Consider the following 72,089-nt stretch of genomic DNA (forward strand, 5'->3'; position numbering starts at 1 on the left):
CTTTCGGTAGAGTCACGTAGAATGAGAATAAAATAATAAATAAATTAACAAAACAAAATAACGCAATAAAATTCTCACGTTTCGTGAAGAAGGCCACTTGTGTTGTGGCCGAAACGTCGTGAGAATTTTATAGTGTTATTTTATTTTATTAATTTAATATTTTATTCTCATTCTACATGGTGACTTTACCGAAAGAACCAAAGAAGAAGTTCAACGTAGGTACAGGCCTCGCGGTACAAAGAGCGCCCAAGGCATCCTTAGCCGAACAAATGAGCCACTTCGTCGGGGCTGTCGTTTGCGACATGGCCGCTTCTGATAACACATTCTCCTGCGGAGGGAGGGAGCTGGTAGTAGGAACGTTGGGTTGCTCGGTCAATGGCAGCGTGGTGCATTCAGCACAATATGCCCGACTGTGAGGGCGGGCACGAGCCGGCGTGAGTAGGTTAAACGTTGAGTTTTATAAGGGCACCACGGGGTGACCAGCCCCTCCACACCCAGCCCCACCCCTCCCACCCCCCACCCAGCCCCACCCCCCACCCAGCCCCTCCCCACCCAGCCCCACCCCTCCCACCCCCCACCCAGCCCCACCCAAGCCCCTCCCCACCCAGCCCCACCCCTCCCATGATTGGATGCACGACTGACAGACACAACAACAATCCCCTGTGTGCTGCTGGTGGTGTAACAACCAGGAGGTTCCTACACAGTATAAAGCGCTCCGTAGCTCAGTGGCCATGAGCTGGTGAAACTATCCTCATGGCGGCACCCCCGGGGTAGTGAATGATACCAACTGGCTCACGCGAAGTAGATTCCTCTAAGATGAAGGTACTTTGCACGCTCGCTGGCCATCAACAAAATATTCATTATGAGACCTCCTTTGCCAGTAACAAGATATAGTAATAGGTTTTACCCTTTTGACTGGCACAAAAACTGACACCTTTATTCAAGGCATCATGTTTGCAATAACCACAACACAAGCAGTCAAAATGCAAACAAAAGAGACAACTCTGATAATGGTCCAACACCAGTGGAGACTAGGCTCTAAGAAAAGCCGTCTCGGGTGTGGACCAATCAAATTCAAGGACAGTGCATATTATTATCAGAGTTGTCTCTTTTGTTTGCATTTTGACTGCTTGTGTTGTGGTTATTGCAAACATGATGCCTTGAATAAAGGTGTCAGTTTTTGTGCCAGTCAAAAGGGTCAAACCTATTACTATAACAAAAGATTCGTTCGTGAAGCCATCCATATACATATAGAAACGGACACAATTTCAACCGAGGAGATGGGTGCAAAGTGAAGGATGTTATCAACCAGTTTAAGTCATGACTGGCTGTGATGTTCCCATCCTACCACCTTAGCTAGTTGCAATTTACGCCCATTTCAAACTTGCGCGTTCACAGTATTGACACCGACACAGCCATTTCGCGCGCCCACTACCCCTCTTATAGACGACCGCTTGCGTTGCGATCAAAACGTCGAAGTTTTTGGTTTTCCGTTATTTTTCTGTGAACCGATCTACGTGACTTTACCGGAAAACACCCCCACAAAGAATATGGCCGAGGCGATCGGGAATCTTTTATTTCTGGGACGCTATTTTTTTTACCGGGGTGTTACTCAACTCCGCGACCGGGGTACCGGTCGATCCGAAATCAGTGCCACGCTCGGCGATCTCGAAACGCTAAACATCAGCGTGAAAAAAAAACCGTCACCGTTAACATTGAACTTTGAGCGGCGAATCGCAAGCGGCTCGTCGAGATGAGTCGACTGCCGCATCGCCGGCCATCAGCAGACTAAAAATTACTGCATCACGCACATTACGCGAGAGCCGGGGTATTATGATACCCCGGGGAACCACCATGAGGTTCAAATAAATAAACAATCGTCTAAGTGAGCGGAGAGAGAGAGAGAGGCGGAGAGGGAAGGAGCCAGGGCAGCGTTCCGTCTCACCACAGGAACTCGGCGGGCGGCCACGAAAACACCGCGCACTCCATGTACACCGCCTCTCCCTCCCTCACCACGTACAGCCTGTCTTGCTTCGACAGCATCTGTGGGGGCACGGCTGTGGGAGGAGTGGGGGGGCACAGACAGCCAGCCGGAAGGGGTCGTCCGTCAGAGTCGGTCCAAAGTGCCCTGCCTAGAGGGGGGCGACCTACAGCCGTCTGTCCAGTCAAGGACCTCCTCCTCCTCATTCTCCTCCTCCTCCCCATACTCCTCCTCCCCATACTCCTCCCACCTCCTCCCCATACTCCTCCTCCTCCCCATACTCCTCCCACCTCCTCCCCATACTCCTCCTCTTCCTCATACTCCTCCTCCTCCCCATACTCCTCCTCCCCATACTCCTCCTCATCCTCCCCATACTCCTCCACCTCCTCCCCATACTCCTCATACTCCTCCTCCCCATACTCCTCTTCCTCCCACCTCCTCCCCATACTCCTCCACCTCCTCCCCATACTCCTCCACCTCCTCCCCATACTCCTCCTCCTCCCCCCCATACTCCTCCTCCTCCCCATACTCCTTCTCCTCCCCATACTCCTCCTCCTCCCCATACTCCTCCTCCCCATACTCCTCCTCCCTCTTCCAACCTCCCTCCTCGTCCTCCCTCCTCCTCCTCCCACCTCCTCCCGGTCACCCCCCCACCCCCCGCCCCCCGCTCACCCGGCACTTTGACGTAGGCGTTGGCCAGGATGGTGCCATGCCGGTTGGAGGCCTCACACTGGTACACGCCGGTGGCTCCCCCGTCCAGCCGCCTCAGGGTCAGGGAGTCGCCGTCCACGCTCCGCCCGGGCACCGCGGGGGCCTCTGCTCCACCGCACAGCGACACGACACCCGGCACGGTTTGGTGCGTGTGGGGGCCTTGACACGATTCAGAGCATGTTTTTTGTTTCCATTTTGACCACCAGCATATGTGGTGGTTAATGCAGACATGATTCCTTGTAAAAGGTTTCAGTTTGGTGTTTTACCATTTTAACACAGCTGTTTTGAAAGAAAATTCATTGTTTTTTTAAACTGATTGGTCCACACCAGAGACAGCTGCCTCTGGTGTGGACCAATCAGTTTCTGTGAGTTTGACAGCTGCCTCTGGTGTGGACCAATCAGTTTCTGTGAGTTTGACAGCTGCCTCTGGTGTGGACCAATCAGTTTCAAAGACAATGCATATACTTTTCGATTTAAAGCTTTCGTGACTGCAATGATTCATCTTCTTTGGTTCTTTCGGTAAAGTCACGTAGAATGAGAATAAAATAATAAATTGATAAAATAAAATAACACAATAATATTTTCATGACGTTTCGGCCACAACACAAGCGGCCTTCATCAGGTGAAGGGACGAGACTGTCTGGTAGGACAGCGCTGGAGTGAAAAAGCCACGTTCAGATCACGACCTTTAAGCTGTGTGAGAAGAAACAAAGCGCCTTGACAAAGGAATTAGCATATAATTTAGCATTGAAATGGCTGAGTGATTAGCTTGTGACTGGTCACAGAAATGGCTATGTTAAAAGTTAAAGCATACACATCCGCAGAGGCACCCCTTGACAATGGAATTAGCATAGAATTTAGCATTGAAATAGCTAAGTTAAAGCATACACATCCGCAGAGGCACCCCTTGACAAAGGAATTAGCATAGAATTTAGCATTGAAATAGCTGAGTGATTAGCTTGTAACTGGTCACAGAAATAGCTATGTTAAAGTCAGAGCATACACATTCACCGAGGCACTTAGTACAAATCAAACAGGATAATTTAGCATTGAAATAACTAGGCGAATTTAGCATTGAAATAACTGAGTGATTAGCTAGTGACTGGTCACAGAAATGGCTATGTTGAAGTCAAGGCCTACACATCTGAGCTAATCACAGTACTATATAGTGAACCAATAAAAAATAAAACCAAAATATAAATTACCTTAATGTTATCAATAAACTCTATATTCTCCAATCAGCTAAGCTACCAACAATAAGTCGTTATATATCACAATGCTATATGGCGAAAAAATGGGTGGATTCTTACCCTCAACTTTAGCAACACGGATAGCTACGGGCCCCGTTCAGACGAACGAGTTCATCCATGGTCGGAACAGAGGAGGGGGAGAGAGACAGCTGCAAGGCGCTATTATACTCCATGTTGTAAACCATACCATTAACCGTGGTGTGAGAGGTATTAAGAGTCAATGCTGGCGAAAGAGCTGCGGTCTGAAGTTCATCGTAAAATACAATTAATTCAGAACAGAAAATGTTTAAAACATCTTTCCAATGGTTACTAAGCCAGAATCCATCTTCTCGGTTGAAATTGTCTCTGTGCTTGTATATGTGAATGGCCTCATGAACGAATCTCTCATAGTAGCCGGTTGGTTTGCAAAGAACCTCCGTCTTGGAGAAGTCAATGTCATGTGAGCCCACTGAATTATAACAGTGATCTGCCACGGCAGAGGAGTTCGTTCTACCGTGTTTCAAGTCTGCTTTATGTTCGCGGATGCGGTCCGAGATATGTCGTTTGGTTTCTCCAATGTAGCTACTACCACAGAGGCACTTTAGTTTGTAAACGCCCGGGTACTGTATGTCTGGAACAGCATCTTTTACAGATGGAACTAAATCACGGATTTTATGTACTGTGTTGAATCGGACCTGGATCTTGTGTTTATTCAGGATTTTGGAGATCTTTTTAGTGACCCCTGCAATGTAGGGTAAGGTGATGGTTTTGAGTGGCTCCACAAGAGGATCCTTCTTCATGACTGGAGTGATGGTTTGCGGATTGTGTAGTCGAAGTAACCATTAGCCCTGAGAGCCTGGTGTACGTGCTTGAGTTCACTGGTAATGTGTTCCTGGTCAGAAATGCATTGGGCTCTATGGTATAGAGTCTTGATGAGGGAGTTCTTCTGGGATGGATGGTGGTGGGAATCCGGTTTCAAGTAAGCATCTGTATGGGTAGCTTTCCTGTAGACAGAGTGGCTCATTGAACCATCATGTCTCCTTTTAATTAAGACATCCAAAAAGGGTAGTTTGCCATCTTTTTCGACCTCCATGGTAAATCTGATGGCTGGGTGTATGGAATTGATGTGGTCGCGGAATTGGTCTAGAGCAGGCTGGCCATGTGGCCAGATGACAAAGGTGTCATCAACGTACCTCTTCCATAAGGTCGGGCGTAGAGTGGCAGTCTGGATGGCGTCAGTTTCAAATTTTTCCATGAATACGTTGGCTACAACCGGAGATAGGGGGGAGCCCATTGGGGTGCCCTCAGTTTGTTTGTAGAAAATTCCATTCCAGGTGAAGTATGTGTTGGTTAAGCAATGTCTCACCAGGGGGGGTACATCAGTATGCAGTCCTTGATGAACCAGGTCTTCAATGATAGCGATGGTGTCAGGTACCGGGACTTTGGTGAACAAGGACACCACATCAAAACTGACAAGCAGGTCGTCTGGGGACAGGGAAATGCCTTTGATTGTCGATACCAGGTGAGTAGAATTTAGTACCGCAGAGGTGGTTTTTCCAGTGAAAGGTCGCAGTATATCAGCAAGAAAACGTGCCAGTTTGTAGGTGGGGGAGTTGATAGTAGAGACGATGGGACGAAGGGGTGTATCTTGTTTATGTATCTTTGGAAGGCCATATAATATTGGTGGTCTGACAGCAGAGGGTTTCAACGAGAACTGTTTGATCTCATCAATTAATGCTGTTGAATCAGAGTATGTTTTTTGGTTGCATTCTGACCACCAGTATATGTGGTGGTTAATGCAGACATTATTACTCGTAAAAGGTTTCAGTTTGGTGTGTTAACATCTTAACACAGCTGTTTTATTGTCAGAAAAAAGTGGAAAACCTATTCTCAGGCTATGAGTGTGTGAGCGTGTAATAGACTGTGAGTGAGTGAGCGTGTAATAGACTATGAGTGAGTGTGTAATAGGCTGTGAGTGAGTGAGCGTGTGATAAGCTGTGAGTGAGTGAGTGTGTAATAGACTATGAGTGAGTGAGCGTGTAATAGACTATAAGTGTGTGAGTGTGTAATAGACTGTGAGTGTGCGAGCGTGTGATAGGCTGTCAGCGAGTGAGCGAGCGTGTGATAGGCTGTCAGCGAGTGAGCGAGCGTGTGATAGGCTGTCAGCGAGTGAGCGAGCGTACGAGAGTGGACGAGCGTGTGGACGAGCAAAGTCAGTGGGTAGTGAGCGAGCGCATAGGTTGGACGAGCGGGCGAGGAGGCGTCTCACCGTCGATGGGGACGCCGTTGAAGAACCAGCGGACGAGCGGTTTGGGGATTCCGTCGGCGAGGCAGGCGAGCTCCACGGTGTCCCACGGAGCGTAGACGCGGCTCTCTGGCTCGGGAGCGATCCAGTAAGGCTTGGCTGCAGCGGTCGGGAAAACACGAGGAGGAGGAGGGGGGAGCAGGTGGTGGAGGGGGGGAGGAGGGGGGAAGGAGAGTGGAAGGAGGGGGGAAGGAGGGGGGAAGGAGAGGGGAAGGAGGGGGGAAGGAGGGGGGAAGGAGGGGGGAAGGAGGGGGGGTATTAATTTGAGGTCGAGTCGACCTAGGAGAGGCCCGGGACCGGTCAAAACAATCGTTGCCGCGACTTGGGACCCGCAGGGTTCGCTAACCGCCGTGCCGCCGCTCCCTCCGTCGCCCCCCGAGGCACCTTCCATGGTGACGGTGAAGGTGTGCAGGGCTCTGCCCTCGCCGTTGTCGGCGTGACACCGGTAGACACCGGCGTGGGCCGCCAGCGCGTGACGGATTGCCAGCGTCTGGTTGAAGGCACCGAAGGTGATGCGGCCGCTTGGGAGCTCCCCGTCCACCTTGGCCCAGCGAAGCTGCGGTGTGGGGCTGAGCGCACGCAAGCGGGGGAATGCGCGCACGTGTACTCACACGCACGTGTACTCACACGCATGTGTACTCACACGCACACACACGTGTACTCACACGCACGCGCACACACGCACGTGGGTGTGCGCGCATGTGTACTCACACGCACGTGCACACACGCACGTGGATGCGCGTGCACGTGTACTCACACGCACGCGCACACACGTTCGTGGGTGTGCGTGCGAAACTAGCGTGGGATATTACGTAGTGTAGTGTGAAGTGTAGTGCATAGCAGTGTAGTGTACAGTAGTGAAGTGAATAGTCGTGTCGCGTGTGTGTGTACGTGCGTGTGTGTGTGTACGTGCGTGTGTGTACGTGCGTGTGTGTACGTGCGTGTACGTGCGTGTGTGTGTACGTGCGTGTGTGTGTGTACGTGCGTGTGTACGTGTGTACGTGCGTGTGTGTACGTGCGTGTACGTGTGTGTACGTGTGTGTGTGTACGTGCGCATGTGTACGTGCGTGTGTGTACGTGCGTGTGTGTACGTGCGTGTGCGTACGTGTGCCGAACGGCAATGCTGTGGTCAGCAGTGCCATGGGAGTAGGGCCAACTTAGATTCGCCATTCCCCCCATGGCGTTTGTAGCCACCATAGCAGCAAAAGGGGGCTTTGGACGGTTGCGAGGGGCTGGTAACCCCTCCAGCTTCAATTAATTACCACTAAACCATGAAATAAAACTCTTATTAAGCTTGTGTCGCAGGCCCCGGGGGGACAGGCGTTTATGACGTCTCCTGGCCAAACCCCAATTGGCGGAGTCAGGAGACTGAATCCTTACCCTCAGGGCTCCTCCAGAAACAACAAAAAACCACTACGTGTGGCCACGTGGAATGTTTGAACGCTCACTGCGGAAGAGAGGCTGCCACTCCTCTGTCGGGAGCTGGAATGGTACCGCCTGGATCTCTGTGGCTCCTGCCACCATGAGGGGTGGACAGTCCTCTACTCGGGGCAGGAGACTGTCAAACGACAGGGAGCGGCTGCTCTTCTGAAAAATGAATGAGGGGGGCGTGGGAGCGTGGCGATGAGGTGTGGGAAGCTGTAAGTCCCAGGCTACTTTGGGCTCGCCTTCCCATCAACCAGAGGCGAGGAGTGGTGGTCATGGTTACATATGCCCCACCGAAGATGAACATCCGTGGAGGGATGCAGGCAAGGTCGATGAGTCAGATGCCTTCTATAACCTCCTGTCACAAGTGCTAGCTAAAGTGGCCCCTCGGAATAGAGTCATCTTGTTGGGCGACTTCAATGCCCGAGTTGGTCATGATGCTGGCACCTGGTCTGGAGTGATTGGAGGGCATGGGCCAGATTAGCTCAATGACAACGGTAGGAGGCTGCTAGATTTTTGTGCAACCCAACACGCCGTTCCGGCATCGGCGCATCCACACATCATGGATGCATGCCGGGTCCAAGCAAGAACAACTGCTGGACTACATAGTGACAGAACGGCGGATGAGGGCCCATGTCCTTGACACCAGGACCTACCATGGAGCTGATCTGCCCATTGACCATCGACTTGTCATCTGTAAGATGCGCCTGCCATTCTTCCACTCCGGTGGTGGATGTACACCCAGGACCCCATTCAAACCCATAGTGGCCTGGTCTCAGCTAGCTGATTAAAGTTGCAAGCGAGAATTTCATCATCGCTTGCGGCTGGGATTGGCATCGTCCCCGACTCCTCCTGATGTCGAGGGTAAATGGGCGAGGTTTAGGACTGTGACTCATGCAGCTGCAATGGCTGCTTTGGGTACACGGTCCAGACCTCCCCAGAGACCCAGGCTGACAGATGTTCAGGCTGACTGAGAAAAAGCGACAGGCCCACTCTCATCGTCTACAGCATCCCACGTCAGAGAATGAGGAGGCTTACCGCAGCCTTCGCTCGAAGGTTCGAAGAGCCGTGAGGCACTGCAAGGATGGGTGGTGGTTGCGGGTTGCTAAGGAGATGGAGTCTGCCTTAATGGCCCGCATTCACAAATTGCTCTTTCACTCCATCAAAAAATGTACCTGCAGCACCACACCTATTACCATCATCAGGGGAAAGAACAGCGATCCAATCTCCGACCCCCAGGAACAGTTTTGCAGATTTGCTGAGCATTTCTGAGGTCCTGGGGGAGGAGAAATCCCTCAGCCTGGAAAACATTGTGGGACAAAGGGGGGATGACCCTACTGAGACCTGCGGTGCCTCAGATATTGGAAGAAGTCACCCCCTGTGAGTGGCTGGCTGAGGTGCCATCTGTTGAGGAAGTACTGAAGGCGATCCAGAGTCTGAGACCAGGAAAGGCACTGGGCAGAGATTATCTCCCAAGTGAAATGCTGAGGGAGAGTGGCGTTTGTGCACAGACTGCCCTCCACGACATCATAACAGTCTGGACTACTGGACGGCTTCTGCAGGATTGGAAGGATGCCCTGGTGGTCCCCCTCCTTAAGAAGGGGGACCGCACAGACTGTTACAACTACAGGAGCATCTCAATCCTCAGTGTGCCGGGAAAGGTCCTGGCAAGGATTATTCAACATCGCCTTACCAGGCACGCTGAGGAGAGGCTTGCGGAGCCCCAATGCGGTTTCAAGAAAGGGCGGTCCTGCACAGATGTCATATTTTCTGTCCGTCTGCTACAGCAGAGGTGTAGGCAATTCCAACAAGATCTACATCTCTGCTTTATTGACCTGGTCAAGGACTATGATACCATCAGTAGGCCTGGGCTCTGGGTTGTTCTTCGTACATTTGGAGTCCCTGACCCTCTGCTCACAATTATTAAGGACCTTCATGATGGTGAGCAGGCACCGGGTAAAACTACGTGGCCGGGAGTCGGAGTCAATCCCTGTTTACCTTGTTGTGCGACAGGGATGTCCTCTGGCTCCCACATTATTAAACATCAATTTCGACCACGTAATTCGTAAAGCCTTGGATGGCTGTACGGGAGGAATTTCCATCTGGTATAGATACAATGGGAGGCTGATCGATGCCCAGGTGCGGTCAAGGGATTGCTCCCTATTGGTCAACAGCGTTATGTATGCCGATGATCTGGTAATTGCTGCTCACTCAGGAGGAGTTGGAGGTGCTGCTGCTGAACCTGGAGCTTGCCACTGAGAGGTGGGGCCTTACCATCAGCCCCACTAAAACTAAGCACCTGCCTGGGTATGTTGTCCCATCGGACACTCCACCCCCACAACTCCCAATTGGTGATGGGGCAGTTGTGGAAAGAGTGAAGAGTTTCCCATACCTGGGCAGTGTGCTCATGACCGGCTCCGGTTTGGCAGCAGAGGTCTCACTTTGAATCAGTCGAGCGGCATTATCTTTTCATTGGTTGTGTAACGCTGTGTGGAAGCTACCTGGTCTGTCGCTCCGCACGAAGCTTCAGGTCTTCTCGGCCACAGTCATTCCCTCCCTTCTCTACGCTTGCGAAACGTGGACCCCCCTAATGGAACATCTTTGCCGGTTAGAAACATTTAGGCTGGCCTGCCTACGATCCATCCTTGGTTTAACCGGGCTGGATTGTGTGAGCTCACAAATCCTTGAAAGATCTGGACAAAGTCCCATCGGTGAGCTCCTCTGGCAGGCACGGCTGCGTTGGCCAGGTCATGTAGCCCGCATGCCCAGATACCGCATGCCTAAACAGCTTTCATGACTGCAGGAATTCATACTCTTGGGTCTGTCGGTAAAGTCACGTAGATAGAAAAATAATAATAAAAATCACGACGTTTCGATCGCAACACAAGCAATCATCTTGAGGTGAAAAAATACAGCAGGCAAACTGCTGAGGCAGGAGAAATATATATTTGCTTGTGTTGCGAATGAAACGTCGTGATTTTGATTTTTATTTTTCTATCTACGTGACTTTACCGAAAGACCCAAGAACATGCCTAAACAGATTTTGTTCGGCCGGATCGAGGGGGCTAAATGGGCGCGGCACGGGCTAGAGAAAAGATGGAGTGATGTGGTACAGGAGGACGTGGAGCTGACTGAATTGCCGATGACCGGTACCAGCGGTGTCAAGATTGGCCTCTGTGGAAGAGGCTCGTGAAGGACGCTGCTGCTACTGGGCAGTTGGAGGCAGTCGCCCTCAACAACGGAGGGCGGAGGATCGACGCTCACAACAACGAGCGTAGGGGCTGTGTGGCTAAAGCACAACAGGTTGGCACAGTAGGCGGCACAGGTGGTGCATCGGCCAGTCATCTCAGTCATCTCAGTCAGTCGACCCGTGGCACCTGGGTCTGCCCCGTGACCTCCTGCCAGCGGGCGTTCGACACTTCACGTGGCCTCAACGTGCACATAGCCTGGCACAAGCATCGTGGTGATGTCACCGCTACTTAGTGGTGAATGGCGGTTGTTGTTGTGTGTGTACGTACAGCCCTTGAACGATGCACCCCAGCAGTAGCGTGTCTCCCTGAAGCACCAGCTTGCTGCTTGTCTTACCGCGAGGCTCCACAAACACCGGACGTCTCTTTGACGGATGAGCTGTGTGTGTGTGTGTGCGTAGGGGAGTGGGTGGGTGGATAGGTAGTGTAGTGGTTAGCACTATGCTGCGCTCCGACCCCGCTGACCCGAGTTTGATTCTCGCTCACAGCCAACATTTTGATTATCTGAATCGATCCTGGGCCTACCCTAGGTCGAATCAGCCTCAAACGAGTGCCCGGTGCGTTTTGTAGTAAACATTGCCACCGGGGAGACAAAGACGGCCGGGCGTGGTGTTGGCCACCCCCTTGTGTGCCGTGTTGGCCTTCACAGGTGCTCGCTAACAACAGTCTGTTAAGGCCATACGGGGGGATCTTTGTCAAGTCGAGCGAAACAACCCCCTACCTCCTCGTTGGTGCCGGACGGTAACGCTGCGGTGAGCAGTGCCATGGGGGGAGGACCAATTTCAATCGAACATTTCCCTCGTGGCGTTTGTAACCACCACAGCGGCCAAATGGGGGCTCTGATCGGGTGCAAGGGGCTGGTCACCCCTCCACCTTCAATTATTAGCACAAAACCATAAAAAATATTCTAGCGGGGGGACAGGCGTCCATGACGTCTCCTGGCCAAACCCCATTTGGCAGAGCCAGGAGACTGAATCCTTACCCTTGGGGATCCTCCAGAAATAACAAAAAGCTACTGCGGGTGGTCACGTGGAATGTTCCGACGCTGACTGTGGATGAGAGGCTGCCACTACTCTGCCGAGAGCTGGACAAATACCGCCTGGATCTCTGCGGTACTCAGGAGGTCCGGTGGACCGGCTCTGGCTCCTGCCACCATGAGGGGTAAACAGCCCTCTACTAGGGGTAGGAGACTGCCAAACAACAGGGAGTGGCTCTTCTTCTGAGCAAAAGAATGAAGGGGGCGTGGTAGCGTGGCGGTGAGGCGTGGGAAGCCGTAAGCCCCAGGCTACTTTGGGCTCGCCTTCCCATCAACCAGAGGCGAGGAGTGGTGGTCGAGGTTACTTGTGGCGACAGGCCCACTCTCATCGCCTAGAGCAGCGGTCCGCAACCTTTTTGGCACTAGGGACCGGTTTGGTGGAAGACGATTTACTCACGGACCGGGGGGCGGGGGTTCATCATTGGGTCTTTCCCCCTTTTCAAAGAAGCTCTCCGGCGACGTTTGTTTCTTAACTCCTTGTGGCTACCTAGGGGGTTAGAGCTTGTGGGCTTACTCATTGTGGCTACTAGGGGTTAGAGCTTGTGGGCTTACTCATTGTGGCTACTAGGGGTTAGAGCTTGTGGGCTTACTCATTGTGGCTACTAGGGGGTTAGAGCTTGTGGGCTTACTCATTGTGGCTACTAGGGGTTAGAGCTTGTGGGCTTACTGTGGCTACTAGGGGGTTAGAGCTTGTGGGCTTACTCATTGTGGCTACTAGGGGGTTAGAGCTTGTGGGCTTACTCAATGTGGCTACTAGGGGGTTAGAGCTTGTGGGCTTACTCCTTGTGGCTACTAGGGGTTAGAGCTTGTGGGCTTACTCATTGTGGCTACTAGGGGTTAGAGCTTGTGGGCTTACTCATTGTGGCTACTAGGGAGTTAGAGCGTGTGGGCTTACTCATTGTGGCTACTAGGGGTTAGAGCTTGTGGGGCTTACTCATTGTGGCTACTAGGGGTTAGAGCTTTTGGGCTTACTCATTGTGGCTAATAGGGGGTTAGAGCTTGTGGGCTTACTCATTGTGGCTACTAGGGGGTTAGAGCGTGCGGGCTTACTCCTTGCGGACTCACCGCTCACCTCCTGCTGCTGTGCGGCCCGGTTTCTAACAGGCCACGGACCGGTACCGGTACCGGTCCGGGGGTTGGAGACCCCTGGTCTAGAGCATCCCACGTCAGAGAATGAGGAGGCTTACCGCAGCCTTCCCTCGGTTATTGAGGCGATGGAATCGGCCTCAGTGGCCCGCGATCACAAATCACTCTTTAACTCCATCACAAAAGTAACTTGCAGCACCACACCCATCACCATCATTAGGGGAAAGAAAAGTGATCCGATGTTCGACCCCCAGGAACAGGTTTGCAGAATTACTGAGCATTTCTGTGAGGTCTTGGGGGAGGGGAAATCCTTCAGCCTGGAAAACATCATGAGGCAAAGTGGGGATGACCAGGGAGAGATGATCTCCCAAGTGAAATGCTGAGGGAGGGTGGCTATTGTGCTAAGACTGCCCTACATGACATCATAATCAGTCTAGACCACTGGACGGGTTCCACAGGATTGGAAGGATGCCCCCGTATAGCCTGTAACAGACTGTTGGGGCAAGTGCTGTTAGCAAGTAGCACCTATGAAGGCCGGCATGGCACACGAGGGGGTTGGTGGCCAGCACCACGCCCAACCGCCTTTGTCTCTCCAAATGGTGATATTTATAAAGTCGCACCAGGTACACACACACGTGCACACACACGCACACACGTACACAGACGCACGCACGTACACACAGACGCACGCACGTACACACACATGCCCTGCCAGCGATCGCCGCCACCGCCGCCGCTCACCGGGTTTGACGATCAGCCGAATCGGCCCCTTCTGCTGGATGGTTCCAGTGCGCGGATAGCGGGTGCAGCACACGTAGTAGTCCACGTCCCCGGGGAGCACGTTGGCAAAGTACAGGTCGCCATCCAGGCCCTGGGACACTCGAGCATCCAGCCGCACTCTCTGCATGGCTGCAGCACCAGCAGCACGCCGGGGGTAAGGGGGGGGGGATGAAAGGGTTCGGAACGAGAATCTTTAGACTGCAGGAGGAGGAATCCGACGAGCCATGAAACTGAATTGTCACAGAAGTCCACCACTAAACCAGCATCAGCATCATCAGCAGCAGCATCATCAGAATCAACATCATCAGCATCATCATCAGCAGCAACATCAGCATCATCATCAGCAGCATCAGCATCATCAGCATCATCATCATCAGCAGCAGTATCATCAGCATCATCAGCAGCAGCATCATCAGCATCATCATCATCAGCATCATCATCAGCATCATCATCAGCAGCATCATCATCAGCAGCATCATCATCAGCATCATCATCATCAGCAGCATCATCCGCCGCGCAAGTCATGGCAGCAGAAGAGCCCCTGTACAACGTATAGCGACGCACTGCCTCCCCCGATTCACAAATCTGGAAGGATACATCACGGCAATGATGCACTCCACTTCTCGCTTGCCTGGCTCGACAACCTGAATGTGAAATTGTAGTCGTTGTCTCTGCATCTACATCAGCATCCGTGGGAAAGAGGAAGAAGCCCTGCATACCAGGCAAGGTAGTCAACATCTCCTAGCCACCGCGATGGCGACGAGAGACACCTCAAACTCCCAAATACGCAGCAGCAGGCGTCGTCAGGGTCGGGATCAAACCCACGACCTCCCGTGTACCAGGAGAGGTAGTCAACATCTTCCTATCCACCGTGGTACTCACAGCCGTCCAACCAGAAGATGTCGGGAGGGGGAAAGCCGTGGGGAGGGTTGCAGCGCAGCACGGCCGGGGAGCCCTCCTCGGCGAATACGGGGCTCAGGTCCTCAAGGGGCCACGCCGGGGCACCTGCAGCACAAAAACAAAGACGCCGCCCCCGCCCCCGCCCGTGTAGCCTTAACAGATTGTCGGGGCAAGCGCTGTCAGCGAGCGGCACCTTTGCAAGGCCGGCACCGCGGCGCACGCCGGGCCGGCTGGTTTACCGCGCGCCGCGCCGGGGTGCTTGTCCCCCTACTCACGAGCCAGCCGCACGGCGATGTTGGCGGTGAGGGCCGTTCCATGCCGGTTCTCCGCCGAGCAGCGGTAGACCCCCTTGTAGGCCTCCATAGCGCCGTGTCGGCCGCCGGATGCGGCCAACACCGCCGCCGTGTCCACGGTGAAAGTGCCGGAGCCATTCCCGTGTTGCTTCACGTTGGGGTCCCAGCCTGGGTCAAAACGCCGGCCGTCTTTGCTCCACCGGAACCTGAAGCGCAAATGGGAGGGGAGGGAGGAGAGGGGAGGAGAGGGAGGGAGGGAGGGAGGGAGGGAGGGGAGGGAGGGAGGGAGGGGAGGGAGGAGAGGGAGGGAGGGAGGGAGGGAGGGAGGGAGGGAGAGGAGGGAGGGAGGGAGGGAGGGAGGGAGGGAGGGAGGAGAGGGAGGGAGGGAGGGAGAGGGAGGGAGAAGATGGAGGGGAGGGAGGGAGGGATGGGGAGGGAGGAGAGGGAGGAAGGGAGGGAGGAGAGGGAGGGAGGGAGGGAGGAAGGGAGGGGAGGGAGGGAGGGAGGGAGGGAGGGAGGGAGGGAGGGAGGGAGGGAGGGAGGGAGGGAGGGAGGGAGGGAGGGAGGGAGGGAGGGAGGGAGGGAGGGAGGGAGGGAGGGAGGGAGGGGATGGAGAGAGACGTGTTTCACCCGAAGCTCCTGGCCTTACCTCTAAAACTTTTATTTTTCTCACCCTTTTTTCGGGATGTATTTTCACCAACAGTGTCTTGCTTTACACACAATTTGTGATCACTTTCTTTATTTATTTGGACTTCCTTCGTCCTTCTTTCCTCGTTCCTTTATGTTGTTTTCACCGTTCAGGGCGCGGCTGCGCTCTCTGCAGTGTACAGGTGTCTTCGCTCTCCGCACAATCCTCCACTTTTACTTGATAGTCGATTTCATAATCACGCTTTTCTTTGTTGTTAATTCGATTTTGAGTTCCTTTGTTCCTCAAGCAATTTTTAGAATTTTGTGCGTTTTTCGTGTTTTCTGTTCATTCCTTTGTCTCGCGTGCCTCCACGTGTTACACGCACCCACGTGTTGGCACTGTACCCACGCCGGCCGGTGTGAGTGCAGTGCCAACATCCCCTTTAGACCCCTCTTGTGTTGTACTGCAAGCGTGTTTACAGCATTTTTTTATTTTTATTGGTGTGCTTTTTTTCTACATTAAGTAATTTTACCCTCTCCATGGGAGCTTTGGGTGGACAGCAGTAATAGTAATTATGAGAAGGTGGTCATAACACAGGTTTGACCATCTTTATAAACATTCATCTTCGTTTCTTGTTTTTTTGTCAATAATTTTCTCGGCTTTAGAAAGTAAGAGAGGTTTGCTTTAGCAGTTTGTGTGCGACGTCTCACACGAGAAAGCTACCACGCCTACGCAAGGCCGGTCTCTTGGGGCCTGTAAGGCGCCCGCAGCAGCAGCAGCAGCAGCTGGAGCCTCCACGCGAAGGCTGGGATCCGCCGCCCGGCTTCCACCGATGTCCCGCTCGAAGTTTACGCGGAAGCGCTGGGCGCCATCGTGCCTGAGGGCTCGATAAAGTATGCCTCCAAGGTGAGCGGAAGGGTGGTTTTCTTCATGCAGTCCGAAAAGGTGGCAAACGCCACCATGGAGAAGGGGCTGACGGTTGACAATTGGCACCTCACCTTGGAGCCACTGTCGTCGCCATCGGTACGAGTGATCGCATCCAACGTCCCCCCCCTACATTCCCGATAAAGACATCCAAGATAACCTGGCTAAGTTGGGTACGCTGACTTCCAACCTACAGCGTGTGCCTCTGGGCCTCAAAAATCCTGCCTTGAGGCATGTCTTGTCATTTAGAAGGCAGGTCTACATGCTGGTGCCCAATGGGCAGCTTGAGGGAGGGCTCCTTTGTCGTCATGCATGGAGGAAGGGCCCATAGGCTGTTTTACTGCAGGGACGTGCTAAAATTCAACCTATGCAAAGTAGAGGGGCATATTAAAAAAACACTGCACCAAAGACAGCAAATGCCCAATCCAACAGCGAGGCAACGGTGGAAAAGGGTGCTAAAGAAGCACACCCAACAAGTGACCCAGAAGAGGGTCCCTCACCACGGAGATCACCCGAGATGGCGGTAGACCCCGCTCCGACACCAGCTACTGCCATGGAGACCGAGGCTCAGCCAGCCACCCAGCCATCATTGACAGCCGGACCTCTGAAGAGGAAATTTATAGGGGGATTCGGCTTCGTCGTCCCCAGAGTCAAGCGGGGATGAGGTCAGTCCCTTTAAAGATCTCCCAGAGTTGGAGTCGGACATCGCACCAACGCCTGGGGGAGACGCAGAGAGCTGCCGGTGGCAAGGACGGAAGTCTTCACCGTCCCAGACGCCCCTAGAGGCGGGACACGCAACAGGGAAGAAGCCCCGTGCGGGAACCAAGCTCAAGCGCGGGACGCCTGAAGAAAATCTGCAGCCTGAAATGTAAGCGGGGGGGGAAACGCAACCTGTGCAGTGACGGAGGAAACCAGTGAAGAGGGTCGCGCTTCAGACCGCGACGACGCGCCCTGCGAGGCGGCCGAGGGCTCCCAGGAAACGCGAGCGGCCGAGAGCACAGAGGAGCCCAAACAGGACCCGACTGACCAAACTACGCGCGGTGACCGGGACGAGGACGATGGAGGGTCATCAGTGGAGGGGCAAGCGGCATCGCCCAATAAAGCATCGACGGAGGGTACCACCTTGTGGCACCGCTTCTTTTCCCTCACTCCACCCACATAGCTCTTAGCAAAACTTCAGAGACTGAAAGCTGCCTTCTTCTGGTCGCAGAGGAAGCACCGTGTGGCTGCCGGTGTCTTGGCCTTGCCACTGCGGGAGGGCGGGCACGGTCTGGTGTGTGTACTGAGCCAACTCTCTACTTTTCGTCTACAAGCCGTACAGAGGTTTCTCTACACGGCCCCATCACCCGTGTGGTGCTCCACAGCATCTTTTTTTTCTGAATAACCTCGGGGGGCCTTCAGCGCAGCAAGCAGCTCTTCTTCGTGGACATTACGGGTATTCCACTCACGCAGATTCCCCACTTCTACAGGAGTATCCTAGATACATTGGGTTTCCTTGTCACCGCCCGACTGAACACACCCCAGTCGGCATCAGAATTTGCTCACGAGCCGCTGTTACGGAACCCCCACACGGCACTACCCTCTCTTGTGGGCCTTGCCATGGAGAAACGCGTGGTGGACGCACGTCTCATGAGGGTGGGCGATTTTGTGAAACCGGGCACTGTGGGGGGGGGGGGGGGCAATGGCTTCTCCCTGCCGAGATAACTGCGATGACCAAGATGCGCTCGGTGAGACTCGCCGCAAAACTCGTGAATGAGGTATGAAGGTCCTTCTCAACAGCAGTGGGGAGCGCGCCTGCTGCGAGCGTTGGCGACGAGTCAGCCGGCGGTGGCCCAGTGCCACCAAAGCTGAATGTCGTCCCAGCACGGGAGCACACTCGCCTCTCTTCCTCACGGCAGCACGGGGGGCACGCCACGGGGAATGGCCAGGAGGGGTGCTTCTCAGGTGTAGACCGGAAAAAGCTGTACGCCCAAATGGTCGATTTCCACCATCAACAAATAATAACGTCACGTTAGGGCTACGCTTGGAGGGACACGATGCCCCTGCGGTGATCGCTTGAGGCCTCATTGGGAGCTGTTTTACTCAAATCCATCGTACAAGCACCACAGTGATCTTAGCTGGAGCACTGCCCATGGGACTGTGACCACGAACACATTCCTGGCACTTTTCACAGACGCAAATCGTGAACGCGGATTCTGTGGTGAGCTCGAAACAGTGGCGCATCAATACGTACGCCGCAAAAGCCTAGACTCACTCTATAAGCTGTTACGCAATATTCTACTGAAATTCAATCTTCATTTCTCCCCCACAATTCTTATTTTTGGATATAGGGGGCACGAGGGTACCAAGGATATCGAGGGGTTGACGGACTTCATCATGAACAACGCCAAACTGGCCATCTATAGGGCCAGGAAATGCGCAATTGACGGGAGCGGCGTCCCCAGCCACTGCCGCATCTTCAAGGCCCTGGTTTCTGGCAGAATTTGGCTGGAATTTCGGTACGCTCAGTTGACGGGGGGCGACACGTCTTTCTCGACGCGTTGGGCTACCGAGGGTGCTTTGTGTAATGTGACAAAAGCAGGGGATCTGGTGGTGATGGGTTTTTAAGGTTGAATTTTTTTTTATGGTGTTTACGAACACAGTAGCAGACAATGCGATTTATGTTACATGGGAAAACCGTGTTATATCTTTAATTTTTTTTTAAAAGGGGGCACGTAAGCAAACAAAAAAGACGAAAAAAGACGACATGATGAACGAAGCAAAGTGCCGAAAGACCGAGCATCTTTCTGTTTCTTCTGATCGTTAAATAAAAATAAAAAAGGAGGGAGGAGAGGGAGGGAGTGAGGGAGGAGAGGGATTGAGGGAGAGGGAGGGAGGGAGGGAGGGAGAGAGGGAGGGAGTGAGGGAGGGAGGGAGATAGTGAGGGAGTGAGAGAGGGAGGGAGTGAGGGAGGGAGTGAGAGAGGGAGTGAGGGAGGGAGTGAGGGAGTGAGAGAGGGAGGGAGTGAGGGAGAGAAAGAGAGAGAGAGGACGTGCTTCGTTTGAGCTCCTCGTGGTAACTTTATAAATCTAACATACCCTCTTCTAATTAATTTCTTTTCTTCAAGTTTTTACTCATCAGGAGTAAGTATTCTGCCTTTTGCACACACAAGTAGTACTTTTTGTGTTGCTCATTTTTCTTTACTTTTTTAAGCTTAACAGTTCAGGGTGAGGCCATAGCCTTTTGAAACACGTTGGTGTTTCTTAGGCGATGGGCTCAATCCCATAGTTAATTAAAGCATCGTTTTCATACTTTACAGGTATTTTTATACTCTACTTATTGTTCCTTTATTCTTCTGCTTATGTTTTTAATCTCGGTTTACGAATCTCAAACTATTTGAGATTTGTTATAACTTACATTTTGTGTGAGCCACGTGGAGGCATCCACACTGTAGCGCAGAAATTTAAGGCCACACAAGTAATTGTTTACTTTGAGGCTAAAGCAATCTATTAGTTAATGATTCCTTAACACACTGCGTTTTTTTTGTTTGCCTCCACGAGTGTGCAAGGACTCTAAGTTATATTTATTTAACGATGAGTGAATGCATTTAATAAACACATTTTTCTAAAAAGTAGATTTGTTTGCAAAATACATTCATTTATTTAACACGCAAATGTATTATTAGATATCACTATCAAATTATTTTTTCATTTACTGCTTCATAATTTATTCAATAAAAATAGTTTATTGAATAAATAAATATATCTCTTTCCTTTCTTTTTTCCTTTCATTATTTTCTTAAGCGAGGATTCATTATTCATCCTCAGTTTACATTCTCTCAAGGGGAGCTCTGTATAGAAGCGCAGCACCACAGTCAGGTAGAAATTGAAGGTAGCAGGAACAAAATGGCCACTTACGCAAAGGTCGCAGCTGCCAATCTGCCTGGAGTCACGAGGCCCCCCACTAGGGCCTCTGCTCCAAGGCCAACCCCCCCAATTTGTGACCACTGCCGCTGCGCGCGAACGGCATCCGTTGCTACGCCTCGAGCTCCGTCACGATCGAGGCGTACGTCGAGGCCCTGGCCGCCATCGTCCCGCCGGCCACCATCACCCACGCCTCGAAGGTCAGCGGGAAAGCCGTCTTCTTCCTGACGACGAAGAAGGTGGCCGATGCGGCCGTCGAGAAGGGGATGACCGTGGGGGGACTCCACGTCCAGCTGGAACCCATCGCTTCGGTGGCGGCGCGAATAGTCATTTCGAACGTGCCGCCCTACATCCCCGACAAGGCCGTGTTGGAGCACGTGTCCAAGCTGGGCACCATCGTGGTGCCAGTACGTGCTCTGGCACTGGGGTGCAGAAAGCCTGCTCTCAATCACATTTTATCTTTCAAGAGGCAGGTGCACGTCCTGCTGACTCACGGACAGCAGGAAGAGGGCTCGTTTGTCATTGTCAATGCAGGCATTGCCCATAGACTGTTTTATGCCAAAGATTCCATCAGATGCAATCTCTGCAAAGAAGAGGGGCACTTCCGAAGGGATTGCCCTAAACCGACGACGGCGAGGGTCGGAGAAAAGAGCGGGGAGGAGGGAGGCAGAGCAAGGGGGGCAAAGCAGCAAGAGCCCCTATTGCAACAAGCCCCCCAACAGCCCACACCAGACCCGCCAGCCACGCAGCCTCCTACACCTCAAGTCGTGGCCCCAACTTCGCCGCCTCAAGCGACAAATTGCAAGAGGAAGAATACAGAAGGACCCGGATCTCAAGGGTCAAATTCAGAGGAGGAACCCCTCCCAGACCTCGAACAGGAAGAAGCGGTGAAACCCCCCACACGAGGGGAGGAAGCAGAACAGCTGCCAGATGCCGAAGACGCGGTTTTTGCCTTCCCAGACGCCACGCCGAGTGACGCGCGGGCGGCGAGGAAGAAACCCGCCAAGAGGAAGAAGCAGCGTGCGTCTGGGGAAGGGTTTCTACAGCAGGAGACCGTCGACGATGAAGGCGACATCACCACGGAAATCGACCCGCCTACTGTTGTCATAGAGACTCACTCCCCACCAGCTATACAGGAAGCCCTTGACCAAGAGGAAGAAGTTGGCGGAGAAACACTCACTATGGGCAAGGACGAAATGGATGGGAATGAGGAGGAAGGTCCCCGTACCACTGCTGATCTAAAACCAGCGGAAGAGACACCGGGCCATCCACCCGAAGAGCCTGAGCAGGAGCCATCCCAGGCCATCCCTAACACCGGGGGAGAGGACGCCGCTGGGCCATGCGCCAGCTCAGCCGCTGCAGCTCTTCCAGCGGAGCCGGACGCCGAGGAAATCGATTCAGATCGGGACGACTGCTTCAGCATGGGGAGCGAGAGCAGCCAGAGGTCTACACTCCTTGACCCTCAGACTCCCCTGATCTCCTCGGAAGATCTCTGGAAATTCCTCAACGAGACCAACATGAGGAAGGACAGAGCGGACATTGCCTTGGCTCGTTGGAAGGACAGCAAGGCAATAAAGGCCTCTGTGACTCAAGCAGAGAGATTCCTTGCCAAGCAGAGACTCGAGTTCTGGGGCAAGGACAGGGCAAAGCTGAGATTTTTCCGCAAACAAATTATAAGGTGGGAGGCCACGGGGGAAAGGAACAGGCAATGCCTATGTACATCGGCTCCCTGAATGTGAACGGGTGCAGGGAGGCAGTGCGGAGGTTTTCCGCAATGTCTCTTGCGAGGAAACACGCTGCCTCTGTCTTCTTCATTCACGAGACGCATCTCACGGTCGAGGACAAGGATGACTGGAGGAAGGAGTGGGGAGGGGACTCCTTCTACAGTCACCTTGACAACACCTCCTGTGGAGTCGCGACCCTGTTCGCTAAAGGGTTTCATCCCGAACTCATCACCCACACCGAAGTGGTGAAGGGAAGGCTGCTCGCGGTAACGGTCAGGGTGGGCGATGTCACCACCCACCTACTGAATGTGTACGCGCCGGTGACCAACAAGGAGAAGATCCCGTTTCTGCACCTCCTGAGGAGGCACCTGGCCGGGATCCCGGACGATGCGTGCGTGATTGTGGGTGGCGACCACAACTGCACACTCGGCGCCCTGGATCGTTCGGGGGGGCAGCCAGGGGGAGTAGGGCCTAAGAGGGAAATGCAGGGACTCCTGGAGGACGCCGCCTTGGTGGATGTGTGGCGCATACATCACCCGGGCCAACGCTAGTTCACGTACACGAGGACGAGGCGCGATGGCTCGGTGACGCAGTCCAGGCTCGACAGATTTTACATCTCTAAGAGCTTTGTGACGTGCGCCACAACGTCTGGCATCAGGGCGGCACCCTTCACGGACCACAACCTCATCGTGCTCCGTGTCAGGCTGGAGAGGGCCCGTGAGGGCACGTCCCGCTGGCATTTTAACAACTCACTGCTGGAGGATGGCACCTTCTTAGAAATGTTCGAGGACTTCTGGGAAGAGTGGCGAAAAACCAAAATGCAGTTCAACTCTCTGGCCCAATGGTGGGATGTGGGCAAAGTGCACACCAGGCTGTTGTGCCAACAATACACCTGGGGGAGCACCAGACTGAAGAACGTGGACATCACCGACATGGAAGCCCGAGTCCTCAATTTGGAGGGTCGCCTCGCCGAGGACAGCGACCCTGCTCTTCTCCAAGAATACGAGGAGAATAGGGAGCGTCTCAAAGGGCTAGAGGAGGAGCAGACGAGGGGAGCGTTTGTGCGATCCCGGGTGAAGCTCATCACGGACCTCGACACGGGATCCCCGCTTTTCTACTCCCTCGGGAGGCAGAATGGGAGACGCAAATCCATGGAGTGCCTCTTTGATGGTGACGGTGTCCTGGTGCACGAACTCCAGCAGAAGTCGACCATCATCAGAGACTTCTACGGCAACCTGTTCTCCCCTGAAGAAACATCGGAACCGGCCCAGGCGGAGGCATGGAGTGGTCTACCCACCCTGGGGGAAGATGGGAGAGAGCTGCTAGAGCAAAAGCTCACCAGGACTGACCTTGACGCAGCCGTAAGAGGACTGGCCCCGAATAAATCCCCAGGGTTAGACAGCCTAACAGGGGAGTTTTACGCCGCTTTTTGGTCATCCCTGCGGGAGGACTACAGAGAGGTGCTGGAGGAAGCCTCAGTCACCGGGGTGATGCCTCAGTCTTGGAGGAGGGCGGTGCTCACTCTGCTTCCCAAAAACGGAGATGTGAGGCACCTACAAAACTGGCATCCGGTGTCCCTCCTGAACACAGACTACAAAATATTGACGAAGGCTCTCTCCCTGCGACTGAAAGGGGTAATTGCACAAGTCGTAAACGGGGACCAGTCCTACACCATCCCCGGACGAACCATCCACGACGGCATCCTACTGGTCAGGGACCTCATCGCGGTGTCCCAGAGGTTGGGAATCCCAATCGCGTTTCTGGCTCTTGACCAGGAAAAGGCTTTTGACAGAATGGACCACAAGTACCTGCTGGGAACCCTCAAGACCTTGGGTTTTGGGGATGCCTTTGTCCGAACGATCCGCCTACTTTACACCAAGGCGGAGTGCATGATTAAGATCAACGGCGCCCTCACTGCCCCGGTCAAATTCGAACGAGGAGTGAGACAGGGATGCCCATTGTCGGGCCAACTTTATGCCCTGGCATTAGAGCCTTTCCTGAGTCTCATAAGGTGGAGACTCAGCGGCCTGGTGCTGAGGGAACCAAGCGTCAAGTCGGTCCTGACGGCATACGCCGACGACGTCCTCCTCATCCTGCGCTCCCTGGCTGATGTCGCCCTGCTGCATGAATGCCAGGAGGTCTTTTCGAAAGCCTCCTCATCAAAAATGAACTGGCAAAAGTGCAGCGGCCTGCTGGTTGGAGCGTGGGACATGACCGAGTGTCCCGAGAAGGCAAAAGCCATCAATTGGAGCACAACATCGCTGCACCACCTGGGAATGTTCCTCGGACCAGAGGAGGAACCACCGCAGAGGAACTGGGTCGAGCTGGAGGAGAAGGTGAAGGAGCGGCTGGGCAACTGGGGTCGCCTGTGCAAGTTCCTCACCTTCAGGACAAAGACGTTGGTGGTGAACCAGCTCGTGACGTCCATGCTGTGGCACCGACTTTTCTCCCTGCACCCCCCCATGAGCCTCGTCAACGCACTTCAGAAGTGAGCCCTCGACTTCTTCTGGTGGGGTGGAGGACACCGGGTCGCGGCTGGGGTCCTGGCCCTGCCACTGGACGAGGGCAGTCACGGGCTGGTGTGCGTGCGGAGTCAGCTGGCCACCTTCCGACTGCAGGCGGCGCAAAAGTTCCTGCATGCCGCCCCTGCACCGGCCTGGAGAGTCACGGCCTCTTTCCTCCTGAAACAGCTGGGGGGTCTGCAGTACTCCAAGCAACTATTCTACATGGACCTGCAGGGCCTCCCACTGGGACAGCTGCCACCCTTCTACAGAAGCGTCCTGCAGACATGGAGCTCCCTCGCCGTCAGGAGGCTGAACCAACCGCGATCGGCCGAGGATCTGGTCTTCGAACCGATCCTCAGGAACCCACAGACAAAGCTGCCATCCACCACCACCACCCCTGGCACGGAGAGGCGCCTCGCCAACGCGCGGCTCACCAGGATGGGGGATCTGGTGGAGCCTGAAACACGGGGCCAGTGGCTCGGACCAGCAGACATGGCCGCAAAGACAGGGCTGCAGTCGCTCCGGGTGGCTGCCCGGATCCTGGCCGAAGCCAAGGGGGCCTTCTCAGCGGCAGTGGGGAGAACGCCCCCCATCGGCGTTGGGGATGACGAGGCCCCTCTCGATCCCCCTCCACCGGAGCTCTCAGTCGTGCCACTGCATCGCCAATACCGACAAACCAAGGCGGATCACAACCTGTGCCGGCTAGAAGACCTACCGGAGGTGGCCTTCGCAAATGTAAAGAGGAAGGTGCTCTACTCCTACATGGTCCGGTTCCACCAACAGGACACCCTGAGGAGCCACAAGGACCATGCCTGGAGGAAAGCCCTGCCCTGCGTCTCTCGCTGGAGGCAACTCTACTGCAGGCCGACGTACAACCGCATCGGCGATCTCAACTGGAGCATCGCCCATGGCACCGTCACCACCAACGTCTCCCTGGCGCGCTTCACCGACACGTCCCCGGAGTGCCGGTTCTGCGGTCAAGTGGAGACGGTGGCATACCAATACGTGGAGTGCAAGAGCCTGGACTCGCTGTTCAAGGTCCTGAGAAACATCCTTCTAAGGTTCAGCCTCCACTTCTCCCCGACGGTCCTCATCTTTGGATACCCGAAGGGCGACGGACCCCAACATCTTCAGGGGCTGGTCAACGTGCTCTTCGGCTACGCCAAGCTCGCCATATACAGGGCGAGGAAGATGGTCCTGGAGGGGCAACGTCCAGCCAGCAGCCTGGGCATCTTCCGCGCTCTGGTCGGAGCCAGGGTGTGGCTGGAGTTCCGCCATGCGCGGCTGACCCACGCCGTGCCGGCCTTCAAGGAGCAGTGGGCTCTGGAGGAGGCCGTGTGCTCGGTGGCAGATGACGGAGAGCTCTGCATGCAGATCTAAGCTACCCGTCGAAGGCCGTTTGACTGTGGGAAGGGCTGCGTGCAGATGCAGCACTTGTTGTAGTTATAAAGAAAAAAGAGAGCGAGAGAGAGCCAAATGGAGTAGGAAGAGAGCAGGCAGAGAGAGAGAAGGGGCGGAGAGGGAGGTAGAGAGAGAGGAGAGGCAGAGAGGGGGGTAGAGAGAGAGGGGGGGGGGGCAGAGAGGGGGGTAGAGAGAGAGGGAAGAGGAAAGGAGAGCAGAAAAAAAGAAAAAAAATGTGTTGGGTCTTTCATTTAAAAGGGAGGGGGGGGTTTACATAAAGCAAAGCATAATAAAACAAAAAAAGAAATGATGAATGGAGCAAAGTGCCGACTACACCGAGCATCTTCTTGTTTCCTCTGATCGTAAAAAAAAGAGAGAGGGAGTGAGGGAGGGAGGGAGTGAGAGAGGGAGGGAGTGAGGGAGTGAGGGAGGGAGGCAGGGAGGGAGTGAGGCAGGGAGTGAGAGAGGGAGGGAGGGAGTGAGGGAGTGAGGGAGGGAGGGAGGGAGGCAGGGAGGGAGGGAGTGAGGGAGGGAGGGAGGTAGTGAGAGAGGGAGGGAGGGAGAGAGAGAGAGGGAGGGAGTTTAATTTTAATTTGATTTTAATTTTAAACGGCCAACCTTGTAAATTGTCTTTCGCCAGAGTTTCTTACACCGCTGTGCTGTGCAGTTGAGAGGGAAGGAGGAATTCAGTACCAAATTGTCGGTGGGGAAAGCGGTTAGTTGGTTGTTGTTTTAGGACACCGGCCTTTGTTCAAGCCTTGTTGTAACAACGTTTGCAGCGAGGGCAGCAAGTGCAGAAATGTAAAAGTTTGGTTGGCAAAAATTTCACCTTTACCCTGTGAAAAATGTTAAACTTTGATTTTTTATTTTATTTCTAACCCGTAGCCTGAAAGCCTGCGTAAATAGATTTTAAAAAACTTACGTGAAGTAACGTTCGGTTAAAACAACTGGTTTTGATGATGATGGTGATGTAGAAGGCTTTTTTTCAACTTGTGTATGCTTCAATGTGTTTAACAAAACTGTTTTTGAAGATGCTCATAATTAAATGAAATGGCAGAGGTGTTGCATATGTTTCACTGATGCTGTGATGCCACACAAAAAAGAGAGAGGGAGGAGGGGGAGGGAGTGAGGGAGTGGGGGAGGGAGTGATGTTGAGCGCGTGACCTGTTGTTTGTCTTTGTCTGGTGATTCACGCACGACCCAACATTGAAATCGCCCCAGCGCATTGTTTGCGGCCGAGGTAATAAAGTTTGCTTAACAAGTCAAACAGGGAGGGCTAACGTTGCGGCACGCTCAGTTCGGCACGCTCAGTTCGGGTCGGAGCGGAGCGAACGTTTGATCACGTTTGTTAGTTTTCCCATTGCGTGCGTCAACGTGCTCTGTGAAATAACAGCGACAACAGCGGTGTTGTCCCACCAACTGCCACCGATACAAATAATAATAATGTACTGTTATTTTGCCGTGGATGGTTTTGTATGCCGATTCGCTGACAGTTTCATCGTCATAATGGGAATGTGCGAGTTGAATTGTGTTTGATGGTCAACGCAGCTTGTCAATGTTGAAGCGTAAATAAAATGTGAAAAAAAGAGAGGGAGGGAGGTAGGGAGCGTACTTGGGCGTTGGGTTGCCTTGGGCCTCACACTCCATCACAATGTTGTCCTGCGGTTCCACGATGTAATTCAATGGCGAATGCCGCCTGATGGACGGAGGGTGAGTAACTGCAAGAGATCGACGGGTTAATAGAAGCATAGCTTGCAGCAAACAGACGCGGAGGAGACCCGGTGCACAAATGAAAAATGTGAAACTCTCCGGTAGAAGTTTGCCCCGATCGAGAAGCACGGAGGAGATGTCACGGCCACCACGCCTCTAATTCCTGATACGGCGGTCTGGCCTTGACCACCTGCACGTAAAATCGCAGTTGTCGCTCTGCATCCGCATCGGCTGCGCGGAAGAAGAAGATTTTGCACGGCACCCCTCAACGCCAGCAGCATCCAGCAACGCTGGACGTTGAGCGACACACGAGGACCCAAAATCCCGTAAGACGAAGTTGGCTTCGTACATTTCTGGGCACCAGTTTTTCCCTCCGCGCGAAGAGTCGGCGTCAGGCGTTCAGAGTGTTCGGGCCGCCGCTATGAACGTCGTGCCGCTTCTTTGCGGCTATCATTTGCGACCGCCGGGGTCGCTTCTGAAAGAAAGGAGCCACGTAGCTCGGTGGGCATTGCCCGGTGAAGTCTAACGAGTCGAGTTTAGCCGATGGTCTTTAGTGGACGATTGGTGGGTGTAAAGTTGAGAGAGGGGGGCATCCTCTCAAATGGGGTGGCGTGGCAGAGTTTGCTACTCACGGTCAAGGGGCAGGGCGAGTGGGTGGTGACGGTCGCCCAGCACAGCCAATAGCAGCGCCACAAAGCGTGCGGTGGTGAAGGCGTCCATCGGGGGAGCAGATGGTCGGACCGGGGGCTTCCTTCACTTGGCTAGGAGGAGGGGGTAGAAGGGAGGGAGCAGTAGGGGGAGGGAGGTAGCAGGAGGGGGGAAGGGAGGGAGGGAGCTGGAGGAGGTGGAGCAGGAGGAATGATATTTATTAAGACCGCAGGAGTAGGAATCCAAAGAGCTATGAAGCTATTTTTCATATATGTCCAGCTGGGGCACTGGGTCAGAACATCACAACAACAAACACGATGTGAGGGGCAGAGTACATGAAGAGTAAACAAACCACTTTACAAATATATACTAATAAAACTAACCCATGCATGATCTTGCCACACGAAGCCCAGAGATCTGGCCACAACTGGTGGCTGATATCATCAAGTGGACATTTATAGCAGTATAGACAAATACTGTAAACGTGTGGTGTTTCTGAATGTGGACGGAAACACAGGAGGACCCGGAGTAAATTCCACGTGACCACGGGGAGTGAGACACGTAAACTCCAAATATACAGCAGGTAGTGTCAGTCGGTATCAAACCCACGACCTCCAGTACACCAGGTGACAACCATGTCAGGTTAAAGATCTCCTTTGCAAGGGACACTTGGATGCACGCTCCTACTTGATGGACACGTGCTCCTAATTGATGGACACGTGCTCCTAATTGATGGACACGTGCTCCTACTTGATGGACACGTGCTCCTAATTGATGGACACGTGCTCCTAATTGATGGACACGTGCTCCTAATTGATGGACACGTGCTCCTGCGTTCATCATGTTTACGTGCTCATTTCACTGAGGCTGCATTTCGCCACTGCAGAATACTAAAGTTGAGGAAACAGTCTTATTTTGGCACCAATGCTCGTGCCGATTTTTTAAACCAGATAAATAAAAATCAACATTGATACCCCAGGAAACAGGGCAACGCTGTAACAGCCACAGCTCAGGTTTCTCCCATCACTTAAACAGCACCCCCCCCGGAGTGAGAACACCCTCCAGGATAAAAACCAACACGGCTGCACGTCTGTGCAAGTGCTGTGTGAAACAATTGTGATGGAAACAAATATAAAGTTGATATGAAAGGGCTCCTGGCAAAGCATCACCGCAAGGTCGACGTACTGATAATTACGTGCATTTTTGTCGTCCTTGTAAACACGGACTGTGAATAAAACGAGATACAGTACTGGCAGAGTTTATGGATGTGTTACTTGTTCAAGCAGGTTACTCGGTCTAATAAAAAAAGGCACAGCAAAAATAACTGTGCTTTTTTTACACCTGATGAAGGAAGCTTGTGTTGCCTCCGAAACGCCGTGATTTAATTTAGTTGTTTTCATTTATTTTTATTTTATTTTTTACCTACGTGACTTTATAGGTGGCAGTTTGTAAGCTCCTAAATAGGACAAAGTGAATTTTGATTTAAAGCTTTCGTGACTGCAGTAATTCATATTCTTAGTTTTTTCGGTAAAGTCACGTTGAAGAGAAACAACAAAATAACAAAATATATATAAAACAATAAAAATTCTCACGACGTTTCGACCATAACTCAAACGGTCATCATCAGGTGTGTCGGTTAGTTTTTTCGGTAAAGTCACGTTGAAGAGAAACAACAAAATAACAAAATATATATAAACAATAAAATTATGCAAACCGACACACCTGATGATGACCGTTTGAGTTATGGTCGAAACGTCGTGAGAATTTTTATTGTTTTATATATATTTTGTTATTTTGTTGTTTCTCTTCAACGTGACTTTACCGAAAAAACTAAGAATATGAATAGGACAAAGTGAGTTTGAACACGACGTGCTCAAGTGAAGTATTTGAGCAATGCACACGCATTTATGCGTGTGCATTGCAAACAATGCAAGTTTAAAAAATGCAGCTACGATTCGTTACAAAAGCCTATAAGCAGCCTTAATACATATTTAGAAGCTTGCTCCCTGCTACATACCTAGACCATCTGACAGGTCTCTAATAGGGTTCATCGAGTGACAGCGGCTCCGTAGCCGGCCAGGGTGCCACCTCGGCCGGCTGGGCAATCTAGCCGAGAGCGGCATCACTCCCCGGGACTAGGCCTCGACGCGGCACTCACCAGCGCAACGCGGCCCTCACCAGCGCAACGCTGCGTAGATGTCTGGGGGGGGTCTTGAGCTCTTTTCTGTGTCCTCGTGTGGTGGTGGTGGAGGAAATCCGACGTTTCGTGCCTCTAACACGGGCAGGCGACTGCGCGCGGCTGTGATCACGTGAGGCCTTAGCAGGGCGCTTTTAGAAAACGTAGCGCGGATAGGAGAACACGTGAGGGCGAGCATGAATCACAATCCGTAGAACTGATAAGCACCGCCCATTGACAACACTGCCCCATAGAGTCACGTAGGTAGAAAAATAACAGATGACGACGTTTCGATCGTAACACAAGCAACCGTCATCAGGTGGGACAACCACAGCAAGAAGAAAAAAACTGTTTAAGTAGGCGAGGATTAACGTGAACCTATAATCTATATATATAAAAGGCAAAGTTGTGAATGTGTGTCTGTTCGAAATGTTTAGCATACTTCCCGACATGCAACAAACTTGAAATTTGGCACGTGGGTAGCTTCCAGACTGTACACAATGCAAAAAGTATAAAATAGACTTTTCTGTTTTGGGGGGGGAGCGCAACAATGGATATATTTTGCACGGCAAGTGAGCGGTGATGTCACATCTGTGACGTCACATTTGTGACGTCACCCGCATGCGACAGCGTCACGCAGTGTGCCTGCTGACGTCACGCATCCCCCCCCCCTCCGCGTAGGGCCTGTATTAATCCAAGACAATAATCCAAGTCTCGGGCGAAGCCGTGTAGTAGTAAAGCTCGTGTCTTATATATATAGAGATATGCATATTTTGGGGCCTTATCCGTTTTGTGGGTTGTTTACCGCATGCTGTACAGGAACTGCATCCAGTTCCTGAAGATGCCAGCGCGTGGAGCGAAACGTCGGTCACCGTGCCCCACAACACGTGGCACAACCGGAAAATATAATTGAGAGCTCTACAGCAGAACCCTTAAAGCAAAAACAAAACCTACGCAGGAGTATAATTTTAAATTTTTTGACATTCATATTGCAATTGTAATATCGACGTTATGTCTTGAGACTAACACATTTCCATTTGGAGCTCAAAGATGCGTTGGTTTTTAGTCGCGATATCAATCTCGATTCTGTTATATTGTATAGCGAGCAATGAATCATCACTCCGCTTCAGACAAGGACCGTGAGAGATGACGTCAGAACTACTGCTGAAATCACTGGAATTGGCCTCTTAATCCATCCGCACTGGACTGTATCCACACGAGGACTTCATTTCATCTGGGTGTGTCCGGATCGGCGGCAGAGACATTGTTCCTGCACCCAGCACACCACATCCAGTATACCTCTCTATTTAGCTCCGTCTCTTGTCGTCGTGCACCCACTCCAGTCTACCAGCAGCTTGGAAAGTATTTTGGTGAGAGATGAAGCCCCGGGCACACTAGTTACGTGCCCTGCTGTGTCCGCCACATGTCAATAAAACGTGTACATATACATTCGTTTCAGAGCAGGAATAAGCCACAATTGGTGAAACAAACATACATTAAATCTTGACTTAAAGCTTTCGTGACTGCAGGAATTCACATTCTTTGGGTCTTTCAGTAAAGTCACGTCGATAGCTTCAAAGAAAATGACAAAAAAGTCTACGTGACTTTACCGAAAGACCCAAGAATACAAACGTACATGATTATGATGACGTATTATTGTGTGTGTGTTTGAGTCATTGGTGACCAGGCAGTGACCATTCACTCACAACCCTTGCGCGAGCAAAATTTGATCACGGGCAGCTTGCTCAGATTAAAAAGCAGAAACTGAGCAGTGCAGCCTCAGAGCATTGCCCCTGAGCCCCCCCCCCCCCCCCCCCCGGTTCGTCAAAGCGCTGTCGGCAAGCGGGTAGCGTGCACAACATCTATCGTGCCACGTGGCTCTTCACAGTCAAACCGCAGCTGCGACACAGCAGGCATCTCGGCCCACGTAGAGAAGAGATGCAAAATAAAAGGGCATCGAAACCCCCGCCTAGGAATTCTCGTGTGTGGGTGTGTGCAGTGGGGAGGGGGCAGTGTGTGGGGAATTCTCGTGTGTGGGTGTGTGCAGTGGGGAGGGGGCAGTGTGGGGTTGCAGCTGACCCCGACACAAACAGCTGGAGCTGAACTTTGAGCAGTGGCGTAGCTATCGAATGTGACAGGCGATGCAACTGCTCCGTGCGTGGACGTTGGAACGTCTTTCGCATCGCGTGTAGCCAACCGTGCAGGTCAGAACCGCATGGGGCTCTGGGGCAACATTGACCGGAGACATCCGGTTTGTTGTTGTTGTTTGTTTGTTGTTATTGTTGTCAGCCAGTACATTCCCATTGCTGGGCAAAGGCCTCCGTCATCCACAACAGAGGTTTCTGTTGGTTTGGTTAGATCGCGGAAATAGATAAATGTTGCGTCGTAAAAACCCACCACCACCCGACACAGCCAACGAGTAAGGGTTGTCACGTAAACAGAACGTGCCAATTCGTCACTAGCACAGCACGAGTGTGTAGTGTATAGTGTAGTGTATAGTGTAGTGTACTAGTACAGCACTAGTGTGTAGTGTATAGTGGTGTATAGTGTAGTGTACTAGTACAGCACTAGTGTGTAGTGTATAGTGGTGTATAGTGTAGTGTACTAGTACAGCACTAGTGTGTAGTGTATAGTGGTGTATAGTGTAGTGTACTAGTACAGCACTAGTGTGTAGTGTAGTATATAGTGTAGTGTACTAGTACAGCACGAGTGTGTAGTGTATAGTGTAGTGTATAGTGTAGTGTACTAGTACAGCACTAGTGTGTAGTGTAGTGTATAGTGTAGTGTACTAGTACAGCACGAGTGTGTAGTGTATAGTGTAGTGTATAGTGTAGTGTACTAGTACAGCACTAGTGTGTAGTGTATAGTGGTGTATAGTGTAGTGTACTAGTACAGCACTAGTGTGTAGTGTATAGTGGTGTATAGTATAGTGTACTAGTACAGCACTAGTGTGTAGTGTATAGTGGTGTATAGTGTAGTGTACTAGTACAGCACTAGTGTGTAGTGTAGTATATAGTGTAGTGTACTAGTACAGCACGAGTGTGTAGTGTATAGTGTAGTGTATAGTGTAGTGTACTAGTACAGCACTAGTGTGTAGTGTAGTGTATAGTGTAGTGTACTAGTACAGCACGAGTGTGTAGTGTATAGTGTAGTGTATAGTGTAGTGTACTAGTACAGCACTAGTGTGTAGTGTATAGTGGTGTATAGTGTAGTGTACTAGTACAGCACTAGTGTGTAGTGTATAGTGGTGTATAGTGTAGTGTACTAGTACAGCACTAGTGTGTAGTGTAGTGTATAGTAGTGTATAGTCATTCATGGATTTGGCTGAACGTCGCAGTGTAGAAGCGCAGAGCTTGGACATTTATTTCACTGGATATGGCTCCCTTCTAGCTTGCCTCTCGCTTTTCACGCAAGTGGCCTCGGTGCGAAAACCGTGCACGTTACAAATTCAGCAGCATTTCGAGGCGCGATTGCACGAATTTCGACGCCGTTTTTCAAGACGCGTTTAAAGCATAGAGCGCGGCCACCTGCACGCGGTCACCCCGGTGACTCGCCGAGTTCGGGCGCGGGTGCAGTGCCCCCCGCGACGCCACGGAGGGGGGCCGAGCGGAGCGCGCGGAGTGTTCATCACGCCAGCAGCAGCACCGACGATTCGCGCTGTCGTGGCTTCTAACGGCGGCGAGAGCCGAGAACCTCGTCCGGGGCGGGGGCGGGGGGGGGGGGCGCTCGCCGGCAGTGAATCCACACGGCGACGGTGCCCGCCCTCGACTCGTCAGGGAGGGGGCGAACACGTGGTCGAGAGGGTCCGACCCTTCGCAGCAGTATAACGAGAACATGATGGGAGACTATATTTTGGGGGCTGATTCGTGAAAGTGATTGACAGTAAAATCATAAATCTCGAAAAACTACTTGCTTATAAATCTTTTGTAGCAATTTTTGTTCTTACTTTAGTATAAATACATGTTAATTTTTATTCGCCCATTTTCTCATTGAAAATAGGTACATTTCAAAATATCACTGTCTTGGTCGCAAAAGCAAAGTCTGTGGGGAATAATAATAGCAGCCACTTTCTGTACTTTTGAGGCAGAGGTTCGCACATTGAGCGTTAAATATTCCTCCATTTGCACATCGATACAAGTGCATGTATGCCCACACAGTTGTGTTAGTTGTTGTTGTTGTTGTAAAATATGGGCCGTGTAAGCCGCTTTGACGAAACGAAAAAAGAAAGGATTTGGTGTCTGATGATTCAAGCCCTGCTAATATCACAGTCGATGACACGAGGCTATCAATTTAATTATTAACTGGCAAAAAAATGATAGTTCACTACACCCGCGCAACAGCGTCAAACGAATACCGGCGAAACGAGAATCGCGAGCTGAACAAACCTTTAAACGAGACACGATGATGAAAAACCCCTAAAAAAAGGAAGTAACTAAAATCCTAAAAAAGGTAGCAAGTCATGGGAATAACCACTAACACCGCGTTACTACCGCTAACACCGCGTTACTACCGCTAACACAGCGTTACTACCGCTAACACAGCGTTACTACCGCTAACACCGCATTGCTACCGCTAACACCGCGTTGCTACTGCTAACACCGCGTTGCTACCGCTAACACCGCGCTGCTACCGCTAACACCGCGTAGCTACCGCTAACACCGCATTACTATCGCTAACACCGCGTTACTACCACTACGGGTAGCTCAGGATGCCATGCTTCGAGCCCTATCTCTAACGCCGAGCGAAACGGTCCCAACGGTGCGGGATGGGGGGGGTCACGCCCCCAAACACTCGCGTAGAAATCGCTCCCAGAGTGTGGCGGTGGTGGTGATGGCGGTGTTGCCGCGTGACTTCTGGAGGACCTTGAGTCTCTGGTGGAGATCGTAGAGGTTAATGGATCCCACGGACTTCTACATCGCTTTTAGACGGTCAACGCGAGAGAGTTTGGCAAACTCTCTCACTTTCTCCTGCAACATCATCAACATCATCATTGTCAACGTCAACATCGTCAACATCATCAACATCAACATCATCACCAACGTCAACATCGTCATCGACACCATCGTCATTAACATCATCACCACCACCCTCACCACCACCACCCTCACCACCACGCTAACCACCACCACCACCACCCTCACCACCACTGCTCACCTGAGGCAGGAACTGACACAGGTTGGACACCTGGATGTTGAAGACAAAGGGAGGTGGCCCAAATAATGTCTGCTTAAGCCCCCCCATGGACTGGCACCAGCACTGTGAGAGATGAATTTCCGCGCGTGGAGGTGTTCGGGGAGGTCACAGATCTGAGCGCTGAGTGGCCCAGGCTCAAATTCCTGGGGTCAAACGTGGGGTTTGAGCGGCCCATTTTCAAATGTTGTTAAGTGAAGGGAATAGATGGTCTCGGGCCGGTCACCAATGACATCACAAGATCATTCCACGCTATCAAATTAGTTTTTCTTAAATTGGCGAAAAAAATATCCGGCTCAGAGATTTAAAAGAAAAAGATTTTACTGCAATGCGATGAACCTCTTCTTGAGGGCATGTGGGAATGTGAAGGGATCTAAGCAGTAGTTCTGTGATATCTCCTTCCACAGGCCGTTCTCGAAAAACACGTTGTTAGCACTGCCCTGCTAGTCCTCTGAACGGACACTCCTTCCCCGTGTCACGAACTGGCCCGTACAATCGGAATACAATTTTTGTAAAATATAGAAACATAACCAGTCGCACTCACTGCAGCTGAGCGCTGCGTGAGTGCGCGAGTGCGTGTGACATTTACCAGCTGGGGATTTTTTTGCACACAGCATTGTTGGTGAATATTTTGATGGGGTTTTTTTCATGGATTTTATGTTTTTACACAGTCACACGTAGTAGTCACTTTAAGATGTTTTCTTGTTCGTGTTTTTTTGTTTGTTGTGGCTGCACCCGATTCAAGAGCCGAATGGCTCACAGGGCTATACTAAACTAAAAAAAAAACTGAAACTGTACATGCTGCTGTGGATGTGTGGGGGCTACCGTCCCCCGCCATCACCGAATTGTCGGGGCCGCTGTCTCCCGATTCCCCCATGACGCTCGTACCATTACCCCCTGGCTATTCTGTGGGGTCCGGGCTACCGGCCTCAACTCCCTCGCCTCCCTGTACCCCTGCCTTTGTTGCTGCCCGCGTTGGCATATTTCTATTAGCGGGGCGGTACGCTCTACGCTTGCAGCGCGCTACGCTGGTTGAAGGGGATCCCTGCGTTCTGATTTAAAGGGGCCGTTTAAACCGCCGCGCGAATACGCGTATGCCTGGCGCGTCGCTCGCTACCTCGCTATAGACACTCGTACAGGCGAGCGATCGTAACCCAGTCACACCGGAGCGCGAGCGCTAAGCACTATTGTAAGTGATCGTACAGATGCGGGGACACCAAGCACGCTCCACGCTCTCAAAGACCGCACGACGCAGTTTTATCCTCCAGCTAGCGATTTTATTTGCCGCGAGTAACCAATTTAATCTAAGTGTGATGGTGTGGGTCAGTGGACGCTAGTCTATCCATCGGAGGTCTTCGATTCAATTTCTCCTACCGATCGCCCCGCTCTTTACCCTGGATTAAAAACACTTAAACTTACGCCTCTCTCCCTCGCACTTACTTCCACCCTGCTGTGCTGACCGCTGTAAGGGGACGAGGCGGCGAGTTGTCTCTGTAGAGGGGCGAGCCTGGCGGTGCTGGATTACGTCTCACGGACGTCTCGGACGGCTTACTCTGCTGCTCCTGGAACCGCGATGAACTTGAAGAAGAACTGACTTGCTACCTGAATCCCCCTCCCTTTATCCTACCTACAACAAAGGAATTTCGCCGTTTCGGTCTCTTGGCCTCCCGTCCAATCAGGGGCTCGGATTTTCCCGCCCTTTCGATACCCGGATCCCAGCTCGGGTGACGTCGCCGCAGTGATCTCACCGACGTCCGCTCTCTGTTCTCCCGCTACCAGTCCACTGACCCGTGCTTGTGCGTGTGTGGTTCCACTCGCGGTGGCTCGATGGCCCTTGCCGTGACTATGCCACTTTAATATTAGGTCGCGGCGCCGCAGTGCATGTCAGCTACAGGGGGAAGATCGCCCAATTTCCCGGCCGCAGGAAACCATGAAGTTCGATCCCACTAGGGACTTCTGGACAAAAACCTGTCGGCCGGGTGACCTCCCCTCCCGGCTCTACGTGGGGCGTGTGTGCGTTCGTGCGGGGGGGGGGGGGGGGGTGGCGAGGGTGCTCCGCGTCGGCGTCGGCATCCCCCGGTGGCGGCTTCACGGTGGTGGGCACGACCTTGGCAGAGCGGCTCTGCTGCGGCGGCCTCACGACTGTGCAGTGGGCAAAACGCGGACGTCTGAGAAGGCACCGGCCACGGGAGAGTGGCGGGAAATCCGAGGCCTCGGTGACGGCGTCGCGGCAGTGGGCACGGCTCCGCTGGAGCGGCTCTGCTGCGGCGGCACCACACAGCCCCCCAAGGTGCCAGTCCCCGTCCCGGGTTGGCTGGAGCACCTCGCCTGGGTTGACCCTACAAGGTAGCACCGCGGGGTCCGCGGGACTCGCCCGGCTCTCGTGGCTGTGTCTCGGGGGTGGTGGCTCCGTCTCTCGGGGTTTCAGCGGCAGTCTCCTTCTCCACTTCAATGGTTCCCTCTGGCCCTGGCTACCTGCGGGCTGGGAGACAAACTCGGGGGTGGTAGGGTTCAGGGGGCGCCGTCCCCGTCTCTCCTGGCTTGGGCCGGGACCCCCTGGGGCCCGGGACCCCGTGGGGCCCATATACCGTGCGAGGCCCCTGGGTATCGGGGGTGTGGGGACCCCGGGGTTTCGGGGTCCTCGAACGGCGGGGTTCTCCCTCGCTGGGGCCGCCCTCCATGGTTTTAGTCGCCGAATATTAACTACCATCTCCCGGCCCCTCTCTCCCCCCTGAATCAGTACTGTCCAGGGGGAGATCTGTCGCCCAACCGTCCAGGGTCCCCGCCAGTAGGTGGTTAACTTCCCCACCTGCCCGGCCCCGACGCGAGGGGTGTGCAGCCACACCTTAGAGCCCGCCGAGTAGAAAGGGGGCTCCATCCGGGGTCGGGCGCCCTGCTCCTGCCGCCGGTGTGCGGTCTCGCCTTGCGGGTAGGCACGGACCCTAGCTTCTCGCAGGGTCCCCATCAGGTGCTCCACGGGGCGGCTCCCTTCCTCCCGTTGCGGCGGAGGGACACCGAACAGCAGATCTGTAGGCAGGCGAGACTCGCGACCAAACATCATTACGAGCGGGGTCTGTCCTGTGGATGTGTGTACTCTGGTGGCGTAGGCGAACAGAGCATAGGGGAGGTGTTCGTCCCAGTCCCGTTGATTCGTGGCCGCCATGCGTTTAAGCTTCCTTGCTAGAGTCTGGTTCATTCTCTCTACTATCCCATTTGCCTGGGGGTGATACGCCGTAGTTCGGTCCTTCTGGATCCCGAACTCCCGGCACAGTGCCTGGAATAGCTCTGCCTCAAACTCACTACCCTGGTCAGTAATGACTCGTTCGGGGATCCCGTGCTTAAGTACGTAGTGTTCCACGATCGCTCGGGCTACTACGAGGGCTGTCTTATCGGGGATGGCTACCGCTACGGGATAGCGTGTGAAGTACTCCACCGCTACGAGAATATATTGGTTGCCCCGGTGGGATCGCGGAAATGGCCCCTGCAGGTCGATCCCGACCAACTGGTTCATCTGGCTGACGTGGAACGGCCTCAGGGATACCTGGTATCGCGCCGGTTTCGGCCCGCATTGCTGACACGCGCGGCAGCCCTGCACCCAGGCGGCCACGTCTTGTGCCAACTTGGGCCAGAGATACTGGCGGCGCAGGGTTTCACGAGTGCGCCGTTCTCCATCATGGCCCCCGAGCGGGTGGTCGTGCACTAGTCTCAGCAGCTGGGGTCGCACCTGGGCGGGCACGCAGATGCATTCCGGCTGGCCAGCTTCGGTTAGCTCCCATACCACCCCGTTCTGCACGCACAATCGGGCATACAAACCACTCCAGGGCCCCGGTAGGGTGTCCTCTTTCTCCCGTAGGGCCGCCTCCACCGCCGCCAGATCTGGATCCCGAAGCTGGATCCGCCTCAGCTGCTTGTCGTCCAGGCTCGGGAAGGCGCAGCCGACGTCCTCCTGGATCCGATCGGGTGGGGTTGAGCGACCCGTCGGGCCCCGGGGTGTGGGCTCCGTGTCCGCCTTTGGCACATACTGCACTGCCTCTCACCAGGGAAGGGTTAGTCTCGGTGCGCTCCTGGGGGTCCACCACCTGCCGACAACGGCCCCCCGTGAAGCACGGGCAAGCTTCCTCCACCCTTGTCTCGGCGCACACCGTGGGCCGCCTCGACAAGGCGTCCGTGTTGGTGCGCGTACGTCCAGCACAGTACTCGATTTGCAGGTTGTACTCCTGCAGCTGCGCCAGCCATCGGGCCATCTGCTGCGACCGAGAAGCCACCCGGCTCCCATCACAGCACTTCCCCCGCCACCCCCCCCCCCCCACCTAAACACACACACACTCAAGTAGGGCCTCATGGGGAGGGAGGGGAGGGGGGCACCTGCCCTGAGTTTTTACCCAAGAGGCCCCCTCGTGGGGGTGCTCCACGGTTTCTCAGGGTCAGGGAATTGGCAGGCACCCCCCCCCCAGGCCAAATGGCACTGCGGCGCCGTGGCTTAACTTAGAATTAAATGACCACGGCAAACCCACTGAGAACCGCAGTGAGGAGATGCCCAAGACACACACGGATCAGCAGACAGGTGGGGAGCGGGGCAGCGTGGGTTAAGCGTCTCTACCCATGGTGCACCGCGGACTAGCGTCTCTACCCATGATGCACCGCGGATTAACGGCCCTACCCATGATGCACCACGGATTAACGGCCTGACCCGTGATGCACCGCGGATTAATGGCCTGACCCGTGATGCACCGCGGATGGGCGGTGCGGTGGCTTTGAAAGGAGCATAAAAAGGGACGCTTTGGGGAAGCACGGGGCCATTTTCATTTGACTGGAGATCAACAGGAGGGAGGGATCGCGGAGCCGTCACCTGACTGTTACTCGCAGTCAGGTGACGGGGCAGAGAACAGCCAGATTCTGTTTACAGCATCATCTATCCGCGACCTCCATCGCTGCGAGGTCGGACCGTAAGTACGAGGGAGAGAGGTAAGACAAAGGGACGAAATTCGGAGAGAAAATAGAGGGCAGACAGGTCCATTAAGTATCAGGCAGTAGCGAGATAGGTTAGACCTGTCCTGCTGGTCCGTACTGACACGCACAGTCTAGTTCGATACTCGCGGGGAATAAAACCACTAATAGGATAAAGCTGTGTCGTGGTCACTGTGAGTGCGAGGCGGGAGACGGAGTGTTTGGTGTTCGCATATCGGTACGAGTGTGTACAGAGTGTTTTGTGTTCGCGCGCATACGCGGCTGTTTGCAGCGAATAAGGGAGTAGAACGTGCTTAGTGCCGGTACATGTACGATCGTTTACAGTATTGTTCAGCGCGCGCGTACCTACACGAATATCTTCGGTGGTGCCCAGCGCTCGTGTACCTGCGCAATAGCCTACAGTAGCACTTTGCGCTTGCGCGTCTGTGTGACGGGGTGGCGGGCGCGCACTCGCGCTATTGTCTAATAGCGAATTAAGCGCCTGGTGTGTGCGAATACGCAGCTGTGTAAACAACCCGTTAAATCGGAGCAAAGTAATCGCAGCATGTTTGTTTTGGCTTAAGCGCGTGGAGCGTGGGTGGGAGGGAATCCCACGGGGGCATGCCGCGCCTGTTTATTCCCGTGCAGGACGGGGTTTTACTTTGCGAGCGCGCTCACCGCGACACGCCGCCGTTGAACAGGGTAGCGCATCGCGAGCGCAAAGCGCACGAGCCGCTAATTAAGCTACGCAAACGCGGTCGACACCCCAGGCAGAGGTACAGGGGGACGAGGCATTAGGGGTCGGTAGTCTAGACCTGACAGAGCAGCCGGGGAGGTAGCGGTATGAATGCAACGGGGGAGTCGGTGGGCAACGGCCCCGACAATTCAGTGATGGCGGGGGACGGTAGCCCCCACATAATGGTGTCAGAGTTGGTACGATCCCCCGCACCTCCAAGGGAGAGAGGCGCCCCACCCCAGGCTAAGATAAAATGCACGTTCACGGGCAAGGGGATTCCGTCATGGAAATCGTTTGCCCGCAGCATCAGAGGTGCAAAGAATTTTAATGCTTGGACGGACGCGGAGGCGTTGCAGCAGCTGGAGATGCTAACCCAGATCGCGCACCCGGAGTATGAGGCGAAAATAATTGATGACCTCGCTGCCGTGAAGGTACAGCGATATTTGGTGCGTACCCCGTGGTGGCAACCAAATGTAGACGGGGCGCGCCTCCCCTTTGACACCCTTGTCGAGCGCGCGCGTAAATGTGAGAAGTTCTCTGGTGAACGCACGCAGCCCCGAGGGCGGGGACGGGAGTGCGCCGTGGCGAGCTTACTCTCCGACGAGGAGGAGAAGGAGCTCGCCATCGCGACAAGGGGACAGGCAAGGGAGCCCCCGAGACCCCAGGAGACAGTACCCGGATGGGTAGCCGGGATACAGGCCAGCATCGGGGGGGATGGAGGACAAAATGGGCCGAGATATGACCAAGCTGCAGGCCTCCGCCGAGACCATCCAGTCCGAGATGGGGGAGCTGCGCTCCACGGTGGGGGGGCTAGCTGGGAGGGTAGCCCGACTAGAGGCGGAGTCTGGGCAGCGGCGTATGGGAGGGGAAAGAGGGAGCGGGCAGGGAGGCTCCTACGGGGCTGCCGCCCTTCCCCGAGCATGTTACCTGTGCGACCAGCGAGGGCATCTCATGAGGGACTGTCCCCAGATCGCCCGTGCTAGAAAGGCGCCAGAGTTAAAACACCAATGCCCCCTAGAGAATGGACCACCTAGGGGTGCAATCAATGAGGTCCCGAAACAAAACGGCAATAATAATAATGGTGAGTGAGTGACCCCCACACAGGTTCCGACCACAACACCCAAGGACGCGGTGAGGACGGGCGACTGGCTGCGGGAGCTGGTAGCAGGAATCACGGGGGCCACGTCGCTGGTGGAAGGACAGGGCAGCGCACCCGGATCCTACTGGACACGGGGGCCGTAGCCTCACTCGTGAGCGCCGCGCACTGCAGCGTGCTCGGGGTTGACGTGAGCCGCCTGCAGGCCCCGGATCGCGCGCTGCACACAACGAGCGGAGCCGGGATGGGGTTGCTGGGAAGGATCTCCCTCGAGGTCCGTCTCGGAAACCAGGTGTGCACCCAGGAATTCTACGTCTCGAATGTGTTATGCCACGAGTGTATTGCAGGTACGGACCTCCTGGAAAAGCTGGGGCTCAACGTGCAGCCCCGCCAGCGAGGCGCCACCGCGGAGGGCAGCGGGGAGCGGATTCCGTTCCTGGGACCCGGAACGAATCGCCCTCGCTTCACACCCGTGGCCGCTACGCTGGTGTCGGCCGTCACCATCGGGCCACTCGCCGAGATGCTGGTGCCAGTGGCAACCCCCTCCACCGACCCCCCACACCGACCATCGGGCGAGGTAATGCTAACTCCTCACCCGGAGTTGGCAGCACGGTACGGAGTGGTAGGGTCAGCCACGCTGGTAAACGCAGATGGGGGCCGACTGTTCATGCGGGTGTTTAACCCACACAGTACCCCAGCGATGCTACGACGACGCACCACAGTAGCCACCATACACCCCTTGCACGCGCACCACTCTAACGATTCGGTGTTTGCACTGTGGGCGGAGGACCCTGGCCTCCCCGAGGACAAGCAGGATCTGGCCTGGCGGGTCGGCCCGACCCCCCGGGCCGAGATCGCTCCCCTGCATGATGCAACATTAATGTTGAAGATGCGAGGGCTTACAGGAATATTTATGACATTTGCCCTCTCATTGCGTGCCATGACAGTGCTGTTTGCACAGTCACACATAGTCACTGTAAGATGTTTTTCTTGATCGTGTTTTTGTTTCGTTGCTTGTTGTGGTTGCACCCGATTCAAGAGCTGAATGGCACACGGGACTATAACCAAAATAAATCAAATTGAAAATCAAAAAACTGAAACCGCGTGATGAATTTGGGAAAGCTTTTTCACTGCATCTCCAAATACATATAAAAGGCAAAGTTGTGATTGTGTGTGTTGTCTGTTCAAAATGTTTAGCGTACTTCCTGACATGCAACAAACTGGAAATTTGCCATGTGGGTACTTTCCAGACTGTACACCGTGCGAACATTATACAAATACACTTTTGTTTCTAGGGGGCGGGGGGGGGAGCTCAATAATGTATAGATTTTTTGCACGGCAAGTGAGCTGTGACGTCAAATCTGTCACGTGACCCTCGTATGTGGAAGCGTCACTCATTGTAGTGTAGCGGTTAGCGTTGTCTGTGTGTGTGTGTCTGTGTGTATCTGTGTGTGTCTGTGTGTGTGTCTGTGTGTGTGTATCTGTGTGTGTGTGTCTGTGTGTGTGTGGAAGAGTAACGCATTGTAGTGTAGCGGTTAGCGTTGTCTGTGTGTGTGTCTGTGTGTGTCTGTGTGTGTGTGTCTGTGTGTGTGTGTCTGTGTGTGTCTGTGTGTGTGTGTCTGTGTGTGTGTCTGTGTGTGTAAGCGTAACGCATTGCAGTGTAGCGGTTAGCGCTACGCCGCGCTACGAACCCGGCGACCCGAGTTCAATTCCCGCTCACGGCCACCACCGGCGACGATTATTTGAACCGCTTCTGGGCCTCCCCTAGGTCGACTCAGCCTCAAACGAGTAACTGCTGTGGTGTGAACATCGCCACTGGGGAGACAAAGGCGGCCGGACGTGGTGGATCCAAGTCCCGGGCGAAGCCGGGTAGTACAGCTAGTCGTGAATATATGAATGAATATAGACGTGTAAGTCACGTGTGACTGTTTATATTCATTCTTCCATGGCTCGATACTGACGTGTAGATGGTGTGGATATTCTTATTTTCTGTCTGCAGCTGAGGCTGGTCTGATGGAGCAAAGGCCCTCAGCACACCAGCTCGGTACGACAAGTCAACAATGCGACCAGCGTGCATACAGCACGGATCGGACTGGAAATTTGACACGGCACCAGAGAACTCGCACAGGAGAGAAACCCTTCAAGTGCACTGTGTGTGACAAGGCATTTGCATGGCCATCAGTTCTTGAGACCCACCAGAGAACAGACACAGGAGAGAAACCCTTCAAGTGCACTGTGTGTGGGAAGTCATTTTCACAGGCATCTGCTCTTAAAATTCACCAGAGAAAACACACGGGAGAGAAACCCTTCCAGTGCAGTGTGTGTGTGAAAACTGAAACCGCGTGATGAATTTTGGGAAAGTTTTTCACTGCATCTCCAAATATATATAAAAGGCAAAGTTGTGATTGTGTGTGTCTGTTCAAAATGTTTAGCGTACTTCCCGACATGCAACAAACTGGAAATTTACCATATGGGTACTTTCCAGACTGTACACCGTGCAAACATTATACAAATACACTTTTGTGTTTTTTTTAGGGGGGGGAGGGGAGCTCAATAATATATAGATTTTTTGCACGGCAAGTGAGCTGTGACGTCAAATCTGTCACGTGACCCTCGCACGTGGAAGTGTAACGCATTGTAGTGTAGTGGTTAGCGTTGTCTGTGTGTGTGTCTGTGTGTGTGTGTCTGGGTGTGTCTGGAGGGATGCAGGCAAAGCTGATGAGTCAGATGCCTTCTATGACCTGTCACAGGTGCTGGCTAAAGTGGCCCCTCGGGATAGAGTCATCATGTTGGGTGACTTCAATGCCCGAGTTGGTCATGATACTGGCACCTGGTCTGGAGTGATTGGAAGGCATGGGCCAGATCAGCTCAATAACAATGGTAGGAGGCTGCTAGACTTTTGTGCAGCCCATGGGCTTGTAATTACCAACACGCTGTTCCGGCATCGGCGCATCCACACAACATCATGGATGCATGCCGGGTCCAAGCAAGAACATCTGCTGGACTACATAGTGACGGACCAGCGAATGCGAGCCCATGTTCTTGACACCAGGACCTACCGTGGAGCTGATCTGCCCTCTGACCATCGACTAGTCATCTGTAAGATGCGCCTGCCATTCTTCCACTCCGGTGGTGGGTGTACACCCAGGACCCCATTCCGACCTAAAGTGGCCTGGTCTCAGTTATCTGATGAAAGTTGCAAGCGAGAATTTCACCATCGCTTGCGGCTGGGATTGGCATCGTCCCCGACTCCTCTTGATGTCGAGGGTAAATGGGCGAGGTTTAGGACTGTGACTCATGCAGCTGCAATTGCTGCTTTAGGTACGTGGTCCAGACCTCCCCAGAGACCCTGGCTGACAGAGGAGGTGTTCAGGATGGTTGAGAAAAAGCGACAGGCCCACTGTCATCGGCTACAGAATCCCACGTCAGAGAATGAGGAGGCTTACCGCAGCCTTCGCTCGGAGGTTCGGAGAGCCATGAGGCGCTGCAAGGATGGGTGGTGGTCGCGGGTTGCTGAGGAGATGGAGTCTGCCTCAGTGGCCCGTGATCACAAATCTCTATTTAACTCCATCAAAAAAGTAACCTGCAGCGCCACACCTATTACCATCATTAGGGGAAAAAACGGTGATCCAATCTCCGATCCCCAGGAACAGGTTTGCAGATTTGCTGAGCATTTCTGTGAGGTCCTGGGGGAGGGAAAATCCCTCAGCCAGGAAAACATCGTGGCACAAAGTGAGGATGACCCTGCTGAGGCTGCGGTGCATCAAATATTGGAAGAAGTCACCCCCTGTGAGTGGCTGGCTGAGGTGCCATCTGCTGAGGAAGTACTGAAGGCGATCCGGAGTCTGAGACCAGGAAAGGCAGCGGGCAGAGATGATCTCCCAAGCGAAATGCTGAGGGAGGGTGGCGTTTGTGCACAGACTGCCCTATATGACATCATAACAACAGTCTGGACCACTGGACGGGTTCCACAGGATTGGAAGGATGCCCTAGTGGTCCCCCTTTTTAAGAAGAGGGACCGCACAGACTGTAACAACTACAGGGGCATCTCACTCCTCAGTGTGCCGGGAAAGGTCCTGGCAAGGATTATTAAGCATCGCCTTGCCAGGCACGCTGAGGAGAGGCTTGCGGAGCCCCAATGCGGTTTCAGGAAAGGGCGGTCCTGCACAGATGCCATATTTTCTGTCCGTCTGCTACAGCAGAGGTGTAGGGAATTCCAACAAGACCTACATCTCTGCTTTATTGACCTGGTCAAGGCCTATGATACCATCAGTAGGCCTGGGCTCTGGGTCGTTCTTCGTGCTTTTGGAGTACCTGACCCTCTGCTCACGATCATTAAGGACCTTCATGATGGTGAGCGGGCCCGGGTAAAACTACGTGGCCGGGAGTCAGAGCCATTCCCTGTACACCTTGGGCTGCGACAGGGATGTCCTCTGGCTCCCACATTATTTAACATCTATTTTGACCACGTAGTTTGTGAAGCCTTCAATAGCTGTACCGGGGGAATCTCCATATGGTACAGATATAATGGGAGGCTGATCGATGCCCGGGTGCGGTCAAGGGATGGCTCCCTATTGCTCAACCACGTTATGTATGCTGATGATTTGGTAATAGCTGCTCAGTCAGAGGAGGAGTTGGAGACGCTGCTGCTGAGACTGGATTGTGCCACTAAGAGGTGGGGCCTTACCATCAGCCCCACCAAAACTAAGCAACTGCCTGGGTATTTTGTACCATCAGACACTCCACCCCCACAACTCCCAATCGGTGATGGAGCAGTTGTGGAGAGAGTGGAGAGTTTCCCATACCTGGGCAGTGTGCTTATGACTGGCTCCAGTTTAACAGCAGAGGTCTCATTCCGAATCAGTCGAGCGGCAATATCTTTTCATCGGTTGCGTAACGCTGTGTGGAAGCTACCTGGTCTGTCGCTCCGCACTAAGCTTCGGGTCTTCTCGGCCACGGTCATTCCCTCCCTTCTCTACGCTTGCGAAACGTGGACCCCCCTAATGGAACATCTTCGCCGGTTAGAAACATTTAGGCTGGCCTGCCTACGATCCATCATGGGTTTAACCAGACTGGATTGTGTGAGGAGCTCACAAATCCTTGAAAGATCTGGGCAAGGTCCCATCAGTGAGCTCCTCCGGCGGGCAAGGCTGCGATGGCTGGGTCATGTAGCCCGCATGCCCAGCCACCGCATGCCGAAACAGCTTTTGTTCGGCCGGATTGAGGGGGCTAAGCGAGCGCGGCACGGGCTAGAGAAGAGATGGAGTGATGCGGTACAGGAGGATGTGGAGCTGAGTGGACTTGCCGGTGACTGGTACCAGTGGTGTCAAGATCGGCCTCTGTGGAGGAGGCTCGTGAAGGATGCTACTGGGCAGTTGGAGGTAGTCGCCCTCCAACAACAACGGAGGGCGGAGGACCGACGCTCAGAACAACGAGCGGAGCGCCGGGTGGCTAAAGCACAGCAGGTTGGCACAATAGGGGGCACATGTGGTGCATCAGCCAGTCATCTCAGTCAGTCGACCCGTGGCACCTGCTGGGTCTGCCCCGTGACCTCCTGCCAGCGGGCGTTCGACACTTCACGTGGCCTCAGGGTGCACATAGCCTGGCACAAGCGTTGTGGTGACGTCACCGCCACTTAGTGGCGAATGGCGGTTGTTGTTGTGTGTGTCTGTGTGTGTCTATGTGTGTCTGTGTGTGTGTGTCTGTGTGTGTGTGTGTGTGTAAGCGTAACTCATTGTAGTGTAGTGGTTAGCGCTACGCCGCGCTACGAACCCAGCGACCCGAGTTCGATTCCCGCTCACGGCCACCAACGGTGACGATTATTTGAACCGCTTCTGGGCCTCCCCTAGGTCGACTCAGCCTCAAACGAGTAACTGTTGCGGTGTGAACATCGCCACTGGGGAGACAAAGGCGGCCGGACGTGGTGGATCCAAGTCCCGGGCGAAGCCGGATAGTACAGCTAGTCGTGAATACATGAATGAATATAGACGTGTAGGTCACGTGTGACTGTTTATATTCATTCCTCCATGGCTCGATACTGACGTGTAGATGGTGTGGATATTCTTATTTTCTGTCTGCAGCTGACGCTGGAGCAAAGGGCCTCAGCACAGCAGCTTCTTACGACAAGTCAACAATGCGACCAGCGTGCATACAGCACGGATCGGACTGGAAATTTGACACAGCACCAGAGAACTCGCAGAGGACAGAAACCCTTCCGGTGCACTGTGTGTGGGAAGACATTTTCAGATTCATCTACTCTTAAAAAACACCAGAGAACACACACGGGAGAGAAACCCTTCAAGTGCAGTGTGTGTGGGAAGGCATTTTCAGATTTATCTACTCTTAAAAAACACCAGAGAACACACACAGGAGAGAAACCCTTCAAGTGCAGTGTGTGCGTGAAGGCATTTGCACAGTCATCTGATCTTGTAAAACATCAGAGAACACACACGGCAGAGAAACCCTTCAGGTGCACGATGTGCGGAATGGCGTTTACACAGTCATGTAATCTTGTAACACCAGAGAACACACACAGGAGAGAAACCCTTCAAGTGCAGTGTGTGCGTGAAGGCATTTGCACAGTCATCTGATCTTGTAGTACACCAGAGAACACACACGGGAGAGAAACCCTTCAGGTGCACGATGTGTGGGATGGCGTTTACACAGTCATATAATCTCGTATTACACCAAAGAACACACACGAGAGAGAAACCCTTCAAGTGCAGTGTGTGCGGGAATGCATTTGCACATTCATCAAATCTTCAAGTACACCAGAGAACACAAAAGCATCAGAAGATCCACAAGGAGTGGAGTCTGAAATCAGCTTGTGAAAGTCAAAGTGCCGCAATGAGCCCATCCCTCATGAAACAAGAACCGGACGAAAATCCCAGCTTGGACACTTTTAAAGTTATCAAGGTGAAATATGAAGAGGTGATGGTGAAATGTGAAGAAGTGATGAGCGAAGAAGTGAAGGTAAAATGTGAAGATGAAGATTCAACTCCAAAATGGGACCTTCACATCGTGAAGCAGGAGGAGAATTCTGACTGAGGCAGAGCGAGGCAACTCCCAGCAGTTTGTGGAAGTGGAGGTGTGGGTGGACTTGCTCCTAGACAATACAAAGTCAAGTGGAGACCCGGTAGATGTGTAAGCCAGAGACGATGTCGCTACAATAGATGCACCTTTGTCACAGGCCTTTAATGACAAGAATGTGAAGTTGAACACTCAATTCCTAGGTTCATCCTGCAGGGTAAGAGCGGCCAGTCTTTGTGGGCCCGTGGGTTGGGTAGATCTCTAACCAGGAGCAAGAGCCAATAAGCTCCCAAGCATTCACTATGTTATCATAATAATTGCTCTTACATGGTGCTTGCTTAATCGCCTCAGCAACTCGGAGTTTGTGTCGTACCTCGCCTGAAACACTCGAAGAGCATCCCCAAGTAGCAGCTGCCCCTGTGTGGCACAAGGTGGTGGCCCTGCACCGGACTGCATGTGGACAAGAGCCTGTCAGTAGGGGGCGATGATTGATGTGTCATCTCAGTTGTGTAGTTTGTAGGTAATGTATAGAATTTGCTACATTTTCACTCAGACGCCAGCATGCAATGGCCTACTCGTTTTGAATGACACAATAGTATGTTTTACACTGTGAAGCAGACTGTGCAACTTTTTTTTAAAAGCTTCTTGTTAATACGATGTAACGTGATGCAGTATATTTCACTGCAGTAATCCAATTTTGTTAATATGCCTGTCAATAATTTAGAATGTATACTTGTCTGGTTTTGTGCATACTTGTAACATTTGATCTGTAAGGGTCAAACATTGAATAAGTGATGTTAGGACAAAGTGTGTCTGTTTGGAAGTAACCTGTACAGAGAACTCAGGTGAGACCCGTTGTTCTTGCGATACAGGTCAAACGGTGTTTTTGTGTTCCACGAAGCATCTGGAGCAACTCATTGTCTTTGAAATAGGGAGCACGCTCGGATCATTCATCAGTTACAAGGCATACCACTTAAAAGTTACACTATAGGAGGAGGTACATTCTCTGCAACACGAATTTTTGTTTTGTCTTACGTGTTGACGTAGATTTTGTCTAGCTAGGACAGGAAATGCACCTTGCTGATTGACGTCTGGATGTTCGTACCTATCGGTTGAAGCAAACCCCACTGCTGTTGTTGAGACGCTGTGCACCAATAAGGGTCCAACACATTGACGGCCTTCAGGCCAGCAAAGTCACAACATTTGCACACGAAGGACGCATTCACGCAAGTACCCCATGCTCCGTTTTGAAGTTTTAAAATGAAACATATTTGAATTGTGTTGTGTTTTGAATTAGATGATTTTATTTCTTCATTAAAAGCTTGTATCAATTTACATCTGGAAGACTTCATTGAAAAGGACATTTCGTGTGAATTTTCTCTCGTCATTGAGTAGATGGCCTTGCCGGGGGTTCGGACACAGTGTACACACACACAGTGTACACGCACACAGTGTATACACAGTGTATGTCCACGTTGTTGCTGAGCTCACATACCCAAGGGAGGGAGCAATGGAAAATGAATCTAAATCAATTTAAACTCCAACTCTGTGACGTCACCACTCAGCATTACCTCTTCGGCGTGAAACGCCAGGGGGAGGTGTACCTCGCTAGTGACGTCATGTCACCAAGGTATTCATCTCTCATCCGTCCACCGCGCTCTTGAGCGTGACGTCACCTCCGCTTGGGTCACTACCGATATCGTTCCAGTGGCAATCCTTATTTGGGCAAAGCTACGCCCAGTGACTGGTAGCTCATTAACATAATATGTCCGTTAAAGCCGTCGCGAGTTTATTGCGACGGGTTCAGCGCCCACGCCCCCATCCCTCGACATATGGGCCGGCCTCATTAACATAATTTATTAATAATCTTAGTTTTTTCGGTAAAGTCACGTTGAAGGGAAACAACAAAATAATAAAATATATATAAAACAATAAAAAATTATTATTTTGTTGTTTCTCTTCAACGTGACTTTACCGAAAAAACTAAGAATATGAATTACTGCAGTCACGAAAGCTTTAAATCAAAATATAATTTATCCAGTTAGTCGATTGTGGGAGGGAAGGGACGTCATACTACTTCCTGCTGTCGCGAGACAACAGGAAGCTGCCGTGTGTGCGCTTGCACTGACATCCGAGGTGAGAAATTCTCATCGTTGTGGTGGTGGTGGTTGTTGTTGTTGTTTACCAAGGTAGAGCCTCGCTCTCGTAGGGATGTCAGTTGAGTAGCAGCGAGCATGGGAATCGATTTCCAGGTTGGAACTTTACAACGTGGGTCCTAGCCACGCGGGGCCTTGCCTCCTGCCCTCGCCTGATTGCATTCACTTTAATTATCTCGCTTAAGTTTAATTTGTCTTCACCCGGCTCGTCACTTTGTAACTTTGTTTTATTGTAAATATTCACGCAGTTTTTATTTTCTTTTGTTTTCACCAGGCCAAGCCCGCTTGAGCTGCTATACCGCTCTTGTTATCAGAAGCGACCTGCCCACAACAACACAAGGTGAGGCTTTGTCAACGTGTGTGAATGTTTTGACTTAAAACTTTGGTAACTGCAGGAATTAATATTCTTGGTTCTTTTGGTAAAGTCACGTAGATAGAAAATAAAATAAAAATAACAGATAATAAATTAAATGAAAAATAGGTATTTTTTTAATGAAGCAAAAAACCCACGACGTTTCGATCTCAACACAAGTGGTCTTTATCTTATTGAATTTAATCTGTTATTTTTATTTTCTATCTACGTGACTTTACTGAAAGAACCAACAATACGTGTGTCAATGTATCTATCGGTCAAAGACGCTAAGCGCGTGCCGCTGTTGACTCTGAATGTGTGGAGGGGAACACCTTCACCACGGGGAGAGAGAGACAGAGACACGGATAGCCTCGGCTATGTTGATTGATCCTCGATTCATTACTTGGTGGAGTGAGGAAGAATTAATGCTGAGCAGATAAAGGTGGCCAGGCATGGTTCTGGTCACACCACCACCTGTTTACTCACGGCAGTGTGTGACAGTGTCAAGTTTGTGTTTGCAGTAACGTCTATTAACTCTATTGCACACGGAGGTTATATCAAAACAGTAGTTTATTTTTGTTTTCCTCTGGAACTCTTTGTAAGAATGGAAACAGGAGGTGAACACAGCACACACATGCAGCTGAAGTCGGAACTGTTCATCCGCAGCATTCAAGGACATCCGAGCCTGGATTCACACCTCTAAGTTGCGATTGAACATTAATTCATGCATTTCTGCCTAACACAAATAGTTTTGTTTTCAACACCCTTTGCTATGTCAGCTGAATTTAGCTCTCATATTCCTTTTGTAGCCAGACAGCTGAAATTGTGTGCTCGGAGTTTTTGGTGAACATTCATTTTGAAGATACGAGGGCTTCCAGGCATGTTTTTAACCATTTGCCCTCTCATTGTGTGCCATAACAGCCCTGTGATGAATTTGGGAAACGTTTTTACTACATCCTGAATATATGAATAAGTATAGACGTGTAAGTCACATGTGACTATATATGCATTCCTCTGTGCCTCGATACTGTCGTGTAGATGGTGTGGATATTTTTTTCTGTCTGCAGCTGATGCTGGTCTGATGGAGCAAATGCACTCAGCACAGCAGCTCGGTACAACAAGGCTCCAATGCGACCGGTGTGCATACAGCACGGATCGGACTGGAAATTTGACACGGCACCAGAGAACTCACACAGGAGAGAAACCCTGCAAGTGCACTGTGTGTGGGAAAGCGTTTGCATGTTCATCTGTTGTTAAAAAACACCAGAGAACACACACGGGAGAGAAACCCTTCAAGTGCACTGTGTGTGGGAAGGCATTTGCATGTTCGTCTAATCTTGTAATACACCAGAGAACACACACAGGAGAGAAACCCTTCAAGTGCACTCTGTGCAGGAAGGCGTTTGCACATTCATCAAATCTTCAAGTACACCAGAGAACGCACACGCATCAGAAGATCCACAAGGAGTGCAGTCTGAAATCAGCTTGTGATAGTCAAAGTGCCACCATGAGCCCATCCCTCATGAAACACGAACCGGAAAAAATCCCAGCTTGGACACTTTTAAAGTTATCGAGGTGAAATATGAAGAGGTGATGGTGAAATGTGAAGAAGTGATGGTGAAGAGTGAAGAAGTGATGGTGAAGATGGAAGAAGTGAAGGTGAAATGTGAAGATGAAGATTCAACTCCAAAATGGGACCTTCACATCGATGGAGGCAACGTGAAGCAGGATAATTCTGACTGAGGCAGAGCGAGGCAACTCCCAGCAGTTTGTGGAAGTGGAGGTGTGGGTGGACTTGCTCCTAGACAATACAAAGTCAAGTGGAGACCCGGTAGATGTGTAAGCCAGAGACGATGTTGCCCCAATAGATGCACCTTTGTCACAGGCCTTTAATGACAAGAATGTGAAGTTGAACACTCAATTCCTAGGTTCAACCTGCAGAGTAAGAGAGGCCAGTCTTTGTGGACCTGTGGGTTGGGTTGATCTCTAACCAGGAGCGAGAGCCAATAAGCTCCCAAGCATTCACCATTTTATCAATTGCATTTATATGGTGCCTGCTTAATCGCCTCTACGTGACTTTACCGAAAGAACCAAGGAGTATGGATCCCTGCAGCCACAAACTTCAAATCAAGATTGTCTCAGCAACTCGGAGTTTTGTATCCCGTCTCAAACACTCGAAGAGCATCCCCAAGTAGCAGCTGCCCCTGTGTGGTACAAGGTGGTGGCCCTGCACCGGCCTGCATGTGAACAAGAGCCTGTCAGTAGGGGGCGTTGGTTGATGTGGCATCTTAGCTGTGTAGTTTGTAGGTAATTTTTCGATTTAAAGCTTTCGTGACTGCAGGGATTCATCTTCTTGGTTCTTTCGGTAAAGTCACCACGTAGAAGGGAAATAATGAGATAAAAATGAAACATAAAATAAAATTCTCACGACGTTTCGGCTGCTTGCGAACGTCGTGAGAATTTTATTTTATTGTTTTTTTAATTATTTCCCTTCTACGTGACTTTGTAGGTAATGTTTGGAATGTTATCAATTGTGACCGAGATGCCAGCGTGAAAATGGCAATAGTACGTTGTACATACACTGTTAAGCAGACGGCGCATATATTAAAAAAAATAGCTTATTGTTAATACGATGTAACCTGATGCAGTCTATTTCACTGCAGTAATTCAATTTTGTTAAAATGCCTGTCAATAATTTAGAATGAATACTTGTCTGATTGTGCGTGTGCATGTAACATTTTGTCTGGGGGTCAAACATTGAATAAGTGATGTTAGGACAAAGTGTGTGTGTGTTTTTGGAAGTAACCTGTACAGAGAACTCAGGTGAGACCCGTTGTTCTTGTGATACAGGTCAAAGGGTACTTTTGTGTTTCACGAAGCGTCTGCCTCTGGAGCAACTCATTGTCTTTGAAATAGTGAGCACGCTCGGATCATTCATCAGTTACAAGGCATACCACTTGAAAGTTACACGTATAGGAGGAGGTACATTCTCTACAACACGAATTGTAGTTTTTTCTTACGTGTTGACGTAGATTTTGTCTAACTAGGACTAGAAGTGCTCCTTGCTGATTGACGTCTGGATGTTCGTAACCATCGGTTGAAGCAAACCCCACTGCTGTTGTTGAGACGCTGTGCACCATTTAATGGTCCATCACATTGACGGCCTTCAGGCCAGGAAAGTCACAACATTTGCACACGAAGGACGCATTCACGCAAGTACCCCTTGCTCCGTTTTGAAGATTTAAAATTAAACATCTTTGAATTGTGTTGTGTTTTGAATTAGATGATTTTAATTTCTTCATTAAAAGCTTGTATCAATTTACATCTGGAAGACTTCATTGCAAAGGACATTTCGTGTGAATTTTCTTTCGTAATTAAGTAGATGGCCTTGCCGGGGGTTCGGTTCAATGCGGACACAAACAGTGTACACACACACAATGTACACACACACAGTGTACACATACAGTGTACACACAATGTACACCCACACAATGTACACACACAGTGTATACACACAGTTTTTACACAGTGTACACACAATGTACACACACAGTGTACACAGTGTAAACACACACAGTGTACACACAGTGTACACACATACAGTGTACACATACAGTGTACACACACTGTACACACACACAGTGTACACACACAGGGTACACACACTGTATACACACAGTGTTCACACACACAGTGACACACACACAGTGTACACACACACAGTGACACACACACAGTGTACAGACACACAGTGACAACAACCGTCATTCGCCACTAAGTGGCGGTGACGTCACCACGACCCTTGTGCCAGGACATGTGCACCTTGAGGCCACGTGGGGCAGACCCAGGTGCCATGGGTCGACTGACTGAGATGACTGGCTGATGCACCACCTGTGCCCCCTACTGTGCCAACCTGCTGTGCTTTAGCCACCCGGCGCTCCGCTCGTTGTGAGCGTCGCTCCTCCGCCCTCCGTTGTTGTTGGAGGGCGACTACCTCCAACTGCCCAGTAGCGTCCTTCACGAGCCTCCTCCACAGAGGCCGATCTTGACACCGCTGGTACCAGTCATCGGCAAGTCCACTCAGCTCCACGTCCTCCTGTACCACATCACTCCATCTCTTCTCTAGCCCGTGCCGCGCCCGTTTAGCCCCCTCGATCCGGCCGAGCAAAATCTGTTTCCGCATGCGGTGGCTGGGCATGCGGGCTACATGACCCAGCCATCGCAGCCTTGCCCGCCAGAGGAGCTCACCAATGGGACCTTGCCCAGATCTTTCAAGGATTTGTGAGCTCCTCACACATTCCAGTCTGGTTAAACCCAGGATGGATCGTAGGCAGGCCAGCCTAAATGTTTCTAACCGGCGAAGATGTTCCATTACGGGGGTCCACGTTTCGCAAGCGTAGAGAAGGGAGGGAATGACCGTGGCCGAGAAGACCTGAAGCTTAGTGCGGAGCGACAGACCAGGTAGCTTCCACACAGCGTTACGCAACCGATAAAAAGATATTGCCGCTCGACTGATTTGGAGTGAGACCCCTGCTGTTAAACTGGAGCCGGTCATAAGCACACTGCCCAGGTATGGGAAACTCTCCATTCTCTCCACAACTGCCCCATCACCGATTGGGAGTTGTGGGGGTGGAGTGTCCGATGGTACAAAATACCCAGGAAGGTGCTTAGTTTTGGTGAGGCTGATGGTAAGGCCTCATATCTTAGTGGCACGCTCCAGTCTCAGCAGCAGCGTCTCCAACTCCTCCTCTGAATGAGCAGCTATTACCAAATCATCAGCATATATAACGTGGTTAAGCAATAAGAGGCCATCCCTTGACCGCACCCGGGCTACGATCAGCCTCCCATTATATTTGTACCATATGGAGATTCCCCCGGTACAGCAATTGAAGGCTTCATGAACTACGTTGTCAAAATAGATGTTAAATAATGTGGGAGCCAGAGGACATCCCTGTCGCATCCCAAGGTGTACAGGGAATGGCTCTGACTCCCGGCCACGTAGTTTTACCCGGGCCCGCTCACCATCATGAAGGTCCTTAATGATCGTGAGCAGAGGGTCAGGTACTCCAAAAGCACGAAGAACAACCCAGAGCCCAGGCCTACTGATGGTATCATAGGCCTTGACCAGGTCAATAAAGCAGAGATGTAGGTCTTGTTGGAATTCCCTACACCTCTGCTGTAGCAGACGGACAGAAAATATGGCATCTGTGCAGGACCGCCCTTTACTGAAACCACATTGGGGCTCCGCAAGCCTCTCCTCAGCGTGCCTGGCAAGGCGATGTTGAATAATCCTCGCCAGGACCTTTCCCGGCACACTGAGGAGTGATATGCCCCTGTAGTTGTTACAGTCTGTGCGGTCCCCTTTCTTGAAAAGGGGGACCACCAGGGCATCCTTCCAATCCTGCGGAACCCATCCAGTGGTCCAGACTGTTGTTATGATGTCATATAGGGCAGTCTGTGCACAAACGCCGCCCTCCCTCAGCATTTTGCTTGGGAGATCATCTCTGCCCGCTGCCTTTCCTGGTCTCAGACTCCGGATCGCCTTCAGTACTTCCTCAACAGATGGCACCTCAGCCAGCCACTCACAGGGGGTGACTTCTTCCAATATTTGAGGCACCGCAGCCTCAGCAGGGTCATCCCCACTTTGTGCCATGATGTTTTCCTGGCTTAAATGGTTCCTGTTTTGGGGGGGCATTCAGGGAGGATATCTGGACTCGTATAATCCAGAGTTGAAACGTGTTTGTGTTTTGAATGCCCATGCTGACATCTCTTAGCATGTTAATTAGACATCGCCCGTGCCCATTATAACGTCGTCATCGTCGTTATAAAGCGATCCTCGGCAACAACGGCGCGAGATAGCGGAGCCGTCATATCCGTGGGCGGCAGGGGTTGGTGGGGGAGGAAAAGAGGCGAGGGAGGGGCGAGTTGAGAGCAGGGGCCAGGGAAAGGTCGCAGGAGGTGCAGGGAGAGAGAGAGGAGGAGGTGGTGGTGGTGGTGGTCGTGGAGGAGGAGGTGTGGGGAGAGAGAGAGAGAGTAGGAGGTGGTGGTGGTGGAGGAGGAGGTGTGCCTCTCTCATTTGACTCGTCGCCCCGCACGCGTCCTCGTTCGCTCCTTCTCACCGGACCACGCGCCGCTACCTCGCTCGCTACGCACGTCTCACCAAATGACTTTCCACGTTAACATCTCGTGACTATGCCGGCCCTTCTTGGCCATGATTCCGGCTGGCGGCGTGACGGCGACGGAGAGAGATGCCGGCGAACAGTGACACGCCAGGACCCGGGACCCCACGCACGAGCCCTGAGCTCTGGGTCCCCTCCCCCTTATATCCCCCCAGGCGTGGCTAGGCTCCGCCTCCGGCCACGCCCTCTCGTGGAACCTTTGGAGCAGGTTACACGAGAGGGCGTGGCCAGAGGCGTGGCTAGGCCCCGCCTCCGGCCACGCCCTCTCGTGAAACCTTCCAGCAGGTTACCGGAGTAACTCGGCTAGCCCCACCTGTTGCCTTTGCCCCAGATACGCCTCCTTCCCTGATTGGTTGTTACCTCTGTGGCCGTACCCGTGAAGCTCTTCCCAGGCCAGCGGGTGTCACCCTGTCATGTCAGCAGGTGTTACCCTGTCAAGTCAGCAGGTGTCACCCTGTGATGTCAGCAGGTATCACCCTGTGATGTCAGCAGGTGTCACCCTGTGATGTCAGCAGGTGTCACCCTGTGATGTCAGCGGGTGTCACCCTGTGATGTCAGCAGGTGTCACCCTGTGATGTCAGCGGGTGTCACCCTGTGATGTCAGCAGGTGTCACCCTGTGATGTCAGCAGGTGTTACCCTGTCATTGCACTTTAATGAAAGCCGACAACAGAATCCTTGAAGAAAAAACTAATTCAGGTGTTTGACATGTCAACGCCATTTCGTTTTGAAAATGTAGAGGAGAAAAATATATATTGTTCACATCGCATTCTGTTTTGTCAATGATCTCTGAAACGTGCGCTTGCTCTGCAAGGCATGCATTAACCCCTTTCTGTCTCAATTTAATTCCCAGCATGCAATTCTCCAAGCCTCAGATTTTATAACATATTTCGCACAACTTTAATCCTGGTAAATATATTATTTATTTAAAAACACAAGCATTATATTTAGTCTATTGCATGTCTAAAGTCTTCTAAGTAAAAATATAAATTGTATTAAACCAATATTAGATCATCGCTATGATAAATATATTTCTACCCTACAATATACAAATCTACATTGTGTTAATGTTTAAATTCTACTTTTATTAATTTACAAATATAGTGTCTAGGACACAGACAATATTTGCACGTGCCCACGTAAAAATCTTGCAGACTGCATACGTAGCTACGACAACAGAATCCTTGAAGAAAAAACGAATTCATGTGTTTGAGATGTCAACGCCATTTCGTTTTGAAAATGTAGGGGAGAAAAATATATATTGTGCACATCGCATTCTGATGTCAAAACATTTGATTCTTTATAAAATTGAAAAACCCTTGAACAACTTTGCTGCACACGGAGATGTCCGTGCACCGCCTCGTTTCCACAGCCTCTATCCCGGTGCCATTTGTATTTCATGCACATACCGCTGTTAAGAGTTTGATGTTTTATTGATTTTCAATTTAGGTGTTTTTTTTCTGTATTGTTTTTTTGTTAATTTTTGTTAGTGGAAATAAAGTCCTGAAAAGTCTCTTCCTCTCTCTCTCTCCACTCTCTCGGCCGAGTCTCTGCCACTTTTGGTTCTGAGTGTCGCATGCTTGGGATCCTTCTTTCCCTCCTCTGTGGATTTAATCTGATATGCTGATTTGCATGCCAACATATTTCAGACTTCCCTGTTTTGTTAGGGCATTTTCCTGATCATTACCAACGTTCCCATGGCCATGCACTTTAGAGTAACTTATTACCTTTTACCACAGCATCATAATATAATTTTCCTGGATCATCACCTTCATAGCTTTGATCAATCACCAATGGTTTACTGGTTCGTTTTTGTATTTACTTATGCCACCGTCTTTCCCCGTGGGACCATGTGGCGTGAAGTTGTGTCGCACATAAACAGAATCGGTGCACATCACGCTTTTCCGTACTCGACTGTCAGTTGCCATCCCCGGGGCAATATGCACATTTGTCGACTCGGCGAATCGATTTGATTTCGGGTCCCGTTGGGTCGCCCCTTTTGTGCTTTTGCGTGAGCCGGATTTAAACGCAATTCCCGATCCGTTGTGGTGCCACGGTCTCGGAGCAACTCCGCCATCGCCTCGACTCCCCCGTGGCCCCCCACACCGAGCACGCACCTGCAGCGCGCACACGTAGAGTCCTGGCGGGGGTTTGCCCGTCACGACGGGTTTTCATCCGAAGGGTCTCTGGGATGAAAGTCCCGCGGTTTCCCGGTGCCAGGAGAATGGCCGACCCTCGCAGAGCAAGTCACATTGCGGCACCCCTGAGTTGGCTTCAAATTGTTTGGGCGCGCGAAGGTTCGCCGGGTCGGCGGCGACGAGTCGCACGCGACGCTCCCCGCCTTCTCGATCCGCTCGCGGCATCCGTGCGACGCCGGCGAGCACCGCTACGAGGCGGCGATAGGCAAAGTTCCCTTTCGTCTTCGTCCCTCCGACTCTCACGGCGTCCGCGCGACGCCGTGAGCACGGCCGCGAGGTACGTGATGGGGCCTGCGAGCATTTGCGGACTTGGGTAGCGGTAGGCCTAGGCTCCACTCGTAGAATATTCCCTCCGGGCGGTGCGGGGTTTGCGCCACGAATAAAAGTTAGAAGAGAGCATCGGTGTGGTGCGTGTGTGATCCCTGTGCGGAGCGGCTGTGTGGGCAGATGCGCGGCGAGAGCGAGGGCGGAGCCGCGGCCGGAGCTCGCGCGTTGAGATCATCGCTCGTCGGCGTGGACCCGAGTGGGCCGCCGCGTGCTGCGTCAGCGTCAGCCGTAGTGGGCGCGCGGCGTGCACGGACGCGCGTTGAGATAATCGCCCGCAGGTGCGAGACCGTTCGGGCCCCATGTTAAGGACGGCTGCGGTGCGCGCGGGGGTGCGTGGGTTTACTCCGTGCGGCCGTGAGCCAGCAGCACGAGTCTGTCCCTCGGAGAGGGCGCTAGCGCGGGGGGCCCGATCGCTCGGTCGGCGGGGGCCCGGCGGGAGCCGACCGACGCAGTGGAGGAGGCGGCGGAAGGGGCGGACGTCGCGCCCCACCTGCCCAGCGAGGGCGGTGGGGTGGACGTCGGCCCCCACACCGCCATGGCCCTGTACACGTTAAAGTGTTGAGCACAAACTCAAGGAGCAGGGAAAATGGTAATGTTGCTTGGATTTAATTTTAATATCATTGCAACTGTATAGTTTTGATATGTTTTATTGAAAAACATTCACGTGCATTGGCATGTCCCTCTGTCTCAAACATTAATAATGTATTATCTGCAAATGTCCTTTAGCAATGTAAATGTTTGTTCAACATTGGTATGCAGCTTGAAGAATGATGGAGTCTTATAACTGAAGACACTTTGGATTTTCAATCAAAATTTACAAATAATCCACTCTACCATAAACATGCTACATTCCAGCTAAAGTATAGTAGTATATTACTGTAAAGTAGTATGGTGTATAGCACAGATATTTTGTACAAACCCAGCGAGATGGGAGTGCTGCTTTGATGCATTACGCTAACCCCTAAGGGTACAATTTTATTTTTACAGTTTCAATCGGACCAAGTACCTGGGGAGGTTTATCCCAAGTCAACGTGGCTTAAAATCTGCCATGCTGAAATAAAATATCTGGACGTTATTGCTTCTGATGTGAGTGCAGGACTCGCTATCCATGCCAAGGTGCGGAGGCTCATTTGGGCGACCAAAGGAATTCCGAATGCATGTTACAATAACGTTCATTTCAGATGACTGGATTCATTTGGTAGAGTGCTCCAACTTGGGCAGAGATATCTGGCTGGAAAGTGATGTGGTTAAAACGTTTGTCTCGCAGTTTTAAAGGTTGCAATTTCAAAATACAGTTTGGGCATCAGAGCTCAATAAATTGAGTACTACTCTGTGTGAGGTTAACAGGAGTCATCCAATGGAGAGACTGGGCTACGCCATATAAATGTGGAATTTATATCAGTTGACAGGTCAAACGTACTCTTTGTCCTTTTTGGTCACTTTATTATTATTATAGGCTAGTGGTGTTTGTGTGTTTTAATCACACAGATGGGGGGGGGGGGGGGGCATTGCACCTCGCTACACCCATCCACTGCTGACGGTAGAGGTTGTGTCTGTGTGTGTACACACACAGACATTGTACACACACACAGTGTACACACACAGATTGTACATTCACAGAGTGTACACACACACAGTGTACACACACAGTGTATACACACACAGTGTACACACACACACTGTACACACACAGTGTACACACACACAGTGTACACAGACACAGTGTACACACACAGTGTACACACACACACACTGTACACAGACAGTGTACACACACACACACAGTGTAAACACACATAGAGTGTACACACACAGTGTACACACACACAGTGTAAACACAGTGTACACACACACAGTGTACACAGACACAGTGTACACACACACACAGTGTACACACACACACTGTACACACACAGTGTACACACACACAGTGTACACAGACACAGTGTACACACACAGACAGTGTACACACACACAGTGTAAACACACATAGAGTGTACACACACAGTGTACACACACAGTGTAAACACACACAGTGTACACACACACAGTGTACACACACAGTGTAAACACACAGTATAAACACACACAGAGTGTACACACACACACAGTGTAAACACAGAGTGTACACACACAGTGTAAACACACAGTGTACACACACAGAGTGTACACACACATTGTGTACACACACACATGTACACACACACACATTGTGTACACACACAGTGTACACACACAGTGTACACACTGTGCACACACAGTGTACACACACACACAGTGTACACACACACAGTGTACACACACAGAGTATACACACAGTGTACACACACAATGTACACACACACAGTGTACACACACACAGACACAGTGTACACACACACAGTGTACGTGTACACACAGTGTACACACACTGTGTACACACACACAGTGTACACACACACACAGTGTACACACACAGTGTACACACAGTGTACACACACTGTGTACACACACACTGTGTACACACACACAGTGTACACACAGTATATACACACAGTGTACACACAATAATGTCCACGTTGTTGTAGCTGAGCCCACGCACCCAAGGGAGGGAGCAATGAAAATGAATCTAAATCAACTTAAACTCCAATCCCGCTCTGTGACGTCACCACTCAGCATTACTTCATCGGCGTGAAACGCCAGGGGGAGGTGTACCTCGCTAGTGACGTCATGTCAACAAGGTATTACACCGCGCTCTTGAGCGTGACGTCAGCTCCGCTTGTGTCACTGCCGATTGCGTTCCAGTGCCAATCCTTATTTGGGCAAAGCTACGCCCAGTGACGGCAACTCATTAACATAATTTATTCGTTAAAGCCGACGAGATCATTGTCCACGACACATGGGACAAGTAATATTAACATAATTTATTCACTATTTAGTTACGGACCCGCTCATTGTGGGAGGAGCGTGTATCGTTCCCCGGATCTGACGTCACGTCACCTGCTGCCGCGTGACGTCACGAGGTAACACTGCACTGAAATCCGAGGTGAGAACTTCTCATTGCGATTGTGGTGTGGCGGTTGTGGTGGTTGTTGTTGTTTACCAAGGTAGAGCCTCTCTCGTAGGGATGTCAGTTGAGTAGCAGCGAGCATGGGAATCGATGTCCAGGTTGGAACTTTACAACGCAGGGCCTAGCCACGCGGGGCCTTGCCTCCTGCCCTCGCCTGATTGCGTTTACTTTAATTATCTCGCTTAAGTTTAATTTGTCTTCACCCGGCTCGCCACTTTGTAACTTTGTTTTATTGTAAATATTCAAGCAGTTTTTATTTTTTCCACCAGGCCAAGCCCGCTTGAGCTGCTATACCGCTCTTGTTATCAGAAGCGACCTGCCCACAACAACAATAACAACAACAAGGTGGGACTTGATAATTGTTTTTTTACACCGAAACAACTTTCTTTTTGGCGTCTTCTGGTCCAACACCAACATGAGACGAGGCTCTAAAGAAAGTTGTCTCGGGTGTGGACCAATCAATTTCAAGGACAGTGCCACATACATTATCAGAGTTGTTGTTTTTTGTTTGCATTCTGACCGCAGGTATTGTGGTCAATGTAAACATGACTCCTTGTAAAAAAGGTGTCAGTTTTGTTGCCAGATAAAAGGGTAAAAAACCAATTATCATTTTGTTACTGGCAAATGAGGTTTCCAAAGTTTGGGGAGTAAGGGGGTTGGTGAGGGGGTGAGTGAGTGAGGGGATTGGTGAGGGGGTGAGTGAGGGGGTGAGGGGGTTGGTGAAGGGGTGAGTGAGGGGGTGAGTGAGGGGGTGAGTGAGGGGGTTGGTGAGGGGATGAGTGAGGGGGTGAGGGGGTAGGTGAGTGAGGGGGTTGGTGAGGGGGTGAGTGAGTGAGGGGGTTGGTGAGGGGGTGAGTGAGGGGATGAGGGGGTGAGTGAGTGAGGGGGTTGGTGAGGGGGTGAGTGAGGGGGTGAGTGAGGGGGTTGGTGAGGGGGTGAGTGAGGGGGTGAGCGAGGGGGTTGGTGAAGGGGTGAGTGAGTGAGGGGGTTGGTGAGGGGGTGAGTGAGGGGGTGAGTGAGGGGGTGACTGAGGGGGTTGGTGAGGGGGTGAGTGAGGGGGTTGGTGAGGGGGTGAGTGAGTGAGGGGATTGGTGAGGGGGTGAGTGAGGGGGTGAGTGAGGGGTGGGTGAGTGAGGGGGTGAGTAAGGGGGTTGGTGAGGGGGTGAGTGAGTGAGGGGATTGGTGAGGGGGTGAGTGAGGGGGTGAGGGGGTTGGTGAAGGGGTGAGTGAGTGAGGGGGTGAGTGAGGGGGTGAGTGAGTGAGGGGGTGAGTGAGGGGGTTGGTGAGGGGGTGAGTGAGGGGGTGGGTGAGGGGGTGAGTGAGGGGGTGAGTGAGTGAGGGGGTGAGTGAGGGGGTTGGTGAGGGGATGAGTGAGGGGGTGAGTGGGTGAGGGGGTAGGTGAGTGAGGGGGTTGGTGAGGGGGTGAGTGAGTGAGGGGGTTGGTGAGGGGGTGAGTGAGGGGATGAGTGGGTGAGTGAGTGAGGGGGTTGGTGAGGGGGTGAGTGAGGGGGTGAGTGAGGGGGTTGGTGAGGGGGTGAGTGAGGGAGTGAGTGAGGGGGTTGGTGAAGGGGTGAGTGAGTGAGGGGGTTGGTGAGGGGGTGAGTGAGGGGGTGGGTGAGGGGGTGAGTGAGTGAGGGGGTGGGTGAGTGAGGGGTTTAGTGAGGGGGTGAGTGAGTGAGGGGGTGAGTGAGGGGGTTGGTGAGGGGATGAGTGAGGGGGTGAGTGAGGGGGTGAGTGAGTGAGGGGGTGAGTGAGTGAGTGAGGGGGTTGGTGAGGGGGTGAGTGAGTGAGGGGGTGGGTGAGTGAGGGGTTTAGTGAGGGGGTGAGTGAGTGGATGGGTGAGTGAGTGGGGGGGGTTGGTGAGGGGTGAGTGAGGGGGTTGGTGAGGGGGTGAGTGAGGGGGTGAGTGGATGGGTGAGTGAGTGGGGGCTAATGCCCCACTCGCCACTCCCCATTAGGTGGGGGCCGATGCCCTCCCCCCCACCCGCCATTTGGGGGGGGGGAGGGTCAATGACGTCATCCCCCCACTCGCGCTTCAACCGCGCGTGGATGACGTAATGGTTTGACTGACGGCTGCTCAGAGTTAATTAAAAACTCCTACTAAGCCCTTGTGTCAACAAGCCAATGGTTCCCCGAATAGATCAATAATTATTAATTAATTAATTATTTGCGCGCGCGCACTGACCGCTGTCCCACCGCTCTTCACACAGACACATACACAGACACACACACAGACACACAAAGACAAAGATCCCCCATATAGCCTTAACAGACTGTAGGGGCAAGTGCTGTTAGCGAGCACCTATGAAGGCCGGAACGGTACACGAGGGGGTGGGTGGCCAGCACCACGCCCGACCGCCTTTGTCTCCCCAGTCGCGATGTTTACACACCGCACCAGGTACTCATTTGAGGCTGAGTCGACCTAGGGGAGGCCCGGGACCGGTTCAGATAATCGTCACTGGTGTTGGCCGTGAGCGGGAATCGAACCCGGGTCGCCAGGTTCATAGCGCAGTGTAGCGCTAACCGCTACACTATCGCTCCCCACACACAGTACACACACAGTCACACACACACAGTCACATACACAGACACACAGACACACACACACACAGACACACACACATACACACAGACAGACACATACACACAGACACACAGACAGACACACAGACACACACACAGACACACACACAGACACACACACACAGACACACACACAGACACACAGACAGACACATACACACAGACACAGACAGACACACAGACACACACACAGACACACACACAGACACACACACATAAACAGACACACAGACACACACACACAGACACACACACAGACACACAGACAGACACATACACACAGACACACAGACAGACACACAGACACACACACAGACACACAGACAGACAGACACACAGACACACACACAGACACACACACAGACACAGACACACACACAGACACACACACAGACAGACATACACACAGACACACAGACACACAGAAACACACAGACACACACAGACAGACACACAGACAGACACACACACAGACACACACAGACAGACACACACACACAGACACACACACAGACACACACACAGACACACACACACAGACACACACACAGACACACAGACAGACACATACACACAGACACAGACAGACACACAGACACACACACAGACACACACACACACATACACAGACACACAGACACACACACAGACACACACACAGACACACAGACAGACACATACACACAGACACACAGACAGACACACAGACACACACACAGACACACAGACAGACAGACACACAGACACACACACAGACACACACACAGACACAGACACACACACAGACACACACACAGACAGACATACACACAGACACACAGACACACAGAAACACACAGACACACACAGACAGACACACAGACAGACACACACACAGACACACACAGACAGACACACACACACAGACACACACACAGACACACACACACACAGACACACACACAGACACACACACAGACACACACACAGACAGACACACAGACAGACACACACACAGACAGACACACACACAGACACACACACAGACAGACACACACACAGACACACACACACACAGACACACACAGACACACAGACAGACACACACACAGACACCACGTGCACCACGTGTCACAACGTCAGTCTGTGCTAAGGGCTTCATTATTGAAGCTCCGTCATTATTGTGGCTCTGTCGTCCCGACAGGTTTGTTCCTTTCACCTGAAGAAGGCCGCTTGTGTCGTGGCCGAAACGTCGTGAGAATTTTATTGTGTTTTATTTTATTATTTTATTATTCTCATTCTACGTGGTGATGGTGACTTTAATACCGAAAGAACCAAAGAAGATACTCTACGGGTCTCTGTGTGAGTCACTGGGTCTCTATGTGAGTCTGTGGGTCTCTGTGTGAGTCTATGGGTCTCTGTGTGAGTAGTCTATGGGTCTCTGTGTGAGTAGTCTATGGGTCTCTGTGTGAGTTTATGGGACTTTGTGTGAGTAGTCTATGGGTCTTTGTGTGAGTAGTCTATGGGTCTTTGTGTGAGTAGTCTATGGGTCTCTGTGTGAGTAGTCTATGGGTCTCTGTGTGAGTTTATGGGACTTTGTGTGAGTAGTCTATGGGTTTTTGTGTGAGTAGTCTATGGGTCTTTGTGTGAGTCAATGGGTCTCTGTGTGAGTAGTCTATGGGTCTCTGTGTGAGTTTATGGGACTTTGTGTGAGTAGTCTATGGGTCTTTGTGTGAGTCAATGGGTCTCTATGCGAGTCAGTGGGTCTCTGTGTGAGTCTGTGGATCTCTGTGTGCGTAGTCTATGGGTCTCTGTGTGAGTCTGTGGGTCTCTGTGTGGTGAGTCTATGGGTCTCTGTGTGCGTAGTCTATGGGTCTCTGTGTGAGTAGTCTATGGGTCTTTGTGTGAGTCAATGGGTCTCTGTGTGAGTAGTCTATGGGTCTCTGTGTGAGTTTATGGGACTTTGTGTGAGTAGTCTATGGGTCTCTGTGTGAGTCAATGGGTCTCTATGCGAGTCAGTGGGTCTCTGTGTGAGTCTGTGGATCTCTGTGTGCGTAGTCTATGGGTCTCTGTGTGAGTCTGTGGGTCTCTGTGTGGTGAGTCTATGGGTCTCTGTGTGCGTAGTCTATGGGTCTCTGTGTGAGTAGTCTATGGGTCTCTGTGTGAGTAGTCTATGGGTCTCTGTGTGAGTAGTCTATGGGTCTCTGTGTGAGTAGTCTGTGGGTCTCTGTGTGAGTAGTCTATGGGTCTCTGTGTGAGTCTAATTTTCTCTGTGTGAGTAGTCTGTGGGTCTCTGTGTGAGTCATTGGGTCTCTATGCGAGTCAGTGGGTCTCTGTGTGAGTCAGTGGGTCTCTGTGTGAGTCTGTGGGTCTCTGTGTGAGTCTGGGTCTCTGTGTGAGTAGTCTATGGGTCTCTGTGTGAGTCTGTGGATCTCTGTGTGAGTAGTCTATGGGTCTCTGTGTGAGTTTTTGGGACTTTGTGTGAGTAGTCTATGGGTCTTTGTGTGAGTCAGTGGGTCTCTGTGTGAGTAGTCTATGGGTCTTTGTGTGAGTAGTCTATGGGTCTCTGTGTGAGTTTATGGGTCTTTGTGTGAGTAGTCTATGGGTCTCTGTGTGAGTTTATGGGTCTCTGTGTGAGTAGTCTATGGGTCTCTGTGTGAGTTTATGGGACTTTGTGTCATTAGTCTATGGGTCTTTGTGTGAGTCTATGGGTATCTGTTTGAGTCAATGGGTCTCTGTGTGAGTCAGTGGGTCTCTGTGTGAGTCTAATTTTCTCTGTGCGAGTCTGTGGATCTCTGTGTGAGTAGTCTATGGGTCTCTGTGTGAGTAGTCTATGGGTCTTTGTGTGAGTCTATGGGTCTCTATGCGAGTCAATGGGTCTCTGTGTGAGTCTAATTTTCTCTGTGTGAGTCTAATTTTCTCTGTGTGAGTCTAATAATCTCTGTGTGAGTCTGTGGATCTCTGTGTGAGTAGTCTATGGGTCTCTGTGTGAGTTTATGGGACTTTGTGTGAGTAGTCTATGGGTCTTTGTGTGAGTCTATGGGTATCTGTGTGAGTCTAATTTTCTCTGTGTGAGTCTGTAGATCTTTGTGTGAGTAGTCTATGGGTCTCTGTGTGAGTCTGTGGATCTCTGTGTGGTGAGTCTATGGGTCTCTGTGTGCGTAGTCTATGGGTCTCTGTGTGAGTAGTCTATGGGTCTCTGTGTGAGTAGTCTATGGGTCTCTGTGTGAGTAGTCTATGGGTCTCTGTGTGAGTAGTCTGTGGGTCTCTGTGTGAGTAGTCTATGGGTCTCTGTGTGAGTCTAATTTTCTCTGTGTGAGTAGTCTGTGGGTCTCTGTGTGAGTCAGTGGGTCTCTGTGTGAGTTTATGGGTCTTTGTGTGAGTAGTCTATGGGTCTTTGTGTGAGTCTATGGGTCTCTGTGTGAGTCTGGGTCTCTGTGTGAGTAGTCTATGGGTCTCTGTGCGAGTCTGTGGATCTCTGTGTGAGTAGTCTATGGGTCTCTGTGTGAGTTTTTGGGACTTTGTGTGAGTAGTCTATGGGTCTTTGTGTGAGTCTATGGGTATCTGTGTGAGTAGTCTATGGGTCTCTGTGTGAGTAGTCTATGGGTATCTGTGTGAGTCAATGGGTCTCTATGCAAGTCAATGGGTCTCTGTGTGAGTCTAATTTTCTCTGTGTGAGTCTGTGGGTCTCTGTGTGAGTAGTCTATGGGTCTCTGTGTGAGTCTATGGGTCTTTGTGTGGGTCAATGGGTCTCTATGCTAGTCAGTGGGTCTCTGTGTGAGTAGTCAATGGGTCTCTGTGTGAGTTTATGGGACTTTGTGTGAGTCAATGGGTCTCTATGCTAGTCAGTGGGTCTCTGTGTGAGTCTAATTTTCTCTGTGTGAGTCTGTGGATCTCTGTGTGAGTAGTCTATGGGTATCTGTGTGAGTCAATGGGTCTCTATGCGAGTCAGTGGGTCTCTGTGTGAGTCTATGGGTCTCTGTGTGATGAGTCTATGGGTCTCTGTGTGAGTAATCTGTGGGTCTCTGTGTGGTGAGTCTATGGGTCTCTGTGTGAGTAGTCTATGGGTCTCTGTGTGAGTAGTTTATGGGTCTCTGTGTGAGTCTATGGGTCTCTGTGTGAGTCAATGGGTCTCTGTGTGAGTCAATGGGTCTCTGTGTGAGCATAATTTTCTCTGTGTGAGTCTGTGGGTCTCTGTGTGAGTCAATGGGTATCTGTGTGAGTCTAATTTTCTCTGTGTGATTCTGTGGGTCTCTGTGTGAGTCGTCTGTGGGTCGCTGTGTGAGTAGTCTATGGGTCTCTGTGTGAGTCTATGGGTCTTTGTGTGAGTAGTTTATGGGTCTTTGTGTGAGTCTATGGGTATCTATGCGAGTCAATGGGTCTCTGTGTGAGTCTAATTTTCTCTGTGTGAGTCTAATTTTCTCTCTGTGAGTCTAATTTTCTGTGTGAGTCTAATATTCTCTGTGTGAGTCTGTGGGTCTCTGTGTGAGTAGTCTATGGGTCTTTGTGTGAGTTTATGGGACTTTGTGTGAGTAGTATATGGGTCTTTGTGTGAGTCTATGGGTCTCTGTGTGAGTCAATGGGTCTCTGTGTGAGTCAATGGGTCTCTGTGTGAGTCTAATTTTCTCTGTGTGAGTCTGTGGGTCTCTGTGTGAGTCAATGGGTATCTGTGTGAGTCTAATTTTCTCTGTGTGAGTCTGTGGGTCTCTGTGTGAGTAGTCTGTGGGTCTCTGTGTGAGTAGTCTATGGGTCTCTGTGTGAGTTTATGGGACTTTGTGTGAGTAGTCTATGGGTCTCTGTGTGAGTCAATGGGTCTCTATGCGAGTCAGTGGGTCTCTGTGTGAGTCTAATTTTCTCTGTGTGAGTCTGTGGATCTCTGTGTGAGTAGTCTATGGGTCTCTGTGTGAGTAGTCTATGGGTCTCTGTGTGAGTAGTCTATGGGTCTCTGTGTGAGTCTGTGGGTCTCTGTGTGAGTAGTCTATGGGCCTCTGTGTGAGTAGTCTATGGGTGTCTGTGTGATGAGTCTATGGGTCTCTATGTGGTGAGTCTATGGGTCTCTGTGTGGTGAGTCTATGGGTCTCTGTGTGGTGAGTCTATGGGTCTCTGTGTGATGAGTCTATGGGTCTCTGTGTGGGGAGTCTATGGGTCTCTGTGTGGGGAGTCTATGGGTCTCTGTGTGGTGAGTCTATGGGTCTCTGTGTGGGGAGTCTATGGGTCTCTGTGTGGTGAGTCTATGGGTGTCTGTGTGATGAGTCTATGGGTCTCTGTGTGGGGAGTCTGTGGGTCTCTGTGTGATGAGTCTATGGGTCTCTGTGTGGTGAGTCTATGGGTCTTTGTGTGAGTAGTCTGTGGGTCTCTGTGTGAGTAGTCTATGGGTCTCTGTGTGGTGAGTCTATGGGTCTCTGTGTGGTGAGTCTATGGGTCTCTGTGTGAGTAGTCTGTGGGTCTCTGTGTGAGTAGTCTATGGGTCTCTGTGTGGTGAGTCTATGGGTCTCTGTGTGGTGAGTCTATGGGTCTCTGTGTGGTGAGTCTATGGGTCTCTGTGTGGTGAGTCTATGGGTCTCTGTGTGATGAGTCTATGGGTCTCTGTGTGGTGAGTCTATGGGTGTCTGTGTGGTGAGTCTGTGGGTCTCTGTGTGATGAGTCTATGGGTCTCTGT

The 72,089-nt window shown here is 51.9% G+C and overlaps 1 protein-coding gene and 1 long non-coding RNA gene across 2 annotated transcripts; one reads left to right on the forward strand and one right to left on the reverse strand.

The window, feature by feature from the left end:
• Window positions 1–1,945: 1,945 nt before the first annotated feature.
• LOC142913293 (neuronal cell adhesion molecule-like) lies at window positions 1,946–30,770 on the reverse strand (the record flags this gene model as incomplete). Its single annotated transcript, XM_076060834.1, has 11 exons — window positions 30,594–30,770; window positions 28,420–28,622; window positions 27,690–27,795; window positions 14,977–15,200; window positions 14,684–14,806; window positions 13,763–13,930; window positions 11,170–11,278; window positions 6,611–6,795; window positions 6,191–6,325; window positions 2,654–2,797; window positions 1,946–2,057 (listed from the first exon to the last, which is right to left on the reverse strand). Coding segments are annotated over exons 2-11 (1,394 nt in total), but the record flags the coding sequence as incomplete, so codon positions are not given.
• Window positions 30,771–52,723: 21,953 nt separating this feature from the next.
• On the forward strand, window positions 52,724–55,450 carry LOC142913294 (uncharacterized). The gene is made up of 2 exons (XR_012934601.1): window positions 52,724–52,820; window positions 53,185–55,450. It is a non-coding gene; the product is annotated as an uncharacterized LOC142913294 (long non-coding RNA).
• The last annotated feature ends 16,639 nt before the right edge of the window (window positions 55,451–72,089 follow it).

Source organism: Petromyzon marinus, unplaced genomic scaffold, assembly GCF_048934315.1.
Source record: "Petromyzon marinus isolate PM22_M1 ecotype Great Lakes invasive population unplaced genomic scaffold, UKy_Petmar_22M1.pri1.0 PM_G_Scaffold_24, whole genome shotgun sequence".
Classification (NCBI taxonomy): domain Eukaryota; kingdom Metazoa; phylum Chordata; class Hyperoartia; order Petromyzontiformes; family Petromyzontidae; genus Petromyzon; species Petromyzon marinus.